The sequence below is a fragment of the Etheostoma spectabile genome, unplaced genomic scaffold (genome assembly GCF_008692095.1).
Source record: "Etheostoma spectabile isolate EspeVRDwgs_2016 unplaced genomic scaffold, UIUC_Espe_1.0 scaffold00004060, whole genome shotgun sequence".
In the NCBI taxonomy this organism is placed as follows: Eukaryota; Metazoa; Chordata; class Actinopteri; order Perciformes; family Percidae; genus Etheostoma; species Etheostoma spectabile.
In genome coordinates, this window is record NW_022603105.1 from 1 (window position 1) to 57,626 (window position 57,626).

At 42.6% G+C, this 57,626-nt stretch overlaps 20 non-coding genes across 20 annotated transcripts; 9 read left to right on the forward strand and 11 right to left on the reverse strand.

Annotated features, from left to right (window-relative positions):
* Positions 1-1,360: 1,360 nt before the first annotated feature.
* Positions 1,361-1,432, reverse strand: trnaq-cug (transfer RNA glutamine (anticodon CUG)). Its single transcript has one exon. It is a non-coding gene; the product is annotated as a tRNA-Gln (tRNA).
* A 3,786-nt stretch (positions 1,433-5,218) lies between these two features.
* trnam-cau (transfer RNA methionine (anticodon CAU)) lies at positions 5,219-5,291 on the reverse strand. The gene has a single exon. It is a non-coding gene; the product is annotated as a tRNA-Met (tRNA).
* A 900-nt stretch (positions 5,292-6,191) lies between these two features.
* trnal-cag (transfer RNA leucine (anticodon CAG)) lies at positions 6,192-6,274 on the forward strand. Its single transcript has one exon. It is a non-coding gene; the product is annotated as a tRNA-Leu (tRNA).
* A 390-nt stretch (positions 6,275-6,664) lies between these two features.
* Positions 6,665-6,738, forward strand: trnan-guu (transfer RNA asparagine (anticodon GUU)). The gene has a single exon. It is a non-coding gene; the product is annotated as a tRNA-Asn (tRNA).
* Positions 6,739-7,147: 409 nt separating this feature from the next.
* trnae-cuc (transfer RNA glutamic acid (anticodon CUC)) lies at positions 7,148-7,219 on the reverse strand. The gene has a single exon. It is a non-coding gene; the product is annotated as a tRNA-Glu (tRNA).
* Positions 7,220-17,738: 10,519 nt separating this feature from the next.
* Positions 17,739-17,820, reverse strand: trnas-aga (transfer RNA serine (anticodon AGA)). Its single transcript has one exon. It is a non-coding gene; the product is annotated as a tRNA-Ser (tRNA).
* Positions 17,821-18,450: 630 nt separating this feature from the next.
* Positions 18,451-18,522, forward strand: trnag-ucc (transfer RNA glycine (anticodon UCC)). The gene has a single exon. It is a non-coding gene; the product is annotated as a tRNA-Gly (tRNA).
* A 2,058-nt stretch (positions 18,523-20,580) lies between these two features.
* On the forward strand, positions 20,581-20,652 carry trnag-ucc (transfer RNA glycine (anticodon UCC)). Its single transcript has one exon. It is a non-coding gene; the product is annotated as a tRNA-Gly (tRNA).
* A 6,728-nt stretch (positions 20,653-27,380) lies between these two features.
* On the forward strand, positions 27,381-27,497 carry LOC116676930 (U5 spliceosomal RNA). The gene has a single exon (XR_004328858.1). It is a non-coding gene; the product is annotated as a U5 spliceosomal RNA (small nuclear RNA).
* Positions 27,498-27,773: 276 nt separating this feature from the next.
* Positions 27,774-27,963, forward strand: LOC116676928 (U2 spliceosomal RNA). The gene has a single exon (XR_004328856.1). It is a non-coding gene; the product is annotated as a U2 spliceosomal RNA (small nuclear RNA).
* A 1,554-nt stretch (positions 27,964-29,517) lies between these two features.
* Positions 29,518-29,588, reverse strand: trnaq-uug (transfer RNA glutamine (anticodon UUG)). The gene has a single exon. It is a non-coding gene; the product is annotated as a tRNA-Gln (tRNA).
* Positions 29,589-29,820: 232 nt separating this feature from the next.
* trnae-uuc (transfer RNA glutamic acid (anticodon UUC)) lies at positions 29,821-29,891 on the reverse strand. The gene has a single exon. It is a non-coding gene; the product is annotated as a tRNA-Glu (tRNA).
* Positions 29,892-31,269: 1,378 nt separating this feature from the next.
* On the forward strand, positions 31,270-31,485 carry LOC116676929 (small nucleolar RNA U3). The gene has a single exon (XR_004328857.1). It is a non-coding gene; the product is annotated as a small nucleolar RNA U3 (small nucleolar RNA).
* A 3,325-nt stretch (positions 31,486-34,810) lies between these two features.
* On the reverse strand, positions 34,811-34,882 carry trnak-cuu (transfer RNA lysine (anticodon CUU)). The gene has a single exon. It is a non-coding gene; the product is annotated as a tRNA-Lys (tRNA).
* A 1,924-nt stretch (positions 34,883-36,806) lies between these two features.
* trnar-acg (transfer RNA arginine (anticodon ACG)) lies at positions 36,807-36,879 on the forward strand. Its single transcript has one exon. It is a non-coding gene; the product is annotated as a tRNA-Arg (tRNA).
* Positions 36,880-47,481: 10,602 nt separating this feature from the next.
* trnak-cuu (transfer RNA lysine (anticodon CUU)) lies at positions 47,482-47,554 on the reverse strand. Its single transcript has one exon. It is a non-coding gene; the product is annotated as a tRNA-Lys (tRNA).
* Positions 47,555-48,550: 996 nt separating this feature from the next.
* trnae-uuc (transfer RNA glutamic acid (anticodon UUC)) lies at positions 48,551-48,622 on the reverse strand. Its single transcript has one exon. It is a non-coding gene; the product is annotated as a tRNA-Glu (tRNA).
* Positions 48,623-50,728: 2,106 nt separating this feature from the next.
* Positions 50,729-50,801, forward strand: trnak-cuu (transfer RNA lysine (anticodon CUU)). The gene has a single exon. It is a non-coding gene; the product is annotated as a tRNA-Lys (tRNA).
* An 846-nt stretch (positions 50,802-51,647) lies between these two features.
* trnap-cgg (transfer RNA proline (anticodon CGG)) lies at positions 51,648-51,719 on the reverse strand. The gene has a single exon. It is a non-coding gene; the product is annotated as a tRNA-Pro (tRNA).
* Positions 51,720-53,028: 1,309 nt separating this feature from the next.
* On the reverse strand, positions 53,029-53,141 carry LOC116676931 (U5 spliceosomal RNA). Its single transcript, XR_004328859.1, has one exon. It is a non-coding gene; the product is annotated as a U5 spliceosomal RNA (small nuclear RNA).
* Positions 53,142-57,626: the final 4,485 nt, after the last annotated feature.

The window sequence follows — 57,626 nt, forward strand, 5'->3', positions numbered from 1 at the left end:
AACGACTTCATGACTGTCAGTGAGCGATCTGCAGTTTTGGTTTTGAGAGTTTTAGTTCTTGTTTCCCTCCCCTGCGTCCTCTGACAACAGCTGACAGTAGATCAACGTTTTCACGATGCTGTGCCAGCTCCAAAAAACTGAAGAAACAACAACATTCCAGGGAACAGATGCTCCGCTAACTAGGGTAGGCCCAGACTAGCAGCTAGCTTCTACAGCTAATGTTCCCAGCCCAGACTAGAAGCTAGCTTCTTCACACCTAAACAGCCCGTATGAGCAGACGTATGTGAATAATTTAGCCAGCCTCCTATATACGTTGTCCTAGGGAAAGGGGGGGGGGGGGCAATTCATTTTCCAAGGGGCCACATGAGAAACAGGGGCTGTTATGGAGGAAGTATCAAGGTAGTAAGTATTAACAGCTAAAAGTACAACGTATACGTTGATGTATGTCACATGGAGGCCACTTGGAGAGATACCTGCTGCTGTACAAGCTGCTGATCTTTAGCTCATTAGATGGTCAGTTAGCTCCATCTAGTGGACAGATAGTAGAACTCCATCATCTGATGGGGACTTCTCTCACACTGACTGGCTCTGGGAACAGGTTGGACAGGTTCTGACGTCTCTCTGACTCTGAAGTTATGAAGATGTCACGGCGTCATCGGATCAAATGCACATCAACACCAGAAATTCATACGTTGTAGAATTATTCTATTAATGTCAAGAAGTAACACAGTTGTAGAAGAAAGACATCCCTTTATACGTATATCTGGTGAGGGACATTCCACATTGTTCACTCAGTTTGGACATTTAATACACACTGGACAGTGAGGTATTGGCAGAGGTGGAAAATAAGGAAATACATTACTTACGCTACTGTAATGAGCAGTTTGTTGTGTATTTTCAAGTATCTTTTAAAATGTACTTGATTTTAAGGTGAAGGATTGTATTTTGCTACATTACAAATCCTATATTGAAGACCCATCTCTTCTGTTCTGCTATCCTTAGTTTTTTATTTTATTTTATTTTTTTATCTACTGTGTCTAATCTACCAAACAACAATAACTGGAGAGTATCCATTTAAACATGGCTGACTTCCAGTATGTCAGTAATGAAGAGAGGAATGTTTGGACATATTACAGATTCATTTTATTTTGATTAAACCTTTATTTAACCAGGAACAATCCCATTGAGCAACAGTAACTCTTCTTCCAGGGAGTCCTGCCAAGACAGACGGCAATAAGTTTCATAATACACAAAAGACAGGACAATGGTTCCATACTACACCACAAATCTCTATAGATACTACAACACAAACAAGATATTACACTTAACTTCAACCGAAGCATACATGAAACTTAAAAACAGGTTCCACTGAGATTTGAACTCAGATTGCTGGATTCAGAGTCCAGAGTGCTAACCATTACACCATGGAACCTTCAAAAGTGTTGCAAGGGTTTGCTAGGCAGTTTCTTTTATAATATCCACATGTGTGCTATTGTAGGCACACAACGATCACAACAAAGATGAAAAAGCAACAATTACAGGCCAAATTAAGTCATTTAGTTAGCTAAGCGTTCAGAGGATGTGGGACAAAGCGAGTAAAGAGCAGGTTTTCAAAAAGTAGAATGGGAGCCAGAGTGTTCAGCTCCTCTCCTGTGGAACCAGGTTCCAGTTTGGGTTCAGGAGGCAGACTCCATCTCCACATGTAAGAGTAGGCTTAAGACTTTCCTCTTTGATAAATCCTATAGGTAGGGCTGGCTTGGGTGAGTCCTGAACCATCCCTTAGTTGTGCTGCTATAGGCCTAGACTGCCGGGGGACTTCCCATGATGCACTAGGTACCTCTCTCCTCCTCCGTCTCTCCATCTGTATGCAACCTCATATGCCTTTGAGATACAAGAACTTCTTCACTTGCGTAAATAGCCTATTTGTGCAAACAAAAGGTGGAAACAGATGATCTTAAGTGTAGGCTTTGGTGATTTTATTACCCCTAAAGTGTCTGCCAGTGCTTAGCATTATTAGCACCACCCTCAAACCATCTGAGCTAACCGGCCTGCTTTTTAAGTGTTTGAAAAAGAAAGATTTCCGGAAACAAACCAGGCGAAATCAAGCAAAATTGGGCCAGTTCTGGATGGGCTACCTGGTTGTGTATGGTTTGTAGGGACTGCATATGTTTTCGGCCTTGCAAAAAAGACATGGGAATCCAAGCCAAGATGCTACATGCTCCCATTCTATATCTGGAAGTAGACAGGAGCTTCTAACCACGAAAGGACTCGAACCCTCAATCTTCTGAGCCGAAGTCAGACACCTTGTCAATAAGGCCACATGGTTGCAAAAAAAAAGGAATATTTCCAAATCTGAATTGCCACGGTTTATCTGAAATTCAAGCGCAAGGTAACATTTGTAAAAAAGGCAGACTAATTAGGTGGCCAGTTAGCTTTTGGTGAAGAAATAGATTGAATGCTAGGCACATTAGTTACCTGTGACTCATATTTGCACTTACTGAGTAGACAACCTTACAACTGTATGTTTTTGGCCTTGCTACAAAAGACGTGGAAAGTAGAGCTATAGAGATTGAGACTTGTTTTGCGCTGATGGCCAATTTGTGCATAAAAAAGGTGGATACAGATGATCTTGGGCGTAGGGTTTGGCGATTTTAGTACCCCTAAAGTGTCTGCCGGTGCTTAGCATTTTTAGCACCACACTCAAACAATCTGAGCTAACCGGCCTGCTTTTTAACTGTTTAAAAAGAACAGATGTCCAGAAACAATTAAGGCCAAATTGAGCAAAATTGGCCGAGTTCTGGATGAGCTGGATGAGTTGTACACTTTGGCAATTCTGAACACTTTCAGACACTGTTGTATCATGTAAGTAACATGCACAAGTCTTTAAAAAGAATTGTGGCTGTTTTTCATGCAGGTTTGCATCATAACAATGCGGGTGCTATCTCTAAATGAACAATGGCCAACCTACATCCATCTTTATAGCACCCAAATCTCTGTGCTGATCTCCCTGCTTGGATGGCAAGTCATCTGGTGGATTTTTCCCGTCAAGAGGAAGCGGATCAAGAGGGAGAGTTGTTTTATTGTTTTCACCAGCAATAAAGTTTATTTGTCCACAAATTGCAATAGGTTATCAACGTTTTCAGCGAAAAAGAATACCACAGCTCAAGTCCCTGATAAGGCAACAGCTTGATTGTGTGATATGTATGAAGTGCTCGCTAACGTCATCTGTCATGCAGGTTTGCAGGATGTTCACAGTCTGCTAGTGGCCATGATGAGTTGGGACTTTGAGCTTTTTAACCGTTTTGGTCAATTTAGCCAATTTTCAACCAGTTTGTGCAATAACAATTGGTGTTCTCAGGCATTGTGCAAATTATGGTCTACCATCCAGACCATACGGACCACGGTCTGCTGTCCAGAAGACCGTGATCATGGCAACAGCTTAATGGTCTTCATTTACTTAAACTTCAATCTGTAGTTCAGGAGATTATTTTTGTAGCTTCAGAAGCCTGCGTAGCTTCAGAAGCCTGCGTAGCTCAGTCGGTAGAGCATCAGACTTTTAATCTGAGGGTCCAGGGTTCAAGTCCCTGTTCAGGTGTAGAGTTGAAGTTCTTGAACACTTCAGATACTGACATATTGTTTGTGTTCCATCCATAAGTCTTTAAAAAGAATTGTGGCTGTTTTTCAAGCAGGTTTGCATCATAACAATGTTGCTGGTAAGTCTAAATGAACAATGGGCAACCTATGTCCATCTTGCTAGCACCCAAATCTCTGTACTCATCTCCCTGCTTGGATAGAAGGTCATCTGGTGCATTTTTCTTGTCACGAGGGCAAAGTGTTGTGGTCTGGTGCATTCCCCAACCTTTGTCGTGTCTTCCCTTTCTTCTGTGTGTCTTGTCTGTCTTGCCGTGAGGGCGTTCCAGGGGATCTAGAGGCGTGGCTTTCCATCTACGTTCCGTCATCCTCTCAGCATTTCCTCATCACTCATCACCCACTGCAATACATAAACCCGGGCTGACCGCCTCTTCAACGCCAGATCATTACATGCACTATTGTGGTAACTGGGCTCCTAGTCATTTGCGCCTGTGTTGTTGTTTGTTGTTGTATTCTAGTACTAACTCTGCCTCTCCTTAGATCCATCCGTTGTCCCTCCGAGCTGCCTTCCTCCCTCACGCCGACCAGCCACCTGTCTACACCAGTGTTTGAACCCCTCCGCACTCATTAAACATGCCTTTTGTATCTCTATGGTTCTGGGTCTTACTAACTGTTAACACTAAGAGTATAGAAGCGGAACCAGAGGGAGAGTTGTTTTTTTTGCACCCACCAGCAATAAAGTTTACTTGTCTATAGCCATAAAATTGCATTAGGCTGTCAACGTTTTGAGCAAAAAAGAAAACCACAGCTCAAGTCCCTGGTAAGGCAACAGCTTGATTCTGGGATATGTATGAAGTGCTCGCTATCGTCATCTGCCATGCAGGTTTGCAGGATGTTCACAATCTGCAAGTGGCCATGATGAATTGGGACTTTGAGCTTTTTACCGTTTTGGTCAATTTAGCTAATTTTCAACCAGTTTGTGCAATAACATTTGGTGTTCTCAGGCAATGTGCAAATTATGGTCTACCCTCCTGCTGTCCAGAAGACCGTGATCATTGCAACAGCTTTTTGGTCTTCATTTACTTGCACTTTAATTTGTAGTTCAGGAGATTGTTTTTCCCACAGTCCTCTGATTTAGAAGCCTGGGTAGCTCAGTCGGTAGAGCATCAGACTTTTAATCTGAGGGTCCAGGGTTCAAGTCCCGTTCAGGTGTACAGTTGCAAACTCTGCTAGATGAGTTGTCCATTTGACATACCTGTATGGACATGGACCAATTCAGACACTATCATACCATGTGTTCCATGCACAAGTCTTTAAAAAGAATTGTGACTGTTTTTCAAGCAGGTTTGTATCATAACAATGTTGCTGGTAAGTCTAAATGAACAATGGGCAACCTACGTCCATCTTGCTAGCACCCAAATCTCTGTACTCATCTCCCTTCTTGGATAGTATGTCCAAGGACATAACACATATGTTTTCATTGGTTTGCTACCACTCTTAAATAATTCCTTTCATTGTATCAATCTCAGAAATAACCAAAGAATGACAAATTCCATTCATTTGCTTGTGCCAGTGTTCAACCACCTGTCACTGTATTTTCAGCAGCAGTAGTGTTTTTTAAAACACCTGCCCCGTGTGAGAGTTGAACTCACGACCTTCAGATTATGAGACTGACGCGCTGCCTACTGCGCCAACGAGGCTATGAAAGGTATTGTAATGGTTCGCAAAATTTCAGAAAAACTAACAATTTGGTCGTCAATCTTCACAAAAACAATGTATCTGGAAACCTATGTACTCACACAAAGGCTAAAATTGACCCTAGATGCTTTGTCATGACCCCATGAAAGGCCAGGACAAAAGACCGTGTGCAAAGGTTGAAGGAAATGCGAGAATATGACCACAACAAAAGAAATGATAATTCAATGATGGTGGTAGTCAGCTTGGGAAAAGGCTTTAGCTTATGACAAGATAAACAGATTGCACCATTGTGCTACTCATTAGTGTGTCTACTTCAGTTATGTATTGAAGCACATCCTTAGAGCTAATGGCCCTCATTTATTAACCTAACGTACGACAGGCTTCACGTGAGATTCATGAAACGTTCGTTTCACACCAATCAGAGCGTAAGAATAATCGTACATTGATAAATGCAGCGGCTGGAAACGATTGTAATTTAAATATCACGCCCCAATATATTCTCAGTTTTGAGGCCTCGCCTCTATTATTTATGACATGGCCAGACATAATCCGGCTAAGAAGCGGCACTTTTCAGAGGTGGGGATTTAAAGCCTGACATCCCAGGTGCTCTGGTGCAGCCAGATACCACCAGGCCCAGGGGAATATGCCGCCTAAGAAAAATGCAATCCTACCCGATGAGAAGAATAAACATTGTGAAAATAACAAAAATATGAATACATTAAACATATACGGGCATTGAACATATTGCTGCAGTCTCAGTCTTTGGATGGTATAGGTAGCGCCCCGTCAGACACGTCATGATATAGCAGGTTCTCATGACTGAGAACCTACTATATCATGACATGTTTAATTTACTATATAATAATTTTTGAGACAGGTCCTACTGAAGATCTGTTGTATCAGTCAGGATGGCCGAGCGGTCCAAGGCACTGCGTTCAGGTCGCAGTCTCCACTGGAGGTGTGGGTTCAAATCCCACTTCTGACAACTAGTATTTTCATTTGGAACTAATGTCTAAGAGTTGATATTGGGAATAAAGAACTTAGCAGTTCTTTGTATTTAAGAGGACATGAATGTGCATGAGAAACGCAATTCCAAGTGCAGCGTTTTGTGAGCATCTTTATTGTCAACACATGTTAACTTCCTTAGGGGCCCGTAGTGGATGAAATGGTAAAACACTTGGCCCTGGATGCATAGAATTCCTGCCATATTGAGCGACAAAGTTTGGGTGTCCTGAAAAAAGGGTCTTGAACTCTATCTCGCCGACCTCTTTTTTTACTGTTTCTTGTTATGTCACGGCAAGAAGTATTATGCTTTTGAGTCGTTTGTCCATCTCTACATCAGAATCAGAAATAAAAAAAACATCAGATATATGCAGTCTCTGTGGCGCAATAGGTCAGCGCAGTCGGCTGTTAACCGAAAGGATGGTGGTTCAAGTCCACCCAGGGACGTTTGATGCTTAAATAATCTGGAGTGAGCCAACTCTAGGGTTTATCATTCTGCAGGTGAATAAAGAGCAGCTCAAAGATAACCCAAGTGGCCTTACCTTTATCTGAAGGTACAGTTCTGAAAACCATGTACTGTACATATTAATCTTTACGGTCATTGGTATGCAGGTCACTTGATGTAATACAAGCAAATACATAAGGCCAGACAGAGACAAAAAGTGAGAGAAAAGAAAAAGAGACTAGCTGTCTAAAGGATAACCAGTTGAGATTGTGTGCGTCTTTGAGAACTGTAAGTCATATAACTGATGTTGTCAGTTCATTTAAACTAATGAGGAAGAATTTGACAGATGAAAATCAAGTCCAGGAACTTATTCTTTCAAACATCATACCTGAGTCTCTCAAGTCCTGACCATTCCCTGACCGGGAATCGAACCCGGGCCGCGGCGGTGAGAGCGCCGAATCCTAGCCACTAGACCATCAGGGAGTCACATCTTTCAAATTTATCTTTGTAGATGTGAGTTTTCTTTTCACTTACTGGAATGACTCATATTGTATTAGGCGAGGAATGGCGCCTGGCTAGAGCTTCAGAAGGAAGGCCATGACAGATTACACATCTGTCACATAGTCAGTTTGTATTCTTAAATACCAAGTCTCTTGCTGTTCCTTGACTAGTTGGCCACCCCTGCTTTGCATCGCTCCAGGTATGTAGAAAAAAAAACTGTTATGCACCTTTGCATTGCGCTAAAATGTCAAAATTTGGACCTGAATCCAACAATAACATTACTTGACACTCACATACATTGGTTTTCAGTTAAAAATGTTGGTTAGGGGTTTAGTTACTGCTTGAATTGTTACTGAGATGGAGGCAGATGAAGTGTTTATGACCCATCAATGATGACAAAAGGATACATCCTCTGTCGGGGTCTGATTTAAAGGAAATGGTACTGTGGGAAAATAATACAATGACTGAGGTGGTGATGAACAGGGCACTCAGGAACGGCCACGTAAAAGCTGGCTTAAAGTATATGCTGAATTAACCAAAGACTAAATAAGAGTGTGTGTGTGTGTGACATATTATACATTATGCTTTGCAGCTGGGGTACGGCTAGGAGGGAGAGAACAGGAAGGGCTATCTTAGTCAGATAAGCTACAGTGAGCACGAGAAGAGGAGATGGTGAGGCCAAGGACACTGAAGTTCGAGGACGGTCTGATAACTCAGAGAACAGGACGTACAAACTAAGAAGGGAGTGAACATAGCTGTCTTGTGAAGTAAATGATAACTGAAAATAATAGACAGGCAAGAAGGAAGAGGCAGAGCAGGGATTGTACCCCAGCAACAGTATAGCTGACCAATCAGGCCCCACAAGGGGAACCAATATAACCCTGAGCACGCTATTGTTTAAGTGCCTTTTTGGGAACCTCTGTACTAGACAAGTTTCCATCAGGTCCGTGCACGTTTAACTGCCCGGAAACGCATTTCATCTGTTGACCACAAGAATAAACGCTGTGTTAATTCATCATGGAGTCAGTTGTCAGTTTATAGAAGGATTTCTCCAACAAATTTGGTGACCCCGGACGTGATAACGTAATTGGACAGGAGAATCCAACTGGACCTTGGCATTGTGTCCACGGTCCGGTTCAGCTCAGCCACCGGACTGACATCCCGCAGCCCGTGAAGGGGACTGAGCGGCGATACTGCGATTCGTTGGTGTGATCACTGAGAGCTCTCAACAAAAAGGTAAGCAGAAGCCTGTTTAAAATCAAAATTCTGTTATTGGCTGAAAACTAAATTGATGTGATCACATTTCAACTGTCGTAAGTGTTGTTTTAAGCGAAAAGTATTGATTGAATGTGCTGTAATTAAAGGGATACAAACAGATAAAATGTTGGGGCATGTGATGTGATTAAACAGAGAAAAACAACTAGAGAGTTGTGAGAGAATTGTTGAATAATACGGGTGGCGGTAGGAGAGGAAAAGGGACAAATAGTCAGAGGAATATACGTCCAGATGGTTGACGAGGTAGGAGACTGCTAAGGACAGATAGTTCAGATGAGTGATTGTGAATTGCCACCCTTGGTTCTGTGTGAACAACCTGAAAAAGAATTGCAGTTAACAGATTGTCATTGTAATATTACGAGTCCACCGCGAGTGTATTTGTGCAAAGGAGTGAGAGGTCACTTTTTAAGTTGTAAAGATTATAGAGATGTACATAAAAAGGCTCTAGATGGAGTCTTAATGAAAAAGTTGTTTGTTGTTGCATGTGTGATTTTTGTTGTGGTTTGGCTTGTTGGATTTTTTCTCACTGCTTATTTGTTGTAAAATGACGACCCCTTATGGTAAAGTGTTAGTAGGGGCAGTGAAAAAGTATGGCAATAAAGGAGAGGAGAAAGTAGCAAAAGAGATTGTGAAAGAATGGGAGAGAGGAGGATGGATTGAGGGAGAAGGGGCGCCGTCCCCGGAGAAAGTGAATGAAATAGTGAAGTATGAAAAAAGTAAGTTGGAGTATGCGGAAAGGCAGGCAGAGGAGGAAAAGAAAAAAAATGGTTTAAATTGACTAAACCAAAGCAGAAGGAGTATGAAGCGCAGAAAGAGAAATATGGGGTGGGGTTGAAAATGACAAATGCAATACAGAAACAATTGGGATTGACAAAACAAGATGACAAAAGTTCACCAAAAACTGAGACAGAAGCTGAACAGAATAAAACCGCTAGCGCAGAGAAAACCCCGCTGCCCGCTGAGGCGCCCCCGCCAACAAACCCTTTTTATCCAGACATAAGAAACCTAAGAATTTCCGCTCCACCGCCGCCGTATACAGGTCCAACGGCATCAAAACCCACAGTCCAAGCCCCAGTGGTAACTGCCCATTTACAGCCAAATGCATTACAAATAGACGTACCACAGGACCCATTGATACCGGCATTAGAGGGGTACAGGATTTAGAATGTTATCTAAATTTAATGGTACAGTCAGCGTCAGGGGGAGCAGCAGCGGCTCCACCACAACCAGCGGCCACAGTCCCAGCCGGCCCAAGCAAAGCTAGTACCCCATATTCAGCGTCTTTTTGCCAACAAAATCCAGAGCATTTTCACATGTCAGTAAAAGGACCCAGTCCACCTCACCATAGTACCCCACAAGACTCAGGAAGTAAGGAAGATAGCGAACAGTCAGACAGCAGCAGGGAAAGTGAGCAAACAGACAGAAGCTCTAGCTCTAGGGAAAGGACTAAAAAACGACATAAACGCAGGCCCAGATCTAGATCACAAAGTCCTCAAGACGTTTTTGTAGCAGGCACATTTAAAGGTAAATTTACCAACGAGGACCCTGACGAAGTTATGCTGCGAAGATCAACTAGAATAAGGGAAAGACTTAACAAAGAGTTCAGAGAGATAAAAGAGCAGCAAGAGCAGCTGCGTCGAACAGTGAATGAGCTCAGTGAGGAAGAGCAGACGCGCCACACACCAGAGGCGGGGCTACAATGCCCACTCCGCCCAGTAGGAGGAGGAGGAGGACTGTTGATGTACACCCCTTACAGTTTTGGTGACTTAGATGCTCTGTGTGCAAAACTCCCCTCCCTGACAGAAGGGGCTGAGCATTTCCTCACAGCTTTCAATAGTCTTACAGCAGGAGTGCAGCTGTGTTTGGGAGATCTCAGAGCAGTATTGGGTAGAGTAATGGGAGCAGATGAAGCTAGTGCTGCCCTCACCAGAGGGGGAGCTGGACCCACTGTTCCCGCATCAGTGCCTGCATCAGCAGTAACCCCTGGCATTTGGGCTGAGCTGCACCGCATGTATCCCACAGTTGGGGATCATGCAGCATGGCATGATTTAAAAAGACTAAGTGATGAAAATTTTGATGCCTATGCAGATAGAGCAAAAAAGATTTGGCAGCGTGCTATGAGGGAACCGTGGGACCAGTCCGCCGCCACAGTGGCGCTGTTCCGCCATGGGGTACTAGGGGGATTACCCACAGCAGTTCAGACACAGTTAGGAGGAGTAGTAGGCCTGCAAACAATGACCGATGCAACATGGGGCGAGAATGTGCGTCATTTCCTGTCAAAACACCAAAAAGGAGCAGAGCAACAAGAAGATGAATTAAAAAGACTACAAACTCAATTGTTAAAGAAACAACTGGAAGAATTAAACAAGCCCAAGCCCAGCAAAGCTAAACAAATGACAGTCTCACAGAACCCCCAACAGTCAGAAGCCCCAGTGTTGGAAGCAGTCACTCAACTCTTACAGAGAGCACAAGCTTCCTGGCCACCACCCCCACAACCACCATGGCCAGCGAACACGAGCCAGCAAAATTGGCCCACAAGAGGAAGAGGGCGAGGTTTTCAGAGAGGAGGAGGAATGACTAGGTCCAGGCCTGGAGGAAGGACCTCTCAGCCCTACTTCCTTTGCTACAACTGTGGTCAGCAAGGCCACTATGCAAGAGAATGCCAAGAGCCCCCAGCACAGCCCCCTAGAGGGCCAGGGAGAAATCCCTCACCCCAACCATACCCCGGTGAGCCATGGCCACTGTCCCCCGCTAATCAGGCCCTACAACAGCAATGGTATGACCAACAGGGTCCACAATGAAGGTGTCCTCCCACTGATTTTCATTTTGGTCTGACCACAGAACCCCTCATTACCCTTACTATTCAAGGTAAACCACATGTAATGCTGGCAGACACAGGAGCAACGTTCTCCTGTCTAAATTCCACCTACTTCCCTCCTTCAGCTCAAACTCAGTCAGTTATGGGAGTCAGTGGGACCCCTATCTTACAGCACTTCACACAGCCATTGTTAACCGAATTTAACTCACAAACACACACACATTCTTTTTTGCTTTCCCCTGCATGCCCAGTAAATTTATTAGGAAGAGATCTTATGTGTAAATTGAATCTGTGCATATGGATGAATGTGGATGGCATTCATGTCACTCCTGTTCCTCCAGTATCCACTCCTGATTCCCCAGTCACCATTCTCTCCCTCACACCAACCCCAGTGTCAGAACTACACCAATATGTATATTGGTTACGCCTGCTTCCCACAGGCCCTGACACACCCTCCATTCAACATGCATTCAACATCCTGAAACCAGCCATATACAGACTGCACCCCTACATGTCCCCACTCCCACAAGTACACTGTACTCTACATGTAGCTGACGACCTGGACACCCCATATCAAGATGACTGGGAGACAAACATGCAAGGACAGCACCCACTTCTCTTATGCAGAGGCATATATTGTGGTAAAGAAGGGGTGGCTGCTTCTGTGGTCTTAACGCACTCCTCTGAAGACTGGTACACACTCTGGGACTCTTCTTCCCCGCATGTCACACTCGCAGTAGGATTTGGCCAGCAGGCCAGATCCCTGGGCCCTATGATAAAACGTGCACTAACATTTAAATGGCTCCCCACCTCCACACCTGGCCTTCTAAAAGCTGACACTGACGCTGAAGACATGTGGTGCTTTAAAGGGCCTCACACAACAGAGAAAACATTGCCTGAAGTTCTCCCACTCCCCAGAGAACATGGACTCCCCTGCACTGACCATCCCAGCGCAGCTACCGCCCTACTAACTCTTCCCCAGCATCTGTTCACCACCGGCCCATATGACACTGGACTCTTAGAAACACATCCTGTGACTGTTACAATCAGACCGCAGCACCACACAGTCATTCACAGACCACAGTATAGACTCACCCCTGACCAGGTCCAAGGCATAGCTCCAACCATTCAGGGACTCTTAGAAGCTGGTGTCATATATCCCACTCGTTCTCCCTGGAACACTCCCATTTTACCTGTCCCCAAAGCTGGAGGAAAAGGATGGCGCATGGTGCAGGACTTCAGACCCATTAATGACATTACTGTCCCAGCTGTGCATCCTGTCCCAGACCCACATGTCTCTTTGACATCACTTAACCCCTCCTTCACCCACTTCACAGTGGTTGACCTGGCCAATGCTTTCTTCTCTGTGCCCCTACACCAAGACTCACAGGAGTACTTTGCATTCACTTTCAATGGTCAACAATACACGTATTCCAGGTTGCCACAGGGATATAGAGACTCACCTGGACTGTTCAACAGGATCCTCAAATCTCATCTTCTGCAGCTGCAACTCCCCACAACTGTGGTCCTCATACAGTATGTGGACGACCTTCTGCTGGCTGCTACAGATCCCCTCACCTGTGTGGAACAGACAATGGCACTGCTGACATTCCTAGCCTCAAAAGGCTACAAGGTCAAAAGGGACAAAGTACAAGTTGCTAGGAGACAAGTCCTCTTTCTGGGCAGACAAATTTCATCAGCAGGCCTTGGGGTGTCTCCCAGCCATAGACAGGCTATTCTGCATCACCCGCTTCCCCTCACAGTTGCAGACATGCTGTCTTTTCTGGGCCTCACAGGATACAGCCGCTCACATATCCCTGACTATACCAACAGAACTACATCGCTCAGGGAACTGGTGGCTGCTGCTGGTCATCGCTGTCTCACCGCCCCCCTCCTATGGACAACAGAGGCCGAGGCCGCCTTCTCTGACCTCAAAAGTGCCCTAGCAAGGGCAGAGACACTCACCTCCCCAGACTACTCACTCCCATTTCATATGGATGTTTCTGAAAACAATGGCTTTCTCAATGCCATTTTATTTCAGAAAAAGGGGGAGACAGACATGTACTGATGTACCACTCATCAAGGCTGGATACAGTGGAAAAAGGACAGACAACCTGTGCCCGCTATGTAGCGGCGCTGGCAAAATCCATTGACAAAACAGCACATATTGTAATGTGCCATCCAATAACAATCCACACCACACATGGTGTCACAGCTTTTTTGGCCAGCAAGGAATTTGCATACAGTGCCACAAGGAGAACAAAACTGCAGACTGCCTGTACCCAACCGCACATCACCTACTCATCAGAAGGAATAAACATGGCCAACAGTATGAGTAGACAGGGAGTGCCACATGTTTGCGAGGAAGAAGCAGCCCAAGAAAGCAGAATAAGGTCAGATCTGGAAAACGTACCAGACATGTCGGCTGACATGTGGCTCTACACAGACGGATGTTGCTACAAAACAAAGGATGGGACTAACAAAGCATCATATGCAGTAGTCCAACAACACCCAGATGGAACACATCAGACATTGGAAGCAGGAATAATAAACCAACCAGCGTCAGCACAGAAAGCAGAAATAAAAGCTCTGATCGCAGCCCTTCTGCTAGCCAAAGGAAGAACAGTGAACATTTTTACAGACTCTGCTTATGCTCATGGAACAGCACACTTGGACGCGATCATGTGGAAAAGGCGAGGATACGTCACCTCTGCAGGCTTTCTCCAACAGTACTCTTTAAAACGTTAAACTAATGAGGAAGAATTTGACAAATCAACCAAAAACGTACTCTTTTAAATCTGTATCTGTCAAGTCCTGACCATTCCCTGACTGGGAATTGAACCCCGGCCGCGGCGGTGAGGGCGCCAAATCCTAGCCATTAGACCATCAAGGAGTTACATCTATCAAATTTAATTTAACAAATTGTTGGTTATATTGTTTTAGGCAAGAAATGGCGCATGGCTAGAGATTTAGAAGGCAGTGGTGCCAAATGCAAAACTGCCTGTTTCGATTTAATTACATGGTAATAATACAAAAACAGAGGAGTAGTGATTACTTGGAAATGCTTCCGGCAGTTTCTGAAATAAAAACAATGAATCAGTGGTGGAAAATGCAAAACTACCTGTTTCTATTTTATTACGTAGTAAGACAGAGGTGTAGTGATTACCTGGAAATGCTTCTGGTAGTTACTGTCAAACAACCATGAATCAGTGGTGGAAAATGCAAAACTGCCTGTTTCAATTTATTACATGGTAATATTAGAATAACAGAGGTGCAGAGATTAGAGGTGCAGAGATTACCTGGAAATACTTACCATGAAATATGTCTTGTCCTTCACGTACGTAACGCAGTGCAATCTGACCAGCAGCTAAACACCTTCCACCATCAAGCACTGGCGACTGGGATCCTTGTAACACGTTTATTTGAGTTACAAAGGGTGAAACTGGGAGAAAACACAATGACCAGTTACTTAGATAGTAAGGAGTCACAGCTATTAAACAAAGATAATTGTAAAAACAATATAACTACACAACAGGCTAGCAAAAATGTAAGATGAAATAAAGAAACACGTAATGTATTGTTATACAGTGTACGTAGTATAACCTATGTTGGGTATCTAAATAAACTAAGATATACTTACATGTGGCATTACCCAAGATAAAAGTGGCAAACTAGCTTACTGAAGTATACCGTCAGTTAGGGCTGAACAATATTGTGTTTTAGCATTGACATCGCGATGTGCGCATGCGCGAAAGTCACATTGCAGGACGTTACGATGTTGACGTTAATACTTTTTTGCTGCTTGATAGAAAAGTAACCTTTCACCGTTTCTCCTTTACATGATTATTACCATCCGACCATTCCCCTTTAAGACAGGTAGCCATGTGGGCAACGTGTGTATGTGACGTTAGTCCGACGGAGTTTGGTATGGGAAGTGAGGCTCTTTGTGTGGAGAAAAGTAGCCTACCGTTGGCAACAGCTGCCTCTAACACAGTGATGTCATAGTATTTGATGGGTAGTGAGTGACGCTACAGTAGTTGGGGTTTTATGTTCTCTGCAAATACAAACTAAACCCCCTGATTAATGCAACATAATCACAACGTCTCCCGGCTATTTCCCACTGCAGAAAGCTGCAACCAGTCAGGCTAAAGCTAAAATAGTTCGCTTAAAGAAACAAGCAGAAAGCTGCTATCAGCCAAGCTAAAGCTAATATAGTTAGCTTAAAGAAACAAGCAGAAAGCTGTTACCAGCCAAGCTAAAGCTAAAATAGTTAGCTTAAAGAAACAAGCAGAAAGGCGCTACCAGCCAGGCTAAAGCTAAAATAGTTAGCTTAAAGAAACAAGCAGAAAGCTGCTACCAGCCGGTCTAAAGCTAATATAGTTAGCTTAAAGAAACAAGCAGAAAGCTGCTACCAGCCAGGCTAAAGCTAATACAACTAGCCCAAAGAAACAAGAGGCATGCAGGTCTGGTCAGTTTATCAAACGAGCTGGCCTCGCTAGTCGACCACAACCTGAAATTTAGAGGAAGCAACATGCAGTCACTGTCATTCACGTTAACCTGGATTGATTATTATATGAATACAATGGTGTCATGCTAGTCAACCAGAGTATTTCTACCTGATGTCCCTCTCCAAAATCACTTCAGAAGAGTAATGTTAGTCACAGCGCTTACTTGCTTTGGTGTTTGTAAAGCATTAAAGTCTATCCCCAGATGAGGGACAACTCTGTCCGGCTTATTTATGTAGCATGAAAGCTAGCATAAGCTTACTAACATCCAGCCCGCTTCTAAATACTGTAAATACCTTTTAATTAGCTCAACACTTTTTAACAGTTAAACTGAAACACTGGCGCTGAGCTCCAGGTCCTGCAGACGCAGACAGTCCGCCGTCAGTGGGGCTCGGCCAGCGGGGAAACATCGCTAGAAAGCTCCGCTGCCGACCTCAACGGGATCTGATCTCCAGCGGCAGCGGCGCAACCCCCCATGAGCCCACCGCCAGTGTTGGTGGAATAGCAAGCTAGCGTTAGCGAACTAACCAACCAGCCCGCTAACAAAAAAAAAAGTAATTTAAAAGGCACGCATTATACCTACTGATGGTGGTCCGTCCGTGGCTGCAAGACCTGGAGCTCACCCCATTGTTTGAGTTTGACTGTTAAAGTGTTGAGATAATTAAAAGGTATTTATTTATAAGCGGGGTTAGTTTTCTAACGCTAGCTTGCTAATCCACCAACACTAGTGGTGAGCGGGTCTGAAGCTATCCATGTCCGTCTGCAGCTGCAGGACCTGGAGCTCACCGCCAGTGTTTCAGTTTGACTGTTAAAAAGTGTTGAGATAATTAAAAAGTATTTGTTTAGAAGCAGGCTGGCTGCTAGTTGGCCAATGCTAGCTTCCATGCTACATAAATAAGCCTGACAGAGCTGTCCCTCACAGAAAAAAAACACAGGTAAAATTAAAAAAACACAGAAAAAACACTACATAAACTTTCCTACAGTGTGTTTATTTAAACATAGGTACACCTACATGTAGGGTGACGAGATTGCAATATAAGCCTTTATATTAATATTAGCAGCGGAAGCGTGCTGGGCCCATAACCCAGAGGTTGATGGATCGAAACCATCTTCTACTATTTCCTGTGCTTTGTATCTTCAGTAAGTATATATCCAGTCTGTTGATGTTTAACACAGCAACTGATGTTGCAAGTGTCTGAAGTGAAATGTCTCCACCTGCTGAAGAGTAAACTTAATGGCATGTTGAGATTATTTCACCCATAAAAAAAGAAACTACAGTGCTCATACCTTTTATTCCCGCTGTAACACACATAAAAACTAGAGTGTAATACAGTAAATATACTACACTACAAGTAATAAATACTGTAAATAGAAACTGTAAAACATGTACGTTCAAAGTGCTTGTTGTGTTGTCTACCAGTCAGATTACCACAGGAGGTAATATCTGTTGCAGCTCTTTTAAAGACTCTACCATAATACCTGCTGGAGATGCCAGGTCCTCATACATGTAAAGAATGAGCTCTACCACTGAGCTACATCCCCTGAAGATTTTGAAATTCTTTTGACTTTTTTCTGAGATAGACTTAGATTTATCTTTATTAATCCTTTGGGATGACTCCCGCAAGGAAATTGAAATATGCGGTGGCTTGAAATCAACCTGGGCAAAATGCTTGCACTGCTATGGTATAAATCATAGTCAAAAAGTAACACACCTGTTGCCTTTCTGCTGGACAACACAACGTTCACTGCAAATCTTGTAAGACAGATTGATAAGAAATACCTTGGTGGAGACTGGTTGCTTCCAGTACCTATGAGATAAGACAATATTGTTTATGAAGGCACATCTGTGATTTGGTATACTGTGATGTGTCATTGGTTGGCTACTACTCTTAAAAACAGCGCTCGTTGTTGGCAGGATTTGAACCTGCGCTGGGAGACCCCAATGGATTTCTAGTCCATCGCCTTAACCACTCGGCCACAACAACGTGAAAAGCTACTATATACCTGTCTGCACAAATGTTCATACACATTTCTATTGGTTAAGACTGTAACTTAAGATGTCATTGTAATCACATTCAGATCACCTCAAATAAAGACACTGATGATCATTGTGTTCATAAGTGCTTCTCTTTGGGGTTGTCTTGGTTGTGAGTTCATCATCAGACACTAACACATGCAGAGCAAGTACATTTCAGCAGTTGTCCACCGCTGGCTAAATAAATAAAAGAATGGGAGTTTTGGAATAGATATTCAGCACTAACTGGTACTTTCTATTGCTGAATGAGCTCTATCTGGAGGAAAAAGGAGTTGCCCCAAAGAAAGTTATTGGACTCTAATTGACCACTCATAGACTGTTAATGGCATACATTGGGATGATGGTTGTCTATTCATGATGCCATTCATTACTTACAATAGTCAGTTTTTTTGTTTCTTGTTATGTCTCGGCAAGAAGTATTATACTTTTGGGTTGTCTGTCCATCTCTACATCAGAATCAGAAATTCTTTATTGATCCCTGAAGGGAAACTCTGGAAAAGACTGCTCCTTCGAGCCAGATGTGAGCCAATCTCAATGCCCAAATGTATTACAAGATTTGAAGTGAACATCACATTGTCCAGCGATGGTGGTATAGTGGTGAGCATAGCTGCCTTCCAAGCAGTTGACCTGGGTTCGATTCCCAGCCATCGCAGTAACTGTTTTTGGGTTGTGGTACTTTCTTTTTTTACAAGAAGTCAGCAGAAAGGTTACTTGCCCAACCTGGTTCGATAAAATCTCTTTGAGCTGCATGATTATGGCCAAATGATAATAACAATTACTTTGATCAATATGGAGATCACGATTAATTATCACAATTATTTGTTTGTTTTCTACTCCGAAGTGCTGGAAAGGAAGGTTTCACCAATCGTTGAACCTCAGGTTAACAAGGAGCAATCTCAGCAAAGTTATTGATGGATGATTCTAGTTACATCACCAAGTTCAGGCCAAATGCCACAGCTGTAAGACATCACATTGGTTGCCTTCCAGCTATGTAATATACACAAATGGCAATGGTGGGATTTGAACCCACGCCTCCAGAGAGACTGGAGCCTTAATCCAGCGCCTTAGGCCACTCGGCCACACTAACTGCAATTATCAGCTTTCCACATCATGACAAACACAGGCCCCGTAATCAACGTTATGCTTGTTAATGTTTTTGGAAAACTTGATGTAATACAAGCAAATACTTAAGGCCCCACCCAACAGTTTTGTGATATGTGGCGTGTAACTGTATGTCAATGATCAAGCTTGTTGCTGTGACCAAGAAACCACCAGCAAAATGACTGATACATCATCAGTTTAAAAATGTTCTTGAATGCCAAATATTTGAATACAAAGTCAGAAACCAATTGAGATGTAAGAACAATGCACGTCCAGCTTCTACATTTCCGCATGAGTCAGCTTCCCCAATTTCTAAGGAAATATAAACAGGAAAATAGCCTGATAAGCATACATGTGCAGCTCAACCTCAAAAAGCCATAAAGCAAATGCTTGTGGCTTAAAGATCGAGCTCCCGCTCATTAAACATCAGACAGTCGTAGTTACTGTGGCGCAATAGGTCAGCGCAGTCAGCTATTAGCTGAAAGGATGGGGGTTCAAGTCCACCCAGGGATGTGTGTTGCTTTGATAACCTGGAGTGTGCCAACTCTGGGATTTATCCTCCAGCTGAAGACCATAGAGCAGCCCAAAGATCACCCAAGTGGCCTTTAGAAACCATGTACATATAAAACTTTGCGGTCATTGGTATGAGGTCACTTGATGTAATACAAGCAAATACATGAGGCTCCACCCAACAGTTTTGTGATATCTGGCGTGTGCAGTAACAACACATCAAGTGCATCCAGGACCTGCCTGGTGTGCAGCTTCATACAGAGACGGGTACTATCAAGAAGGGGGGTGTTGTCCTGACCAAGTATCGCTGTGCCAGAGGGTCCACGTCTCTGGAATCATTTCATTGCCACCTGAACAAGTTCATTCTATCTAAGTAGTATGTGTTTCATGATTGTACTTTTGTTTTTGAATGGTAAATGGACATATTTTAAAGAATAATTTTAGAACTGTGCTGGAATTTGCAATAAAAAACAAGACCTTTCCCTTTTTGACAAACTGTTTTGATCACTTGAGGTATTTCAATGAAGTCTTTGGTCTTTGACAGTTACCTTGCAATCTAAAACTCTATATCCTATTGTCTCTAGAACAATAGTTGGCAGTTGGAGGAGTAATGGCTCTTTACAGTGAATATGCAAAAGAAGATGTTCACAAATTCAGTCCAGGTAAATGCTCAGCCCATATTCACACAGACCTAAACCTACTCACTTAATGCTGGTTACAATATTCTAATAATGAACAAGGTCAGAGAAAAATGACAAAGAGTGATAACAGTTAGCAAGCATTACGTTAGTTAAGGTCCCTGTGTGTATTACGATGTGAAGCATAGTCATGTGCAGGTAGTGTGGCCGAGTGGTGGGATGATGGTTGTCTATTCATGAAGCCATTCATTACTTACAATAGTCAGTTTTTTTGTTTCTTGTTATGTCTCGGCAAGAAGTATTATCCTTTTGGTTGTTTGTCCATCTCTACATCAGAATCAGAAATTCTTTATTGATCCCTGAAGGGAAACTCTGGAAAAGACTTCTCCTTCGAGCCAGATTTGAACCAGTCTCAATGCCCAAATGTATTACAAGATTTGAAGTAAACATCACATTGTCCAGCGATGGTGGTATAGTGGTGAGCATAGCTGCCTTCCAAGCAGTTGACCTGGGTTCGATTCCCAGCCATCGCAGTAAATGTTTTTGGGTTGTTGTACTTTCTTTTTTTACAAGAAGTCAGCAGAAAGGTTACTTGCCCAACCTGGTTTGATAAAATCTCTTTGAGCTGCATGATTATGGCCAAATGATAACAACAATTACTTTGATCAATATGGAGATCACGATTAATTATCACAATTATTTGTTGATGTTCTAGTCCAAAGTGCTGGAAAGGAAGGTTTCACCTCGTTGAACCTCAGGTTAACAAGGAACAATCTCAGCAAAGTTATTGATGGATGATTCTAGTTACTCCACCAAGTTCAGGCCAAATGCCACAGCTCTAAGATATCACATTGGTTGCCTTCCAGCTATGTAATATATGCAAATGGCAGTGTTGGGATTTGAACCCACGCCTCCAGAGAGACTGAAGCCTTAATCCAGCGCCTTAGACCACTCGGCCACACTAACTGCAACTATCAACTTTTCACATCATGACAAACACAGGCACCATAATCAATGTTATGCTTGTTAATGTTATTGGAAAACTTGATGTAATACAAGCAAATACCTAAGGCCCCACGCAACAGTTTTGTGATATGTGGAGATTGTGATTTTGGGATTGTGATATGTACCCCTTTCTGACTCTAGATTTTATATCTGTACTCGCAATGCCCTGTTTTTAACGACCACCCAATCGTAAGTGTTCAATGTGAAATACTCATTCATTAACAAAATTGTTGGTAACTGTGACGGGGCGCATGTCAGCCGTCACGGTAGCGATACGCTACCTATACCATCCAAAGACTGAGACTGTAGGTATATATTGTAGGTATATATTATATGCCCGCATATGTTTAACGTGTTCATATGTTTCATACATTTTTTACAATGTTTAAAATCTTAAGTTAACCTAGCCAGTCTCCTTTTCCCCACAGTAATCTCTTAGCTTTCTTGTGCGCACATTTAAACATCTAAAACTACGGTGATTTACCTGCTTATTTGAACCTGTGGCCTTGTCCAGCAGAGCACAGTGGCGCAGTGGAAGCGTGCTGGGCCCATAACCCAGAGGTCGATGGATCAAAACCATCCTCTGCTAATTGCTATGCTTTGTCTCCATATAAAGTCCACTCCCAGGCTGTTGAAAATTAAAAATGCATCTGTTTGTGAAGTGAAATGTTTCCTCCTGCTGAAGGGTACACTCTTTATGTTATGTTTATTTCATCCATTAAAATGGAAATTAGAGTGCTCATACCCGCTGTAACACCCATTAAAACTGATGCATTAATATTGTATAGATAAAGTACAATAAAAACTGTAAAATGTGTATGTTTGAAGTGGTTGTTGTGCTGTCTACAATAGCCTGAGGTATAAAAGGGAGAGCATACTGCTTAGTTTGTGTCACAGGAGGTCTTAGTCTAACACTACGCTCCAAAACCCTTCAAGTCAGATTACCACAGGAGGCCTTGGTCTACCACTATGTTCCATAACCCTATCAGTCAGATTAACACAAGAGGTCTTAGGCTGAATCTCATTTCTCTATCTTACCCCTACCCCTTTCCCTACGTCTTGAGCGTTCATGTGAGTGCTGTCCCAATAATGTTTTTGATCGAGGGGTAAGGGGTGTATGGCCCTAGGAACCATAGACAATGAATGAAGAAAATCAAGGGAGAATGCCATCTTACTTGAAACCGAGGGGTAGCGATATACAATGTGCAACAGGCAACAATGGCTGCCGCATCGACCAGAGAGACGCATTTCTGGTATTTTCGGCTTAAATAATTGATTTAAAAATTACGACAGTCTTGTTTTGTGGTCTTTACAGTCCTGTCCGTACATGCTTGCAACCATGTTCCTAACTGAAACTTTAAAAAAATTGCTAGCTTGCTATGCTAACGCCAATCGCTAACCCCTAACGTTAACGTTGATTTTTACAACGGTCTATGATACAACGCTACGTGCTTTAAATAAACCGCCCTGTATCACACAGGAGGACACAGCAGCTGGTCCACTTTAGGGCTGAAAACCAGCAACGTTTCCTAAATCATGTGTTCATGTTGTACCCATTCATTATGGATTGGTACTGTATTATTGTAATCATTTGTAATAATTCCTGTTCATGCACTTGTGTATTTTTTTGGTTTTGATACGGGACACTGATGATTTGGGGGGGGGTTACTGGCCAACAGGCATCAGCCTGGTTAGGAATATCAGAATAGCTGTAGTTAATTTGTTTGTTTTTGGTCTTGTGTGTCTTCTTTTTAGTTTTACACATTCGTGGAGAGTTAGCCAGAGTGGCTAGGATGGCGGTAGGTTGGCAGACTCAAACATTGCACATTTTCAAAGGTGATTAGTTTATTTCCATGGTCTGCAGTACACGGATAATTAACCCATCAAACTTAAAGACAGTGGCACATTAAACTAATAGCAGCAATAACAGGCACACGTTCCAGGCAGCGCAGCGCAGCGCAGCGCAGCGCAGCCTCACCTCCCTCTCTCCTCCCAGAGCACAAATCCCCCCATTTACATAAGGTTGTCAATTCCCCCCCACTGCTTCAGTCCATCCCATCCTAAAGCAGGTTGATCTACTCCAAACCTTAATACCTTGCCATCTCTTAACCTATGGAACTTGGTCACCAGTTCCCTCCTATCCCGCTGACTACAAAACAGGTCAGGATTTTGCATACCTTTTTTATACAATGACCAAAAACAACCAAAATAAACATTCCTATACAAAAGAAAACCCTCTACTTGGTTTGGCCCGGTGATGTCATCCATGACCACCCTATTCTATAAAACAGGAAATACTTAGGCCGGCCCCTCCCCAACCAATTGTCTTGCATGGTGGAACTGAACAAAGGAACAAACAATTGTAAGTATCATACAGGGAAACCATGTTTCAACTTGCAACCTATTAAAATGGAACTGAAACTAACGTGACTGTGTGTTTACTTTACTGACCTGTATGGGACAAGTGGTGAGCAAACCCACTTTGTCACACACCCTCCCTCTTAAAACCGTTACTCATCAGAGTCAGCAATGACATTCTTCTTTCCATGTCTGTACCGGACCTGAAAACGATACGGCTTGTAATGGGAAATTACATTTAACCAATGATTTTCATATTAATTATTCATAATAAGATCTCCAATGCCTCTCAGAGTATATGACTTCTGTATCTGCCATCTGTGTGTGTCTCCTTGATTGGAGACAACTGGGTTTGTTATGACTCCACACCATTCCTTGAAGAACAGATGACGTGGAAACTGACAGAAACAGTTGTCTAAAGCTGTGTTTATCATAGCAGGTCCCAGGTCGAGACCATAGCCCATCCTAGAGACAAGATGTCCTTTTTCAGCTGAGATAGAATGACCGGTCAAGAAACTTGACACACAAGGGCAGGTTCAGAAATACGTAAGAGCTCCAACTGTCTGCTTAAGGTTCACTAATTGTTGTGTTTGAGATTAAACTGTTTTCCAACAAGGTTTATTTTCCTCTGGGGGCACTGGATATAAGGAAGTGTATTACTGATTGTATCACCAGAACTGTTGTCACTCTGTAACTTGCATTGTGAGAGCTGTTCTTGTTATTTTTCCATCAAGCTTCAGATCAATGGTGTTGTCATGGTAACAAACAAACTATATACAGAACGTTTTGCAACAATGAATACAACACATGGGTCGCAATTATGAAGTAAAATGTAATGAACAAGAGTTTTCATAGTCAATATAACTTTCTTTTTAACTTTTTATTTTTGTATGATCAGTGTGATTTTTTGTTTTTGGTTCTTTTTTATTTTTTTTGTTTTTTAATTTCCACACCTGGGGCCTGTTGCACGAAACCAGGATAAGGGATTAAGCCGGGATATTCAAGTTATCCTGGATGAATTTAGCTTCGACTCGGTTGCACGAACCAGATTGAATTAAGGCCAGCCAAATTACCATGGAGATTTATTCTTTGCGGCTAGCCTGTCCAGAGCAGGCTACAGCCAGGCTAAGATTAATCCTGGAGTCTCAGGGTCAAATCGGCTGCTGCTCTGATCCGAAATAAACATGTTTAACAGTTATTCCGTTGTCTTCTTCATGTGTTCTGCTTTATTTTTATTAACATGCATTAGCCTGTCACTATTGTTGTCGCGAGTTGGATTTAAACCCTACTACAGCTGTTTAGATGGTTAAATAGCCTAGTTGCACTGGCACCCTGATGCGGAGTGGGACTTTTCCCGTGGGACGGTACTGTGTCGAGGACACGTGGCCGCTGCCCGGCGGCAGACAGCCTGCGAGTCGCGTCAGTGTCCACTCTCTCTGTAAAAGTAGAGATGAGCAGCGCAGCGTCCGTGGTCTCAGCTTCAGTTTATACAGGACGCTCCGGAGATTAAGTGTGATGATATTGATGTGCGATGTTCCCAGATGATATTATGGAGACTGGTCAGAGACCAATAGTAGTCATGATTCATTTCTTGTTTCTTGTCCTTCTCTACAAGGGTAGTTGTGTGTACTCCTTAATAAGTGGGCCTAATGTTTTTTTTTATTATAGCTTATATTGGTTCCATAATCTTCTCAATAGTTCACATCACCGGACTAATAACATGGCCTTTGTACTATAAAAAGTGTAGTTTACATTCATCACACCGGGAACACCACAATGCTTCTAATCTTTTTATTTTGGTGCGGTCACTTGTCAGAAGAATAAAAAACATGAATATTGTTTTACATGTGCTCAAAGCGTGTATTGAAGTCACACTTTTTTTTTTCTAGTTGTTGTCCTATCTGATTGTTCTGTATGAACATTAATTGTACAAAGAATTAGGAATATCTTATAAAGATTTATGCATGGTTGTAAAACATGTTCTCACGTTGTGAATAAGGGTTTGAAATTAAGCCTAAAGTCCGTAGGTCCATTTCCTGAGGAACATTAGTTCCCTCTGCTCACTTTTGAGGCAATGGCTATATTTTAACACTCCCACACATTCAGTGGGGTCCACTATGTTGGGCTTTTTCTCTCCGTTTGATAAGAGCCGTATTCCCTTTTTACATATTCTTCCCCTCCTCGTTACTGTCCATTAGAAGCTGCAGCTCATTGGGTGAAACATTTGGCGCATGCGTCTTCTCATCTCTGCATCAGTAAATCTGTGATCGATAACGTGGTCTATTTGAGAAAGCCGTGAACGTGCACTTATCCTGGCTATCTACACTTTGGCTGACATAGCTTCCCTGTTAATCCTGGCTCGGCAAACGTGCAACCGATTAAGCCGCGATGAGCGGATCACACAAGTCAAGCGGCGCTTTTTCACTTATCCGGATATCTTTATTCTACTTTCGTGCAACAGGCCCCAGGTGTGTGTGTGTGTGTGTGTGGTGTGTGTGTGTGTGTGTGTGTGAGTAAGAGAGAGACACAGAGAGAGAGGGGGCGGGGGGGGGCAGCTGACAGTAAAAAAAAAAAAATCTCCGATGGCAGAGACGCAACTGGAGTCGCATTTAAAACAAGCAGCATGTCTGAAACCCCGTTCACCAGAAATCTACTGGTTACTATGTTAAGGATTACAAACCCCACGTTCACCAGAAATCTACTGCTTACTATGTAAGGACTACAAAACCCACGTTCACCAGAAATCTACTGCTTACTATGTAAGGACAACAAACCCCACGTTCACCAGAAATCTACTGTTATTAGTAAGGATACAAACCCCACGTTCACCAGAAATCTACTGGTTACTATGTAAGACTACAAACCCCACGTTCACCAGAAATCTACTGGTTACTATGTAAGGACTACAAACCCCACGTTCACCAGAAATCTACTGGTTACTATGTAAGGACTACAAACCGAAGTTAAAAACAAACCTGAAGCTGAAGAAACCCTAAACGTTAACGGAACAGATCCGCAGACCTGAGTGACTGACGGAGCAGGAGAGAGGAAGAGAGAGAGCGAGAGAGAGCGCATTTCTCCATGTTCTGTGTGTGTGTGATTGATCCGAGCAGGTTTGTAGCGGGGGGGGGGGGGGGGGGGGGGGGGGCGCTGTGATTTCACAGAATGCTGCGCGGCCAGTTGAGGATTTTTATTCAATCCGAGCACGGATATTGACTCATATTACTCGGATAATCTGTACTCGGCGCAAAAGTGCTTTAACCGTACCGGATACTCGTTTCAGCGGATACTCGGATCACCCCTAGTGATATGCGTAATATAAAAGAAAGTGAAAGATGTCATAATGAATTGTGATGATGACATAATGAATAGTGATGATGACATAATGATGGTGATGATGAATCAAAAAGAAAGTTGATGTGTATATGCAGTAATGTAAAAGAAAGTTGATGTGTATATGCACAAATCTAAACCCCACGCATCGACCCGTATTGCAGCGTCACCGGGAACGGTGCACCCATCTTCTGTCTTCTGGAAAAAACAATTAACGATGCACGTGAAGCTGCCCGTTGCCCAAACTGTCAACGGACCTGAAGAGACATGGCTGGCAGATTTTACCGCCAGAAATTGTCCTAAAAACTGAATGATTCTGTGAAACCTCGTTGGGTTCCTGTATCAAAACGTTGTTATAATACTTGACAAGATAAAGCCATACAAAGTGTAGCAAGATTTGCACTTTTGATTGGCAGAAAAACAGCAAGGACAAAATATTGGCCCTGTGACAATGTGGGAATAGGTGAGGCCTTGGATTTGGAAAGCAGCACACCAGTGAGAATTACCGCGAGGGTTGGGACTGGGAAGACTGGCGTTTTCGGCTGCTCTCGAGAGTGGGCTGTACTTACTCTGGTTTCTCTTCATAACGCACAAGTCTTTCGCCTTTTACTAAAGACTTCCGTGGAGAGGAACGCCTATGAGTTGAAATTATTTTTGGTGGGCTTTGCTGTTTGGCTAAGCCTTTTGTACTTGTGAAAAACAAATATGCTCTCCAAAAGGAAACTCAGATTCTTAAACGTAGCCAAATGTGACAGCATGGGAATATTGCACGTTGGCAGGAGCTTGACCAATTGGGAAACCAAAATTGCCGTCTTTAACTAAAACTTTTTGTGCTTCCCCATGAAGCGCTTGGACGGGGGTGCTAAGCAGCAGCTGTTATGTCCATTTAAAATTACTGGACCGTGACAACTGAGAACCGTCCGGGGAGGTCGCATCTGACAGCATAGAGGTGGTGGTCATCGCTTCTCGGCCTTTTGGCTAAGATCAAGTGTAGTATCTGTTCTTATCAGTTTAATATCTGATATGTCCTCTATCAGGGACAACATATTAAATGGATTTTTGGCAATGGGAGTTGAAAAAGGGGCTTGCTCCGTTCACTCCACGCATCGACCCGGTATTGCAGCATCGCTGGCAACGGTGCACCCATCTTCTGTCTTGTGGAAAAACAATTAACGATGCACGTGAGCTGCCCGTTGCCAAAACTGTCAATGGACCTGAAGAGCAATTGATATGAGTTGATCAAAAATTGTTATATTTATTGCTGATTTGAAAACTATTTACATGACAGCATCGAGCTTCAGATCAATGGTGTTGTCATGGTAACAAACAAACTATATACAGAACATTTTGCAACAATTAATACAACACATGCGGTTGCAATTATGAAGTAAAATGTAATGAAAAGAGTTTTCATACTCAATATAACTTTCTTTTTTAACTTTTTATTTTTATGATCATGTGATTTTTTTTTTTTTTTTGGTTCTTTTTATTTTTTTTATTTCCACACCAGGTATATGTGGTGTGTGTGTGTGTGTGAGTGTGTGTGTGTGTGTGAGTAAGAGAGAGACACAGAGAGAGAGGGGGCGGGGGGGGGGGGCAGCTGACAGTAAAAAAAAAAAAATCTCCGATGGCAGAGACGCAACTGGAGTCGCATTTAAAACAAGCAGCATGTCTGAACCCACGTTCACCAGAAATCTACTGGTTACTATGTAAGGACTACAAACCCCACGTCACCAGAAATCTACTGGTTACTATGTAAGGACTACAAACCCCACGTTCACCAGAAATCTACTGGTTACTATGTAAGGACTACAAACCGAAGTTAAAAACAAACCTGAACTGAAGAAACCCTAAACGTTAACGGAAACAGATCCGCAGACCGAATTGACTGACGGAGCAGGAGAGAGCGAGAGAGAGAGCGAGAGAGAGCGCATTTCTCCATGTTCTGTGTGTGTGTGTGATTGATCCGAGCGGGTTTGTAGGCGGGGGGGGGGGGCGCTGTGATTATCACAGAACGCTGCGCGGCCAGTTGAGGAGTTTTATTCAATCCGAGCACGGATATGACTCATATTACTCGGATAATACTTGTACTCGGCAAAAGTGCTTTATCCGTACCGGATACTCGTTTCAGCCGGATACTCGGATCACCCCTAGTGTATATGCAGTAATATAAAAGAAAGTTGATGTCATAATGAATTGTGATGATGACATAATGAATAGTGATGATGACATAATGAATGGTGATGATGAATCAAAAGAAAGTTGATGTGTATATGCAGTAATGTAAAAGAAAGTGATGTGTATATGCATAAGTAAAAGAAAGTTGATGTGTATATGCACAAATCTAAACCCCACGCATCGACCCGTATTGCAGCGTCGCTGGGAACGGTGCACCATCTTCTGTCTTGTGGAAAAACAATTAACGATGCACGTGGAGCTGCCCGTTGCTCAAACTGTCAACGGACCTGAAGAGACATGGCTGGCAGATTTTACCGCCAGAAGTTGTCGCAAAAACTGAATGATCTGGGTTCCTGGTATCAAAACGTTGTTATAATACTTGACAAGATGAAGCCATACAAAATAACATATAATAGTTTGTTTAAAAACAAAATGAACTTAACATTAAACCTGTAAGCTCACTTGAAACTAGATGGGGAAAGTTGATAGGTTGATCTTTTTACCCTTTGCTGTGGCTTAAAAACAGGTTTCACTGAGATTGAACTCAGATCACTGGATTCAAAGTCCAGAGTGCTAACCATTACACCATGGAACCTTTGGAGTGTTGCAAGGGTTTGCTAGGCAGTTTCTTTCATAATATCCACATGTGGATATTAAAGGCACACAACAATCACAACGCAGATTAAAAAGCAAAAATTACTGGCTATATTTGATTTTAGAGACATATATTAGGTCTATATATAGGGGCATAGGTTGCATACAGCTCTCATTTAATACAGGACCATTAAATCAGATCTTTCTGCAGACCTTCATTGGCTAAATAGCAATTCCCATACCGGGAGTTGAACCCGGGCCACCTGGGTGAAAACCAGGAATCCTAACACTAGACCATATGGGACTGGCTACATATTGATAACAGGGATTTCATAAATCAATTCATAGTCTGGCTGGAAACAGGCCTTCTCTTGAACGTGAATGAAGTAGCTTCTTAAGTAAGTTTTATCTTGAAGCTTTGAGTGTTCTTTAGGTTTTATCTGCTTTAACTATTACCGGACAGCGGGGCACGGAGCAGAGCAGAGCGGCCGTTAGGGAGGAATCCTCCTCCGTGTCCAGCTCCATTTTTAACTGGCGGTAAAAAACTTAACGTCGGAACTTTATGACGAATAGAAATGTTGACAGGTTGATTTCTGTTAAAAACAACAAACCACTATAGTTAATAGAAAAAGAAAATATATATATGAAAAGCCGTCTTGGTCATCTTTCAACTGTTCCTACAATCACCACTCTGGTCTGGTTGGAAACTTAAGGATCTAAATAAAGAATTAGGAGTTTAACAGAGACACACAGGAAGAATAAATCCATCAAATCAAGTCCCCAATAATCAGCATGTGGCCTTGTTTATTTTCAGGTAGTCAGCATGGAGCTGTTCCACATTCCAGACATTTAAAACAAGTCAATCATTGGCGTTATCCTACGGTCAGATGAATAAATCAGCTGTTTGCTATTTGAGCTGCTCTGTTTCCTGCTGCTCCGTCATTCTTTAGTGTCCTCTGGAAACAGGTTGCTGTCCTTTATGTCTCTTTTGGATGACATCATCAGTGTCTTTGCTTTAGTCTGAAGAAACTCCAACAGATTTAAAACCACATGCAGTCACAGAAAAAACAAACAGGGAGTAGAAAATGTCAGACAAAGAATATGAAGTGAAAAGTCCCCAAAGTAGGAAAATATAATGTTAATCTACCAAACAACAATAACTGGAGAACATCCAATTAAACATGGCCGACTTCCAGCATGTCAGTAATGAAGAGAAGAATGTTTGGACATATTAAAGATTAATTTTATTTTATTTAACCTTTATTTAACCTGGAAAATCCCATTGAGCTACAGTAACTCTTCTTCCAGGGAGTCCTGCCAAGACAGGCGGCAATAAGTTTCATAATACATGAAAGAGAGGACAATGGTTCCATACTACACCACGAATCTCTATGGATACTACAACACAAACAAGACATTACACTTAACTTAATAAACCCGCGAACACTAAAAATGACCAAAACTAACTTTTAACAATATTTGGAGATGATATACAAATCTTGAGTGCTTTTTGTGCCCAATAATCAACAGTGGTGGTTAACCTGCAACATGGGCTTTAAAGATCTAAATAGATTTTCTCACCTCAGAGTCATCTGGAGCACGTAACGATTAGCTTCTGTCCCTCTGACCCTGAGTGACAATCACTCTGCAGTGAATGAGATGCAGTTCCCCCCCTTCTAACCAAGACTATACTTTCAGGGATCATTTCTAGAGTTTCTGACTTGAGGAATGTGTTTCTAAAGTGTTTGGTCTCGCTGACCACAATGATGAGTTGTGATATTCCTTACTGAGCGTGAAGCTGACAGAGAGTAATGATTCACTTCATATGCTCTCTGTCATTGATGATCGTTCTTTGCTTCTTTATGGAGTATTGAGGAAGGGAATATGTTCAGAGTGGTAGTAGCAGATATATGAAAAACTTGCATGTATGAAGGTAATAAAACATGCAAAATTATAGTCAGTCTTGAAGTATGTTTTGTCCATGGTGGACAAGGTTACTTTAACGGGTTAACACCTACTTTCTTGACATTGTAATACTTTATGGCCAGTGTAGAAATGTAAACTGAGTTAAGCCATAATTTCTCTTGATTTCTACCTTGCATTTCTACTTTGACATGTCAAAAAGGTGCGTTGTTTGAAAGCCCATCTCTACACATCCATGTTCCACTCCCACAGGTGTTTCCACTGACTAATCAGATTGTGTGGCTTTACAGGCTCAGCTTGATTGACATGTATTAAAGGGGTGGAACGGTACACTTAAGTCCAGGTGGACGGGATGGCATGTTGTAACGAGGTTTGCGTACATACAGCAAATACTTGAAGCCAGGTTACTCTACGAGTGGATACGGGGCGTTGAAGGTGATGTGGAAATCCTGATTGATTCAGTGATTTTTTGGCCCTATTTGTATTTGGATCTAAAGGCTGGTTAACCACTATAGGGAGGAGACGTTGGACAGTTTTTTTGTCTCGTTCCAGTGATTGGCATGTCTAGGTGATGGCGTTGGATATAAGTTAGCATGTTGGATGTATTTCCACTCACGTACCAACAACGCCGGCCCCAGTCCTCGTTTATCCACCACTTTCTCACCTGTACTACTGGAACTGACTGGGAAACAAAGTTTCCCCGTGGGTCGCCACCACTCGCCGTAGGAGAGGCTGCTCTTCCTTAGTGCTGCTGGCTCTGACTCATATGAAGGGAAATATGGGGCAAAAGGTGAGAGTTTGCAGAACAAAAAAATCTGAACTTATGTGTTTAAATTTGCAGTTGTAAAAATAAAATTTGCACTTGCAAAAATATTCACCCACGTGTGATCTTAATTTGATGTCACACAATGAAAAAGAACACGAGAGCTTGTAAAAAAAAATCTGAATTTGTAATATGCACTTGTAGAAAATATTCACACACGGTATTCTTAATGTGAAGTCCCAGAAATAATATTCACAAATGTGTAGATTGATATTTCCATGAACAGAATGTCAGCTGCAAGCGTGTAGTGCAACATTTACTTGTGTACTTTTTTAAAATTCTGGTTCATTTTCCATCACAACCACAACTCAGTGATGACAACCTCTCAAACTAATTAGTACCTGTGGACTGAGTCTGTGGCGCTCTGAGCCAACAGGACGGGGGGGGGGGGGGAATCAGGGTTCCATCACCAGATGAGGGACATCTCTGTCTGTCTTATTCATGTAGCATGGAAGCTAACGTTAGCTAACTAGCCAACGGCCGGGCCAACTCACAATCGGACTGAAAATTGTTCTTGAAAAATGCTATTAAACAGTAAAAAAAAACTAAAAATAACACTGTAATATATTTCTTGTCCTGCCAATGCACCACCTGTCTGTACTTTGTATATCACATTGCACTTTTCTGGTTAGACACAAACGGCATTTCGTTGTCTTTGTACTTGTACTATGCACAATGACAATAAAGTTTAATCTAATCTAATAAAAAAAAAGATGGATGTCTTTACACAAGAGCAGTACACACAAGTATGCGCCGTTTGGGACGTCATTTTCTCTAACTCCAGTAACTGTGTGTGCTCAGCAACTTCCTATAATTTAACCCTCTGAGACCTAAGGTCATTTTCATAGCTCATTGTCCGTCTGCTTCTATTTTCTATAAAAGCTTGTAAAACATCAACCCTGGTGTCTACATTCAAGATATCAACATAATTTCTTTCAGAACAAACTGGGCATTTAGAATATTTGTGCTGCACTGAGGTCACTTGAATGTTAAAAACGGTTGTAGGACCTTAAAGGGAACATGAATCTCCCAGATATGTTTTGATATCACACACAGAGCAGTACGAGCTGAGCCAGTCTCCTCTAAAACACTTCTCATAAGTCCTGGGAGTCACACTGGGAAGAAATAAACATTAGAACTTATACAACTATGCATTTATTTTCAGCTTAATTTACCCAACAGAACAGCTTCGGAGTCATTGGAATGAGTTGAATCGTGGTCGTCTCGCTCCCCTCTAGCGCCTGTGAGCAGAAACCCCCTTGCAACTTTCAGTCAGCGAGTCTGTTGGACAGGGGCCTCCTCCAGATTTTCCCAATTTACCTGTACTACCCGTTAGGGCTTACCAGGTCTGTCCAGAGTCCTCCGCCACCCCCTGACCTAACGCACCACCAGATGGTGATCAGTTGACCGCTCCGCCCCTCTCTTCCCCTGAGTGTCCAAAACATACGGCCTCAGATCACAACAATTATAAAAATCAATCATTGCTCTTAGACCTAGGGTGCTCTGGTACCACATACACCTATGAGCACCCTGTGTTTGAACATGGTGTTTGTTATGGACAATCCATGACTAGCACAGAAGTCTAACAACAGACAACCACTCTGGTTCAGATCAGGGAGGCCGTTCCTCCCAATCACGCCTCTCCAAGTATCTCCATCATTGCCCACGTGTGCGTTGAAGTCCCCCAGCAGAACTGTGGAGTTATGGAGCCCCATACAGGACTCTATTCAAGGTCTCCAAGAAGGCCAAATACCCCAAACTCTTGTTTGGTGCATATGCACAAACGTGGAAAATATAATGTTCCTTAATAAAAATCGATGAGTGGTCCCTGTCCCACATACCCCCCGGCAATAGTTACACAAGCACATCCTCTGTTTCCCCAAGCACTCTTTACCTAATACCCAATAATACATTACACAATCTTTATTTTAAAAAGAATGCTATCCATTGTTAGTACACGTGAGTGTCACTAGTCTAAAGCCTCCTGTCCACTATCTTGTCGGGATCATTTGGATGCAGCCTTGGCCCTTCACCAGGCGAGGTCGCTGTTACTGAAGCTTCTAGTAATGAACCCATTTTCAAACCAATTCCTCTAAGTGGTTCAGTGCTTCACCAAAGCTTCATTTGCCCTTCACTATCAACACCTAGTTTCTTGACTTTGTAATGCCTTATGTCTACTGTAAAAATCTAAATTGAGTTGTGCCATAATTCATTTTATTTATACCTTTGGTTTTCCTACTGTGACATTTCAAAATGTCAAAAGGTGCATTGTTTGAAAGCCCATCTCTACACATCCATGTTCCACTCCCACAGGTGGTTTCACACGTGCTAGTTGTCCCTTAAATTCACAGTTTATTTTTGTAATTTATTGGTGTTTTTCTGTATTTAAAAAAAAAAAAACAGAAAATTCTGTAAAGTTAACATGAAAATGTATGTAAAAGTACAAATTTGCTTTAGAGTGTATCAAGTCCTGACCATTCCCTGACCGGGAATTGAACCCGGGCCACGGCGGTAAGAGCGCCGAATCCTAGCCACTAGACCATCAGGGAGTCACATCTTACAAATTTATCTTTGTAGATGTGAGTTTCCTCTTCACTTACTGGAATGACTCATGTTGTTTTAGGCGAGGAATGGCGCCTGGCTAGAGCTTCAGAAGGCAGGACATGACAGATTACACATCTGTCACATAGTCAGTTTGTAGTCTTAAATACCAAGTCTCTTGCTGTTCCTTGACTAGTTGGCCACCCTGCTTTGCATCGCTCCAGGTAAGTAGAAAGCAATCTGTTATGCACCTTTGCATTGCACTAAAATGTTAAAATTTGGACCTGAATCCAAAATAACATTACTTCCTTGACATTCCCAGACATTGTTTTTTTGGAAAAAAATGTTGGTTAGGGGTTTAGTTATTGTTTGAAAAATAAAAAGAATTGTTATTGAAATGGAGGCAGATGAAGTGTTTATGATCAATGATGTCAACAGGATACATCCGCTGTCGGGGGTTTGATTTAAGGGAATGGAACTCTTTAACACTGTTGGGGTTCTAGCGTTAAACTAATGAGGAAGAATTTGACAAATCTAAATCAACCAAAAACAAGTCTAGGAACTTACTCTTTCAAATGTTGCACCTGTATCTGTCAAGTCCTGACCAGGAACTGAACCCAGGCCGCGGCAGTGCGAGCTCCAAATCCTAGCCACTAGACCATCAGGGAGTCCCATCCGTCAAATTTTATTTTGTAGATGTGATTTTTCTTTGTGTGTAATTTAGCATCTTTCTCATCTTTTCTCTCATTACCTCCCTCTTCCCCTTTTTCCTCTTCCCCCCCATGAGACTATTGTTCCCCAGCTTTGACGCAATGGATAATGTGTCTGATTACAGATCAGAAGATTCTAGGTCTGATTCCTGGCTAGCTCGTAGTGCTCTTTGGCGACTAAATCCCTTGTTCGTCATTTCCAACTTTACCCCCCAGGACAAACTCTACAAAGAAAATGTACATGTATAAAGAGCCAAATGATGAGTAACTATAATAGCTTTACAATTGTAATTGTAAAATTGTAAAGCTAGTTCTCTGTAATGCCTCCACATTTTTCCATCCTCTGCTTCATTTACATTGATAGAAACTGGACAGCTTAGGATAAAGTTCCTGCAGGAGGCCCCACATTTTGGACTACAACAAAGATTTGACTGGCTTTCTGCACATTTGCCAACAAAGATCACCACTGTTGCATAGAATGGTGTGAGAAGCCAGGTACTCCCATGCTCACAACGTAGGGCTAGTGGGGCAATGGGTAACGCGTCTGGCTACAGATCACAAGATGTTAGGGTGACTCCTGGATAATTTGTTCTGTTCTTAGCTATTAAATTACTTGATCCTCATTTCCAAGTTTACTCCTGTACAAACTGTCTATCACAGTAAATTTACACATATTTGGAGCCAAATGATGCGTAAATATCTTTTCATGTGCTAAAACAGCTCTAAATCCTTCAATTTAACTGAAGCACAGCTATCATCAAGCTTTCTCTGTTGTCTTTTTTAGAATCAGCAGTACTAGATAAACTATCCCTGGAATTGTCAGTTGTTACTCATCAATTAGGGGAACCTAGAACATAGCAGCATATTTGTGGATCCGATTTCCGACTATGCTATCACAACAACGCGGTGATTTTAATACCAAATGGTCGCGATCTTATAGTGCTTGGTACTCTGCGTTGCGGTGGCTGCAGCAACCTCGGTAGGAATCTGGGTCACGGCACCTGTGAGAAGCTACTTTCCTGTTGTTTCTTTGAATTACTACATCTTCTGCTTTACTTTACATTGATAGAAACTAGACAGCGTAGCCTAAAAGTCCTGCAAGAGTCCCCAAATTTTGGACTGTAACAAACGGTTAACTGGCCTTCTATACACTTGCCAACAAAGATCAACCCTGTTTGCATACGATGGTGTGAGAACGTAGCTATTGCTAATGCTAAACGTAAGGCTAGTGGCGCAATGGATAACGCGTCTGATTACGAATCAGAAGATTCTAGGTTTGAATCCTGGCTAGCTCATACTGTCAACCGTTGATATTTCAGAGTTCCCACTATGCTTTCACAACAACAAGGCCCTACTGCTACCAAGTGGCCGTGATCTTCTAGTGCAGGGGTGGCGAACCTGCGGCTCGTGAGCTGCATGCTGCTCTTTGCCTGCTCCTGTGAGGCTCTTGCCTTACTGCGTGGCTGGGTTAAAAAATAAATGAAAAAACTTAATTTTACATATTTATAAATACATATACTGTGTATATAAGACCCTTTTGCGTTTGGTATCGCGTCGGTCTGTAACATTATAGGACATCGAACAATTTTCAGTCCGATTGTGATTGTACCTATTGGCTAGTTAGCTAACGGTAGCTTCCATGCTACATAAATAAGCCAGACAGAGTTCCAGAGTTCCAAATGCTCCAGTCCTTTCTTTGCATTAATACTGGTTCTTAACATGCTTCCACTGGCTCAGATTATGGAAAACAACAAAATAAGTTACCATAGTTATACGGACAACACACAAATTTGCATAACCCTATCGCCGGGGGACTATAGTCCAATACATAAACTGACTGAGTGCATCGAACAAATTAACGACTGGATGTGCCAGAACTTTCTGAAATTAAATGAAGGAAAAACTGAGGTGGTTGTTTTTGGAGCAAAAGAGGAACGATTAAAAGTCTGCACTCAGCTTCAAACAACAATGTTAAAAACAACAGACAAAGCCAGAAATCTTGGTGTAGTCATGGACTCAGACCTGAATTTTAACAGCCACATTAAGACAATTACAAAGTCAGCCTATTATTACCATAAGAATATATCAAGGGTAAAAGGACTTATGTGTCAACAGGATTTGGAAAAACTGGTCCATGCTTTCATCTTCAGTAGACTTGACTACTGTAACGGTGTCTTTACAGCTCTCTCTAAAAAATCAATCAGACAGCTGCAGCTGATTCAGAACGCTGAAGGCTGAAGACCTTTCTTTTGATGTTGCCTTTCTTTAAATGGTTGTTAATTTCTTTAATGTTTGATTTTGTATACTGCACTGTAACTTTTATTCTTGTGTTTTATCTATTTTTATTTTTTAACTCTTTTTTAACTCTTTTTGTGTAAAGCACTTTGAATTGCCCTATGGCTGAAAGGTGCAATACAAATAAAGCTTCCTTGCCTTGCCTTGAATAGGTTATCACTATTAGTGGAAATCGGTATTTCTCTGCTTTTTAGGTTGCCGTGGCCGAGTGGTTAAGGCGAATGACTTGAAATCCATTGGGGACTCCCCTCGCAAGTTTGAATCCTGCCGACAAAGAAAGCCATCCTTTAATGGTGGTCACACATCCTTCTATGGCAGATGTACCTTCATGGACAATATTGTAATACCTCATAGGTACTGGAAGCCACTGTTGCATCTCTGAGCATTTATTTTCAGTCTCAATGACCAGATGTGTTGCAAGATTTGCAGTGAACGTTATATTGTCCAGCAATGTTGGTATAATGGTGAGCATAGCTGCCTTCCAAGCAGTTGATATGGCTTAGATTCAAAGCAGGTATTATGGTAGACTCTTTTAAAAGAGCTGCAAAAGGTATTAATTTGTACTGTAGTATATTTATTGTTTTATGCTCCAGTATTTAGGTGGAACCATTTCATTTCAGAAACTGATGCCTTGTTAAACATCAACAGACAGGAAATAGATACAAAGCATAGCAATTAGCAGAGGATGGTTTCGATTCATCGACCTCTGGGTTATGGGCCCAGCACGCTTCCGCTGCGACACTCTGCTCTGGAATTGCTGCCCAGGTCTGTGATTGACACTTTGATGGAAGGTGGCAACCAAGGTTCCAACCGCTCACGGGTTGGAAAGTTAAGCATTTGGTAGACCTTGCAACTATCTTTTATGTGAGCTTCCTGATTACTCACACATTGATTGTTCACATGTAACACTTGTGATTTTCTGTTTTTTTTAAAACAGGGCATTGTGAGTACAGATATAAACATCAGTAAGGAGTCTACCAAGTAGCCTCGTATCATTTTAGTTTGGACACCAAGTGAGGCTTACCACGATGGTTTGGACTGGGTCGACTAGGGTTTCCGGCTGCTCTTGTAATTGTCAGCACAAACATATGGGCGTTCATGGAGACATGGAAGAAAGTCACTAGGGTGGCAATTTGCTTGACAATGGCAATACATTGCACGAGATGTTAATGGAATCTTATTGACCTTGTAGCCCAATGTGCAATACAGGCTAAATCCCATGGTGGGAATAAAGATCCACCAATGTTTCTGTCCACAATGTCCACCTGAATCAAGAAATGTCCCTGCCAAATGGGAAATAGACTGACAATTGGGTCAACATTGTGCAATTATCTTCAAAATGTCCAACTGAGTCCACAAGTATACCTGCCAGATGGGAAATAAACTGATAACTGTCTTCATGGTCTAAACGTGTCAAATATTGCCGTACAATGCCCACAGTGTCCGTTTTGGTTCCTGATCCATGCTATTACCCCTAAAGATCACAACTAGGCCAAGGGCAACTGGACTTGGTGAAAGGTTCTCTGCAGAAGTTTTGTCTCTCATCCAAGAGACTTCTTTAGTTGTTTTTTTTTACACAGAAAGGGTTGGACGCAGTGCCTACTCCCCCAACCATATCTGACAATTAGTAGCTGTGGGGAAAGGGGGGTTTCAAAGCTAACAGACCATTCAACAAGCAATTCTGATGCACTATACTTGCCCATTCAGGATGAGCACTGTATACTCTGACTGCAGCAACACAAGTTCAAATTTCAGTGATACCTAATTTTTATGGTGATTACGAGACTGAATGCAAAGTGATCTGTTTAATGTGTAGCAGGGGATTGAGTGGACATGATGATGGGATGCAAACAGAGGTAATCTCTGCAACAACAAGGTGCTGGGATTTGAACCCAGAATCTCCTGTTTACTAGACAGGCACTTTAACCAACTAAGCCACAGCACCTCCATTAGCAGGTGTAATGTTAATTCTCAATTTCTCTTTTACCTTGAATAAGCTAAACATGCAGTGTACTGATTGGCAGTATTGGGAGTAACGTGTTACAAAAGTAACGCAAATAAAGTAATGTATTCCTTTTTGCTTTAACACAGTAATTAACTCTTTACTAATTACATTTCAGTAATATTATACTTGTTAAAACAACAAGAAACTCAAACATTAAAGTGGAGCCAGTGAAGCTCGGTCCACCAGGTGGACCAGTCACCATTTGAACCAGACTGGGGAGGACGCTTCAGAGCCCAGCACGAATCGTGGAGCAACAGCTACGTCCGCAACAGTGCCTTCTGACGTCCACTGTTCCTTCCAACATGGAGCTCTTCCAGATCATTGAGAAGCTCTATCAGCTGGATGTGCTGCAATACAAAAATGAGAAAGTGGTGACCAGGTCTAGATGCCTCCTGGGGACCTCCTAGGGAGGTGGTCCAGGCACGTCCAGCTGGGAGTAGGTCTCGGGGAGGATCCAGGACTAGGTGGAGGGAATATATCTCTAACCTGGCCTGGAACGCACCAAGGATCCCCCAGTTGCTCAGAAAAGGGAAGTTCGGGGTCCCCTGCTGGAGCTGCTTGACAAAGATGGATGGATGGTTGGAACCCTGGTCACTAGCTCATTGTAATCTTGCATGACACATAAACCTGTAGGAGGCGCTGTAGCTTAGTGGTTAAAACACCTGTCTTGTAAACAAGAGATCCTGGGTCCAAATTCAGTGCCTTAATTATCAGTCAATATTTATGTTATCAGCACTAGAAAGAGTGTATATATATATTTTTTTGTTGTTGTTGTTTTTGCTATAGTGCCTAACAAGCATATTTAATTTTGCCCAGTTGTGGCCTGTTGATGGGCAATAAAGGGAAATGGATTGGACCCATTTTATAATGCTTGTTTTGTTGGGGCTGAACATGGCCCAAGTGTACACCAGGACCCTGTGACATCACTGTCGGGTGGGGTTTTAGGTGCATGTGATGCTGACTGAGGTCAGAGGTGAAATAAACATGAACTTTTGGCACTGACTGCCTGATTTTAACGTCTTCAGTATACATCACTGAATTCTTATTAGGGCCCGAGCGCCGACAGGCGGCGAAGGCCCTATTGGAACTGAAGGAATTATTATTATTATTATTCTTTATTATTATTCTTTTTCCGTCAAATGAATTGCCTTTTTGGAGGACTTATCATATTCAAAAACTCACCAAATTTGGCGGTCGCATCAAGTCTGGTGAAAATTTACGTATTTTAATGGTTTCGGGAATAGGCGCACAAAAATGGCTCGCTAGCGCCACCTACAATATTACGAAAATTCAGCCCCTGCAGTACGTTTAACGTAGACTCACGAAACTTGGTACACATATGTAGCATTGCAGGGCGGACATAAAACTCCATGGTAGCCCCCCCCTAAACCCAACAGGAAGTCCGCCATTTTGTTTTGAATGTGCGAAATTAGTGCGATTTTGCCCATTTCCACATGTCGTACTTTAACGAACTCCTCCTAGAGCTTTCGTCCGATCAGCTTCAAACTTGGTGTGTGTCATCTTAACATGTTAACGATGAAAAGTTATTAAAAGAAAAACTTTTCGTCATAGGGCGTGGCCGTGGCGGGGCGGCCATTTTGAGCGATTCGCCACCGAAACAGGAAGTGGGTGTAACTTGAGCGTACGTTGTCCGATTAGCTCGAAACTTTTCACGATTCATCAGAGTCCGCCCCTGACAACATCTACACGCCGCTATTGGGTCAAAGTCATAGCGCCCCCTAGTGGCAACAGGAAGTAGGCCTAAAAGACAAGGTGCCATACTTTAACGAACTCCTCCTAGAGATTTCATCCGATCATCTTCAAACTTGGTGTGGATCATCCTAAGATGTTACCGATGAAAAGTTATTAAAAGAAAAATTTTTCGTCATACGGTGTGGGCGTGGCATGGCGGCCATTTTGGGTGTTTAGCGATGAAGATGAAATTGGCTGTAACTACAGTGTACGTTGTCGTATCTGCTTGAAATTTCCCACAAACACCAAGAGTCCAGGCCTGAGGACACCTACAGGCCAATATGGACTTTTGGAGATAGCGCCACCATCTGGCAACAGGAATTATGCCGTCTGACAGGAAGTGAGTGTAACTTGAGTGTACATTGTCCAATTGGCTTGAAACTTTTCACGATTCATCAGAGTCCGCCCCTGACGACATCTACACGCCGAAATTCGCTCAAAGTCATAGCGCCCCCTAGTGGCAACAGGAAGTAGTTCCAAAAGACAAGGTGCTATACTTTAACGAACTCCTCCTAGAGATTTCATCCGATCAACTTCAAACTTGGTCTGTATCATCTTAAGATGTTCAAGATGAAAAGTTATTAAAAGAAAAACGTATCGTCATACGGTTTGGGCGTGGCATGGCGGCCATTTTGAGTGTTTAGCAATGAAGAATTAAGTGGCTGTAACTACAGTGTTTGTTGTCGTATCTGCTTGAAATTTCCCACAAACACCAAGAGTCCAGGCCTGAGGACGCCTACAGGCCAATATGGAGTTTTGGAGATAGCGCCACCATCTGGCAAGAAGAAATATACCTTATAGGACAAACATCATCCGATTTACATGAAACTTAGAATGTGTGGTCTACATGTGATAGTGAGGCGGCCCCTATATTATGACCACGCCCAGTCACTCAGGCCACGCCCCCTTTCATAACATTTGAACCGTGTAACATAGATACTTATGTGAGGTATCATTGAACTCAGCAGAGACTTCCGTTTTTATTGGTGATGTTTGACCCGCCCCCCTATGATGCGGCCACGCCCCCTTTCCCAGATAAGGAGCTGTATGACCTATAGGCTTGTGTGAGGTATCAATGAACTCAGCAAAGACTTCCTTTTTCATTGGTGATGTTTGACCCGCCCCTTTATGATGCGGCCACGCCCCCTTTCACAGATAGTGACCTGTATGACGTATAGGCTTGTGTGAGGTATCAATGAACTCAGCAGAGACTTCCTTTTTTATTGGTGATGTTTGACCCGCCCCTTTATGATGCGGCCACGCCCCCTTTCCCAGATAATGACTTGTATGACGTATAGGCTTGTGTGAGGTATCAATGAACTCAGCAGAGACTTCCTTTTTCATTGGTGATGTTTGACCCGCCCCTTTATGATGCGGCCACGCCCCCTTTCACAGATAGTGACCTGTATGACGTGTAGGCTTTTGTGAGGTATCAATGAACTCAGCAGAGACTTCCTTTTTCATTGGTGATGTTTGACACGCCCTCTCATGATGCGGCCACGCCCCCTTTCACGGATAATGACGTGTATGACGTATAGGCTTGTGTGAGGTATCAGTGAACTCAGCAGGGAGTTCACTTTTCATTGGCGACGATTTTCAGGGTACGAGTGACGCGCAAATGCGCGGTCGCAAGGAGAGGCGTCCGCCGGTAACCCCGACTCGCGCAGGTTCGCGAGGGCCCTCCATCGCTGCTTGCAGCTTTAATTATTATTATTCTTTCTTTCTTTTTCCGTCAAATGAATTGCCTTTTTGGAGGACTTATCATATTCAAAAACTCACCAAATTTGGCGGTCGCATCAAGTCTGGTGAAAATTTACGTATTTTAATGGTTTCGGGAATAGGCGCACAAAAATGGCTCGCTAGCGCCACCTACAATATTACGAAAATTCAGCCCCTGCACTACGTTTATCGTAGACTCACGAAACTTGGTACACATATGTATCATGGCAGGGCGGACATAAAACTCCATGGTAGCCCCCCCCTAAACCCAACAGGAAGTCCGCCATTTTGTTTTGAATGTGCGAAATTAGTGCGATTTTGCCCATTTCCACATGTCGTACTTTAACGAACTCCTCCTAGAGCTTTCGTCCGATCATCTTCAAACTTGGTGTGTGTCATCTTAACATGTTAACGATGAAAAGTTATTAAAAGAAAAACTTTTCGTCATAGGGCGTGGCCGTGGCGGGGCGGCCATTTTGTGCGATTCGCCACCAAAACAGGAAGTGGGTGTAACTTGAGCGTACGTTGTCCGATTGGTTTGAAACTTTCCACGATTCATCAGAGTCCGCCCCTGACGACATCTACACGCCGCTATTGGCTCAAAGTCATAGCGCCCCCTAGTGGCAACAGGAAGTAGGCCTAAAAGACAAGGTGCTATACTTTAACGAACTCCTCCTAGAGATTTCATCCGATCATCTTCAAACTTGGTGTGTATCATCCTAAGATGTTGACGATGAAAAGTTATTAAAAGAAAAACTTTTCGTCAAACGGTGTGGGCGTGGCATGGCGGCCATTTTGGGTGTTTAGCGATGAAGATGAAATTGGCTGTAACTACAGTGTACGTTGTCCTATCTTCTTGAAATTTCCCACAAACACCAAGAGTCCAGGCCTGAGGACACCTACAGGCCAATATGGACTTTTGGAGATAGCGCCACCATCTGGCAACAAGAAATATGCCTTATATGACAAACATCATCCGATTTACATGAAACTTAGAATGTGTGGTCTACATGTGATACTGAGGCGGCCCCTATATTATGACCACGCCCAGTCACTCAGGCCACGCCCCCTTTCATAACATTTGAACCGTGTAACATAGATACTTATGTGAGGTGTCATTGAACTCAGCAGAGACTTCCTTTTTTATTGGTGATGTTTGACCCGCCCCCCTATGATGCGGCCACGCCCCCTTTCCCAGATAAGGAGCTGTATGACGTATAGGCTTGTGTGAGGTATCAATGAACTCAGCATAGACTTCCTTTTTCATTGGTGATGTTTGACCCGCCCCTTTATGATGCGGCCACGCCCCTTTCACAGATAAGGAGCTGTATGACGTATAGGCTTGTGTGAGGTATCAATGAACTCAGTAGAGACTTCCTTTTTTATGGGTGATGTTTGACCCACCCCACTATGATGTGGCCACGCCCCTTTTCACAGATAATGACCTGTATGACGTATAGGCTTGTGTAAGGTATCAATGAACTCAGCAGAGACTTCCTTTTTTATTAGTGATGTCTGACACGCCCCCTTATGATGCGGCCACGCCCCCTTTCACAGATGATGACCTGTATGACATATAGGCTTGTGTGAGGTATCAATGAACTCAGCAGGGAGTTCCCTTTTCATTGGCGACAATTTTCAGGGTACGAGTGACGCGCAAATGCGCGGTCGCAAGGAGAGGCGTCTGCCGGTAACCCCGACTCGCGCAGGTTAGCGAGGGCCCTCCATCGCTGCTTGCAGCTTTAATTTATTTATTATTATTTATTTATTTATTTTGGATTTCAAGTCCAAATCACAGCTGTAAAATATGTTCTGTTTTTACAGCAGTGGGTTCTCTGCTGAGGCCTGACAGACTCCATTACAGTTGGTACCATCAATCAGACAAAAAAGAGCCTATTTCACAAGTACCTTGTGCAGTTCTGAATGACTGATGGGGATTCCTAAGCATTTCAGTCCCATGTGTACAGACAAGATTAGCAGCAACATCGCCACGTCAGAAAAGTTTCTGGTGTGCAAAGACCAAGAAAATGCCACGCTCACGCCACACAGGAGGCCTTACCCCTGACTTCCACCAGCGCCAGATCCACTCCGCTTCGTGTCTGCTCCGTGATCCGCAGTCCATCAACACCCACCAGATGACACACACACACACACACACACTAGGGCTGCACGATCTTGACAAAATGTGATATTGCAATATTGATTATGAATACTGCAATATCAATATGAATTCTGATATTTTTAAACATATGTAAAATCACAAAATAGATTAATAACAAATTAAACAAGTTTTCTTACAACAAAAAAGGTTTGTTTCTACTGACAGTCTGCCGTTGGGCCACAAGGTCTACTTACTAATGAATATAGACATGCACTTTCTTTTGATTAATGCATATACACATCAACTTTCTTTTTGATTAATGTCAACTTTCTTTTAAGCTGCAGTTCTGGAATGTTAAATTGCAGTTCTAGAACAATAGGTTGAAATTTTAGAATTTGAACATGCATTGTCACCAGACTTTAGTTTGATCTGAGGAACAGGAGGTCAGCACAGGCCACGATCGTAGAATGCAAGCACATTTTAGTCTGGTAAATTTCAGGGATTTTTACACTGGGATGGAAGTGCTAATCTTGCGATTGACATTCGATCTGCCCCAATACAGCAACCTGATACTGTGCAGAACTCAGGCATTCGCACTCTCTAAAACACCATCACCCAACGTAGGGCTCGAACCCACGACCCTGAAATTAAAAGTGTCATGCTCTACCGACTGAGCTAGCCAGGCACTTCCAAGTTTTGAGTTGCGGTCCAAATATTTCACTCAAAAGTTCTGAAATGTTACAGTTCTAGAATGTTAGGTTGAAGTTCTAGAATGTTAAGCTGCCATTCTACAATGTTAGCTTTAAATTCCAGAATGTTAAGCTGCAGTTCTAGAATGTTAGGTTGAAGTTCTAGAATGTTAAGCTGCCATTCTACAATGTTAGCTTTAAATTCTAGAATGTTAAGCTGCAGTTCTAGAATGTTAGGTTGAAGTTCTAGAAGGTAAAGATGCAGTTCTAGAAAGTTAAGCTTTCATTCTAGAAATTTGAGTTGCAATTCCAGAACAATAGGTTGAAGTTTAGAATTTGTATAAGTTGCATTCCCAAAAGGTTGCTCATAGTCCTAAATGTTACATTGTAGTTTTAGAATGGTAAGCTGCAGTTCTGGAATGTTAAGTTGCAGTTGTAGAACAATAGATTGTAGTTCTAGAATTTTAAGAGTCATGGTCCTAAAATGTTACTTACAGTTCAACAATGTTATGTTGTAGTTCTAGAACGTTAAGCTGCCATTATACAATGTAAAGTTGCAATTCAAGAACAATAGGTTGAAGTTTTAGAATATTTGTAAGTTGCGGTCCCAAAATGTTACTTACAGTTCTAAAAGGTTACATCTTAGTTCTAGAATGGTAAGTTGCAGTTCTAGAATGTTAGGTTTGAGTTCTAGAATGTTAATATTCAGTTCTAGAATGTTAGATTTAAGTTCAAGAATGTTAAGCTGCAGTTCTAGAATGTTAGATTTAAGTTCAAGAATGTTAAGCTGCAGTTCTGGAAGGTTAAGTTGCAGTTCTAGAACAATAGGTTGCAGTTTTAGAATTTTAAGAGTTATGGTCCTAAAATGTTACTTACAGTTCTACAATGTTGTGTTGTAGTTCTAGAATGTTATGTTTAATTTCTAGAATGTTAAGCTGTTAATCTAGAATGTTAGGTCAAAGTTCAAGAATGTTAACCTGCAGTTCTGGAATGTTAAGTTGCAGTTCTGGAACAATAGGTTGAAGTTGTAGAATTTTAAGAGTTGCGGCCCTAAACTGTTAATTACAGTTCTAAAATGTTACATTGAATGTTAAGCTGCAGTTCTAGAACAATAGGTTGAAGAACATGCATTGTCCCCAGACTTTAGTTTGATCTGAGGAACAGGAGGTCAGCACAGGCCATGATCATAGAATGCAGGAACATTTTAGTCTGGTAAATTTCAGGGATTTTTACACTGGGATGGAACTGCTGATCATGCGATTGACAGACGATCCACCCCAATACAACCATCTAATACTGATCAGATCTGAGGGATTCCCACTCTCTCAAACACCACCACCCAACGTGGGACTCGAACCCACGGCCCTGAGATTAAGAGTCTCATGCTCTACCGACTGAGCTAGCCAGGCGCTCCTCAAGGTTTGAGTTGCGGTCCAAAAATTTCACTTACAACTTCTGAAATGTTACAGTTCTAGAATGTTACTTGGCAGTTCTAGAATGTTAGGTTGAAGTTCAAGAATGTTAAGCTGCCATTCTACAATGTTAGCTTTAAATTCTAGAATGTTAAGCTGCAGTTCTAGAAAGTTAAGCTTTCATTCTAGAAATTTGAGCTGCAATTCAAGAACAACTGGCATAGTGGTGCCAGTTATGTCATGCAGGTTTGCAGGATTTTCACAATCTGCTAGTGGCCATGATGAGTTGTGACTTTGAGCTTTTTAACCGTTTTGGCCAATTTAGCCAATTTTCAACCAGTTTGTGCAATAACATTTGGTGTTCTCAGGCATTGTGCAAATTATGGTCTACTCTCCTGCTGTCCAGAAGACCGTGATCATGGCAACAAGCTTAATGGTCTTCATTTACTTGCACTTCAATTTGTAGTTCAGCAGATTGTTTTTCCACAGTCAGCTGCTTCAGAAGCCTGGGTAGCTCAGTCGGTAGAGCATCAGACTTTTAATCTGAGGGTCAGGGGTTCAAGTCCCTGTTCAGGCGTAGAGTGAGTTGTCCATTTGACATATCTGAACACTTCAGACATTGTCATATCATTGTGTTCCATACACAAGTCTTTAAAAAGAATTGTTCAAGCAGGTTTGTATCATAACAATGTTGCTGGTAAGTCTAAATGAAGAATGGGCAACCTATATCCGTATATATATATATATATATATCTGTATAACCATATAAACCTTCCGTCAGCCTGGCTACAGTGCTGAAGACAAACCTGGGGTTGTTACTATTTTCCTCCATTAATGACGAGTAGTACGTCAAACTACATCTATGATTTAATTTAACCTTTAATCTCGTTGCACAAGTACCGTGTACTTGTGTATAATGACAATAAAGGCATTCTATTCTAATACAAGACCAATAATAAAGAGCTTACTTATCTTGCTAGAGACCTTCATCGATTCCCATACCGGGAGTTGAACCCGGGCCACCTGGGTGAAAACCAGGAATCCTAAACGCTAGACCATATGGGACTGATTACTATCGTTTCCAGTCAATACTGTCAAATGTGGAGCTTCTTCAAGTTACATTAGCGACCAGGTGACTACTCAACATGCCCCATGTGTGTGTTTATCCAAAACAGATTCAAGGTTTGTTCGGGGCTTTGTCCACGCGGCCCTTTGTGGCGGGCAACGCCCCCGGCAGCTCAGGCTTGTTTTTGCCCATCGTGCCCACCGTGGTGAGGTGCCGCTCGACGAGCAGCCGCTGGGCCAGCGCGTAGGAGGTGAAAAAGTTGTCGCACGTCACGTTACGCGGGCCCCTCAGGCCCTCGGTCACGTCCAGCACCACGCGGGCGACCAGATCCCTCTCGGGTGTGTGAAAGTGGCGTGTCCAAACAAGAAGATGGAACATGATGGAAAGAGATGGAAGAAAAAATGTAACACACACACACACTAAGACAATTGTACGGCAATGGTACAAAAAAAACAAACGAAAACAACAACAAAGCAACAAATACAACACCTCGAAAGGGCACCAGCTGCTCGTCCACCGTCACGTCGGTGCCCGGGTTGTAGAGGCGAGGCAGCTGCTGCGTCCACTCGTCCCACACCTCTCGTACGGCCGCCAGTTTGTCCGAGGCTCATTGGGCAGCTCTTGACACACGGTCGTCAAATCGCAACAGTCTAGAGTACGCGTGGAACTGCTTGATTGGCATTGTGGCGCGGAAAATGGCCCTGCCGCTCTCCTCGTGCCACAGGCTCTCCAAGGCCTCGTTGCGGGACCGGTACACGCCCGCGAGGAGCAGCAGCCCGAGGTAGGCTCGCAGGTCCGTGACGTCCATCTCTTTCCACTTTCCGGCTGTGGCGCATCTCCTTTGACCCTCGAGATTTGTGGCAGCCACAAACAGCAGCGTCTGTTGTGTCCTCTTCTAGTCGGGTTGTCTTTTTCGGTAGCGTGGCAATGACAAATGTTTCCTCATCCTCCTCTTGCCCCTCGTCTTCACTACCATCTTCTTCTTCTTCTTCTTCTTCTTCTTCTTCTTTTTCTTCTTCGTCGTCTTCTCCTACTTGTACTTTTTTGTCTTTGTCTTCTTCTTCCTCTACTTCTTCTTCTTCATTCACTTGTTCTCCTTCTTCGTCTTGAACGTCAACGTCCACTTGGCCTTGGTCATCATCTTTGTTGTCGTCGTCGTAGCAGCAGTAGTCTTTTTCGCCGCTGTGGTCGTGTATGTGTTGGTCCTCTTGTGACGCACACCCACCGCCATCACAGTCACGGTGGTGGTTGTCGTCGTCGTGTTTGTCGCAGGCCTCTTGTGGTTTTCTCCTTTTTGTACCTTGACTCAGCGGAGACATTGCTAGCGGCAACGCCGCTCACGAGAATCCGATGCAGCTTCAACTCCAGAGTCAAAAGACGGGCCATGCTGCAGCTGCTCCCCGGCTGTGCCGAGCCACGTGCAACAAGTGCACAGGTCCAAAACAAGATGACGTGAAAAAAAATGACGACAACAAGAAGACAAATGTGTCTAAAGTGTATATTGTGTGTGTGTGTGTGTGTGTAATGAAAATAATGAGTAGACTGATGTCAAGCCTTTAGTTTTATTTTTAACCTCCCTTTCCACTCGCCTTTGCCTTTCCTGTTTTTACTACAACTACAAGCCACTGGCCAGAATCCCGGGACTCAAAGCAGGACGATGGGAGGGTAGCAGAACTAATACGTCCGATTGAGGTGTACCACCAATGCCAAGGGTCCCTGTGACCTGAAGGACAATTATTCCACGAGTCCCTGGGACCCGAAGGACAATGTAAAGGGTCCTATGGACCCGAGGGACAATGGCAAGGGTCCTATGGACCCGACGGACAACGTAAAGGGTCCCCGGGACCCGAAGGACAATGCCACAGGTCCTTGGGACCCGCAAGGCCAATGCCACGGGTCCTATGGACCCGAAGGACAATGTCAAGGGTCCCCGGGACCCAAAGGACCCTTGACGTGGTCCTTTGGGTCCCCGGGACCCAAGGGACAATGCTACGGCTCCCTGGAACCCAAAGTACAACGCCACGGGTCCCGGGGACTCGAAGGACAACACTATGGGTAAACTGCACGGTCCCCAGGACCGAAGGACAACAAAAGGGTTAAGAAGTGCCTGGCTAGCTCAGTCGGTAGAGCATGAGACTCTTAATCTCAGGGTCGTGGGTTCGAGCCCCACGTTGGGCTGTGGTGTTTTAGAGAGTAGGAATGCCTGAGTTCTGCACTGTATATGTGGCTGTATTGGGTCTGTCAATCGCAAGAATAGCAGTTCCATCCCAGTGTAAAAATCCCTGTAATTTACCAGACTAAAATGTGCCTGCATTCTACAATCATGGCCTGTGCTGAACTCCTGTTCCTCAGATCAAACTAAAGTCTGGTGACAATGCATGTTCAAATTCTAAAACTTCAACCTGTTGTTCTAGAACTGCAGCTTAACATTCTAGAAGTACAATGTACCATTTTAGAACTGTAATTAACAGTTTTGGACCGCAACTCTTGAAATTCTACAACTTCAACCTATTGTTCCAGAACTGCAACTTAACATTCCAGGACTGCAGGTTAACATTCATATTCGTAAAAAGGAAATGCAGCTTGAGTCAGTTTCCCGATATCATTTGCCAACAGGAAACATTTGATACAGAATATTATTACCAAAACACAGACTTGATTTTTGCCAGTAAAAAGTAATAGTAATATTGTGATGAATTTGCCAAATAGGTGACACTTTCTCGTCCATCACACTCAATAAATAAACCAGATTATTCAATCCATAACTCCACCTCTATGCAAAGTAGTCTCATCCAGGAACTATCGCACCACCCTAAGGGAGAATCATAAACCTAGACCAACGAACAAGGAGAGTCCTGTCCTGCTTGTTTGTTCCTCACATTTTTACCCAGTTTTTTCTATTGCGTGCAGTCGAAGCAGGATATGAAAAATTGCCAACACATTGCTTGCTCCTAATCTGTGTTAAATAACTGGATTAACTGGATTTTAAATTACAGATTAGGGTTTTAACAGCTCCTGCCATCAGGGCTCGTTCGGGAGTTGAACCCGGGACCTCTCACACCCGAAGCAAGAATCATACCACTAGACCAACGAGCCACTTAAAAGCTATTTAAGTCTAGTAGACTGTCATGGGGTGCTTTCATGGCTCCACGGCCCGATTCAGCTTTCCGATCTCATTTGACAACAGGAAACATTTGATACAAATTGCAAGAGTACCTCATACCTTTTACCAGGTTCAGGTGGTTATAGTTATGGTCAAATGAAGCTTCATTAAGCTTTCTGAACAGTGGTCTTCATTTTGGGTTCAAATCCCACTTCTGACAAAAATTGTTTTCATTTGGAACTAACATCTAAGACATGATATTGGGAATTAAGAACATAGCAGTTCTTTGTATTCAAGAGGACATGAATGTGCACGAGAAACGCATTGCAAGTACCGCGTTTGTGAGCATCTTTATTGTCACCACATATAAAGTTACTGACTGTGATTTAACTGAAGGGTTTTGGTAAAAGTTATCTTCTTTTGTAAAACTTTGGGTTGTGCACAAAACAGGAGAAAAGGGTTCTTTGTTGCATCCAGGCTGTTATGTATAACAGATAAAAAGCGCAAATTGACATCATTCCATCCAATACGGACCAGACGGGGTTGACAGATAGATTTTAAAATCCTTACAGATAAACAGTCATCGTAGCTGTTTGCAGGATTTCCGCAAAATTTACCGAGATTAAACTGGGCCGTATAGTGACGATTATAGGAAAAGAGAGAAGTACTTCCACTCGTTGTTACCTGGCGTGGCTATGGGTAACAAGAGTTCACAGTCACACGTTTCCTTAGGGGCCCGTAGTGGATGAAATGGTAAAACATTTGGCCCTGGATGCATAGAATGCCTGCCATATTGAGCGACAAAATTTAGGTGTCCTGAAAAAAGGTTCTTTAACTCTATCTCCCACACTTCTTATTTTGATTTTTGTTATGTGTCGGCAAAGAAGTATTATGCTTTTGGGTCGTCTGTCCATCTCTACATCAGAATCAGAATACTTTATAGATCCCCGAAGGAAACTCTGGAAAAAAAGTGCTCCTTCGAGCCAGATTTGAACCAGCAACCGAAGGATTTCAACTTTATGCCTCTACAGTCCTCCGCTCTACCAACTGAGCTATCGAAGGAGCTACTACAGGATCCCCTGGAGGGAAACAAAACATTCACATAAAATCGTAGATCAATTGACAAGTATCCCACCCAGAAAAGAGATTCTGGCCATTTTTCAGTCAGGGGGAGTCCTGTCGTCTCAGCGCTGTCCACGGCCCATGAAAATTGGCAAGGCTCTTGCTTCTATTATTTAGCTGCTGTTAAGAATCTGAGTCTAGTTGAGGACAGCATATTTGTTTTTAACAAGTACAAAAGGCTTGGCTAAACAGCAAAGCCCACCAAAAATAGTTATACTCATTGGCTTTCCCCTCCAAGGAAGTCTTTAGTAAAAGGCAAAAGACTTGTGCGTTATAAAGAGAAACCAGAGTGAGTACAGCCGTCTGCTCGAGAGCAGCAGAAAACCCTAGTCGACCCAGTCCAAACCATCGCGGTAAGCCTCACTGGGTGTCCAAACTAAAATGATAAGAGGAAACATGGTAGACTCCTTACTGATGTTTATATCTGTACTCACAATGCCCTGTTTTAAAACACCAGCCAATCTCAAGTGTCAAATGTGAATAATCACTGTGTGAGTAATCAGGAAGCTCACATAAAAGATAGTTGCAAGGTTACCAAATGTTTAACTTTAAAACCCGTAAGCGGTTGGAACCTTGGTTGCCACAGATTCCTGAACCTGAAGGTCAGAAAAGCGGAGCAGAGTGGCCCCAGCGGAAGCGTGCTGGGCCCATAAACCCAGAGGTCGATGGATCGAAACCATCCTCTGCTAATTACTTGCTTTGTTTCAAATCAAGCCTATTTCCTGTTTGTTGATGTTTAACAATGCATCTGTGTCTGAAGTGAAATCTCTGCAATTGCATAATACAATATACAATTACTATGTAAAGTTAGAGTAATTCAATTGAGCCCATTAGGCAAAATGTACACAATTCACGATGCCATATGGCAAAAATTAATTTGAGCCTTTTACAGAAAAAATACAAAATTTTAACTGGTTAAATGATGAAAAATAAAGGTTACTTATTCCAGATAACAGTTGAATTTTTATTTTCAAAGAAATGCTTCTAAATTGAGAAAAACAACTACATTTTGGCTGATCCTGGAGCGTGAGCTTAGTGTGGCACATGTCTGGGAAAGGGGGGGGGGGGGGGGGACAGGACTCTGTGGGTATGTGAAGTCATCAAATGAGTACAACTTCAAAACAAAGACCTATTTACACAATTAAACAAAAAACAATGCATTTTACATGGTTTATTGTGAAAAACACTAAGAAAAAGAATTTGTTGCCATATGGCAACAACATGCAATAGAGGGTTAAACAGCCTGTAGGAGCAGACGTATGTGAATAATTAGCCAGTCTTCTACAACGTTGTCCTAGGAAAAGGGGGGGCAATTCATTTTCCCAAGGGGCCACATGAGAAACAGGGGCTGTTGTGGAGGAGTATCAAGGTAGTATTAAAAGCTAAATGTACAACGTATACGTCGATGTATATGTCACACGGAGGCCACTTGGAGAGATACCTGCTACTGCACAAGTTGCTGATCTTTAGCTCATTAGATGGTCAGTTAGCTCCATCTAGTGACAGATAGTAGAACTCCATCATCTGATGGGGGACTTCTCTCACACTGAGTGGGTCCAGAGTGTATGGCTGCAGCCTGGAGCGTCCCATGTCATGCCGTCCCACCTGGTGCCGTCCCGGAGATCTAAATTTCAAAATAAAAGCTTGCATCTGGAATAAAATACTTTAAACAATAGGCCTCTCTCTTACTTTTCAAAGTAAAAGCTCACGTCAAATAACATGCTAATGAATAAAATACTTGAATTTTTTTTTATATTTAAAAATATATGTCCATCTCTAAAATAAATGATTAGAAATAAGGATTAGAGAGAGATTATAGGCAAACTATAAGATTCCTGGGAACAGGTTGGACTGGTTCTGACGTCTCTCTGACTCTGAAGTTATGAAGACGTCACGGCGTCATCGGATCAAATGCACATCGACACCAGAAAATTCATACGTGTGAGAATTATTCTATTAATGTCAAGAAGTAACACAGATGTAGAAGAAAGACATCCCTTTATACGTATATCTGGTGAGGGGAAATTCACATAGTTCACTCAGTTTGGTTCATTTAATACACACTGGACAGTGAGTTATTGGCAGAGGTGGAAAATATATAAAATACATTACTTACGTTACTGTATTGAGCAGTTTGTTGTGTATTTTTCAAGTAGTTTTCAAAATGTACTTGATTTTAAATGAAGGATTGTATTTTGCTACATTACAAATCCTATCGTTACTGAGTAAAAAGAAATTAATGAAAACTGAAAAGAAGAAAATAAAAATAAATCACACCAGCTATAAACACTACACCAACCTGGGCTTTCTTTTTTGTGCCAATGTATTCAGCTTCTTCTTCTCTGGTGGCAAGGCGCTATTAAAAAGCAGTAGAAGAAGTGTAAGGTGTGGGAGCGTCGGACCCATGGATGTATTAAGAGAACGGTCAAACCCCTGTGGCGGCGAGCTGAGAACTGAATCAGCTGTTATCCCTCAAAAACATCAGCTCATGGGAAAAAAAGAGAGGTCGATGCAGAGCGCCGAGGTTTTAACCAAACATGGACGCACAACATCGCCACAACACTACGCCATTTTCTGAAGGGGAGCTTCTAGTTACTTTTCAGGTTTTACCCTCTTGTCCAATGAAAACCACGTATCTCCAGATGTGTGTTGATGTTGAATGTTTGTGATAAACTGAAGTATGATTGTCATACGAGTGTCATAAAAAAGAATAAATCTGTAAAATAAGAAGAAACTAAATGTCAAAGTTCAACTCAGTTCAGTTTATTTAAGAAGAAGAAAAAACAGATCAAATAATAAAACAACATGATTATACATGGGTTAAAAATGCCAGAATTAGCCAAAAGCTCGCAACCCCCCCCCCTGAACACAATCAGCTGTTCTCATGGCACAGGGAACATTTTACGAGTAGAAGGAAAAATAGATTCAATACAATTTCAGCAAATTTTGGCGCTAACTTGATGCCATCTGTGAAAAGCTCAAGTTAAAGAGAGGATGGCTTCTACAAATGGATAATGATCCTAAACACACCTCAAATCCACGGGGGATTACATCAAGAGGCGTAAACTGAAGGTTTTGCCATGGCCTTCACAATCTCCTGATCTCAACATAATGTAATAATAATAATGTCATTTCTATGTTTTCTGTATTTGATAGTCCAAAATGATGAAATAAAACTTTTGGTGACAAATTTTTTACGAATGTCTAATCTGTCATTTGATGCCTTTTGGAAATTTTTCCATCTTTCTGGCTTCTTTATGCACATTAATAAGAAAGTTTTAACTGGGGGGCCCAAACTTTCGAACCCCACTGTACTAGCTCACAGGGCTCTAGGGTGCTAGTTAGCGTCTGTTAGCTACAGGGCTCTAGGGTGCTAGTTAGTGTCTGTAGCTCACAGGGCTCTAGGGTGCTAGTTAGTGTCTGTTAGCTCACAGGGCTCTAGGTTGCTAGTTAATGTCTGTTAGCTCCCAGGGCTCTAGGGTGCTAGTCGGTGTCTGTTAGCTCACAGGGCTCTAGGGTGCTAGTTAATGTCTATTAGCCACAGGGATTTAGGGTGCTAGTTAATGTCTGTTAGCTCACAGGGCTCTAGGTTGCTAGTTAATGTCTGTTAGCTCCCAGGGCTCTAGGGTGCTAGTCGGTGTCTGTTAGTTCCCAGGGCTCTAGGGGCTAGTTGTTGTCTGTTAACTCACAGGGCTCTAGGGTGCTAGTTGTTGTCTATTAGCTCACAGGGCTCTAGGGTGCTAGTTAGCTCACAGGGCTCTAGGGTGCTAGTCGGTGTCTGTTAGCTCACAGGGCTCCACGGCGAAAAACACAGAAGCAGTATTAAACGCAACTAACTTCAGTTGGTAGAGTAACGGAGCCTAATGAGTCAGGCGTCTCGCTGTGAGTACGTCCATCGCACCCCCCCCTCTCCCTAGCTATTTGAATCAGTTATGGTGTAGAAAACAAGTGACGGAGCTTTCACAGAGATACATTAAAAAAAATATTATCTAAGCTATTTCAGATAATGTTCCATGTGTTGCAGCTGTAGGTTGTACAACATACAACGTCAAACATAAGAGGAATGTAACACAATATGGATGCAGTTATAAATAGCCTTGGTGACTATGCTGTGGTTAAAATCAAATAATCGTAATCATCACCTTGGCCATAATTGTGCAGCCCTAATTTATAAGACAGGATACTTGATTAAATTAACATATACAACACATATCTCTCTAAATACATAGATAGATGATAGTTTTCTCTTGAAGCTGCACTTTCATGTGCCGTGTAGTTTTGCTTATTTAAAGCTAACTGTACCTGTTCAGACTATTTCGGATTCTCTCCAGTGTGAAGGCACTGGTGTCGTTTAAGGTTACAGCTGTGAGAAAACATTTTCCCACATTGTTCACCACCAGTACGGCTTCTCTCCAGTGTGAACACGTTGGTGAGATTTAAGGTGAGTACTGCCAGAAAACGTTTTTCACAGTGTTTCACACGGGTACGGCTTCTCTCCACTATGAACACGTTGGTGAGATTTAAGGTCGACTACTCACAGAAAACGTTTTCCCACATTGTTCACAAGAGTATGGCTTCTCTCGGTGGTCCGCTGGTGAGCTTTAAGGCTACCGCTCTGAGAAACAATGTTTCCCCACAGTGTTCACAGCTGTATAGGCTTCTCTCCAGTGTGAATGCGCTGGTGATATTTTAAGCCATTACTAGTAGTAAAGGTTTTCCCACATTGATCACACCGGTATGGTTTCTCACAGTGTGAACACGTTGGGATATTTAAGGCT